This window comes from Peromyscus maniculatus, chromosome 17, assembly GCF_049852395.1.
Source record: "Peromyscus maniculatus bairdii isolate BWxNUB_F1_BW_parent chromosome 17, HU_Pman_BW_mat_3.1, whole genome shotgun sequence".
NCBI lineage: Eukaryota > Metazoa > Chordata > Mammalia > Rodentia > Cricetidae > Peromyscus > Peromyscus maniculatus.
The window spans coordinates 16708555-16779430 of record NC_134868.1 but is presented as its reverse complement, the minus strand read 5'-3'; the positions used below and the strand labels follow the sequence as shown (position 1 = coordinate 16779430).

The window sequence follows — 70876 nt, the reverse complement described above, 5'->3', positions numbered from 1 at the left end:
GATAATGGACTAAACCTCTGAACTGTTAGCCAGCCCCAATTAAATGCTTTCCTTTATAAGTTTTATGGTCATGGTATCTCTTTATAGCAATAAAAACTCTGACTAAAGCTGGGTGGTGGTGGTGCATGCCTTTAATCCCAGCACTTGGGAGGCAAGGCAGAGGCAGGCAGATCTCAGTGAGTTTGAAGCCAGCCTGGTCTACAAACCGAGTTCCAGGACAGCCAGGAATGCTACATAGAGAAACCCTGTCTTGAAAAAAGAGAGAGAAAGAGAGAGAGAACCTAAGACACATGTATATTCTAAAAACATTCATTTACAAATATTCCTTCATCTTAAAAAAATATAATAGGTAGTATGATTACAGAACCAAGCTGGTCCATCAGTAAGGGGATTAATAAGTAAACTGTGGTTGTATCACTCAAAGGAATGCTATGTAAATATTTTAAAAGATAAGTGCACTTTCTATACATTCCAAAGTAATCAATTATATCCCAGAGAAATTAATTTTTTCTATACTAGAAAATACACAAAGATTAATCATTAGGGAAACAAATTGTAGTCCATAAACTCAGTAGAAGAGTATACAACTATAAAAATAAAGCCACTCTGCTCATATGAAAGATTTCTTAGTTATATAGTTAAGTAGAAAAATCAAACTTAAAAACAATGCAAACAGTGTTTGTCTTCTATTAGAAGAGGAGAGAGTTTAGGATATTTGGGGGAAAATAAATTCTGGAATTAAATACAAGGAATTAATGTAAATGGCTGGACAGGAAGGTAGATAAAGTTGGATGTTGCAGGGGCAGGAGAAAAGGCAAAATTTTTTTACAATGTGCCATTTTGTATTCTTATTTTTAACCCATATGAATAGATTGCCCACACAAGGAATTTTAAGATACATATCGCCACTCATGTGACTAGGATACTTAATAAGTAAATTTTGCTAAATTTCCTTCTTCTCTCTGCCCTCCCTTCTTCCACATCAAATTACTTGTTCAGTTCTCATAAAGACCCAGCTTCAGGAAACAGCTGAGGCGGTAGAGTTTAGAACGAAGTTGCTTTTGATCCAATTTGAAATCTAAAAAACCTAATGCTACCTAATAGAGTTGATAAGGGAACATGTTTTCCTAAAAGTAAAAGCTGGAATCTGTTGTCTGAGTAATAACCAAAAATTTAGGAGAGTATAATTAATTATATCTGTTTTGCTAGTGTGTAATGATCTGAAAGTTCAATTAAAATTTTTCATTTGGGGGTTGGGCAATGCAGCTCATGATAGACTACTTGCCCTCAGCACTACAACAAAAAGAAATGCTTTCATTCATAAACAAAATCAGTGGTTATCAACCACCACCTGAAGAAGTAATTTTTTTTTAAATTTCATTGGCCTATACATATTTAAAGAAAGAAGGAAAGTCATTGTGTGGTCATACTGAACTATCTTTTTATTACATTAGTCCAACATTTTAAATATTTAAGTCATTAACCTATATTTAGGAACCTATATTCATTTCAGGTCTTATACAGCTTTTCATTTATTAGAAATGAATTCACACACACAAACACACACACACACACACACACACACACACACATGCACAAACACATTTAACTTTGGCATTCAAAAGACCTTCTCAGCAAGAGGTAATAAAATGTCAACTTCATTTAAATGAAACATTATTGACCCCCATTAGTAGGACATGTGCTCAGCTTGGCTTTCCCTAATGCTGGCAATGGATTTGGTCTTGTCCATCCACACACTCTTTCCCTGTCCTCTTATGACCTGGGGCAGACATATGCCAGACAGCTGGCTGGACCAAGTCTGTGGCCACTGAACAAAGCAAGCCTTGCTGGCCCACACAAAGATTGAACCTGTGACCTTGCTCTCATTAGCTTGTGCCCTAACCACCTGAGCTGAACAGCCACCAAAAAAGAATAAATTGAGCTCTGTGTAGATCAATGTCTGTGTGCGGGCATCAAAGTCAGGTATAAAATCATATATAACAACAGTCATAAAGCTGGTACTTAGGAGGGTGTTACATCTTCCTCTTATGTTATATGTCTTGAGCCCTAAGCCCCAGTGACACTTTCTAAGCTGATAACCAAAATATGACCACCTTAAGAGCAATTTGAGTTCAATTCTGACATACAATTGTGTATGGTGCTCACTCTGAAACAAAGAGGTTAGCCATTGAAATTAACCAGTTTGTGCCAGATCGCTGTGTGATCTGGGTTCTACTGAGATAATGGGGAAAGAAAAGGGAATAATAGTTAGACCTAGAAGCGAGGACAAGATGCAAAACCTGCGTGAGAAGAAACTGTCCAAGTAGAGCGTCATCAAAAAAAAAAAAATGCCCATGTTCAGTCATCCATCTAGAACTTCTGGCATGTTTCCAGTGTTTTATGTGTTTTGGGACTTGTGGTTGAAGAATTCTACCAACAAGGTAGGAATCTCAATTTACAGTTCATAATCAGAATATCTCTGGTATACAGCCATCTAGATTTCTATGTGTCTCCTGAGGTTGGAATGGACAGTTATTCTGATTCCAATTCCTAATGATCACCAAGCTGACCCCAGTGCAGTAGTGTGTGTAGAAAATTCCAAACTAATTGAGAGCATTAACCACAAGTGTAATAGTGGTTTCAAAGCCAGGGCTTTGTTTCAAGGGGTGAAGTCCTACATACAGCCTCCCTCCTTGTACATCTGAATGGATTGTCTCACATACAAATGCACTGAAGGTCTGACCACACACAGCGTACCATACATACCTAGCCTCTAGGAGACACAAACTGTTTTTATATCTTACATCATGAGAACATATTCCATGCTAACCACCAAAAACTACTACTTGCAAGCTCCTATCTTCTTGTCCTGAGTATAAAGCCCTGGTTCCTCGACACCTGACAGAATTTCAAGGCAACATTTTCCTTATATGTTCATCTCTATGCCTAGCAGGAGTCTTTTGACATAAATATACTCAGTAAATCATTGGTGAGGGAAAAAAAATGAATGATTTTATCCAGTACTATTTTATCTTTCTATATTATTCAACTTTGCTTCTCTGTTTCATCCCTTTCCTCCATTCATAATCTTCTCATTACCCTGTAAATACAGCTGACTCCCTCTTTCTTCTGTTGATTCAACATGTTCTCTCAACTGGAAAAGGCTATCATTTATTGAGCAACTACAATGTACCATCTTATATGTGTTACATCATTTAATATTGAAAGGGTGGTTTTCACTATTGTATGCATTCATAGAAGGTACTTACAGAATCTGAGTAGCATCCCCAGATTACAGGGCTGAGAACAATGAAAATAAAATTTAAACCCAAATCTATTGGAATCAAGATGTGTTCTCAGAATTCCTCTCTTGTGTGTCTCCAAATTCTATTTTTCCAGAATTGGTTTGGCACACGCTTCAACAAAACTCATTCAGCCCATTCTATGACATAGTGGGCTCTTAATTTTGCTCATTTAAAGTGCTTAATGACTCAGAGTGCTTAATGATTACCTATATGCTCTATCTATCATCTCTTTCCTTGTAACTTCATTAATCCAATCCTTCTTGGCCTCAGCCAAGTATAGGGACAATAAGAGGAGACTCTGCAGGTTGAAAATGGAATAAGAGACTTCTGTGTTCGACAGTATCAACAAAATACACATTGACTGCTTCATAACTGCATTCAGACCTTTTACTGTCAATCTCTAGAGTTATAAAAACACACTAATTGTGTTTATCACCTATTGTTTGTGGGGGTAATGGGGAGAAACTGGAAAGCTTTGAAAATTTGCATATTTTTTAAATATTTTAAAGTGTTGGGTTCTGGTTGTATAAATCAGTAGCAAAGCACTTGTCTGGAATGAGATCCTGCATTTGATCCCAAATTACATGTAATTTTCAATTTCAAAGCCTTTAATTTTTAAACTTCTAGAGCATCTCTGCTTCAGAGAGGTCCACCACACTAGTGTCAGTGAAATCACCCTGAGTTTCTCCTTGTTTCTTCAAATACCCTCATTTTCAAAGGTTAAATACATGGTTGTAAAAGTGCACTCCAGAATGAAATTTAACCTGAGCTCTCCACTCTTGAGGTGACCATTCTTGGCATTTTTTTCACAAGTAGAAAGCCATCTGTTTAACCAATTTAAATACATACTTACAGGAGAATGAAAAATAGGAATACAAAAGTTCGTGGATTTTAAGCTCTTCTGAGTTATGTGTAAAACACATGAAGACTTTGATGCTTGGGAAAAAATATGAAGTGATGCTTTCTGCTATAAATCAACACTAGTAACTAAAACTAGGCTAGAGTGGGGATATCTTTAGAACGAAATTGTTTTGATCATCTAAAATGTTGATCATTTGTGTGCCATAGAGAAAAGGATTTATTATTTTTAAATGGTTCAACTTCTTAGAAAGATAAAGAGCATATAATCTGAGAAAACATCAAACAATACAATTCTTATTAATGCTGTATATCCTTCCCTGAAAAACTTCACCAGGGTAACTCCCATTAGAACCAAATTGAACATGTTGACAGGTACATCGCACTAGGGAGGTGTTAGGCCAATGGTCTCTCCCTTTGAAAAGCTAGAACATTAATTCAATGTCACTTGACTAGTTTTCTTCACGAACCTAAGAGTTGGAGGCAGACTCTGTTCTTCAAGCTTTAATCACACAGAAGTCCCAATAACCGAACAGCACAACCCCTAACCAGTCAGGCCCTCAGCCATGGACTGACTATAGGCATATCATTCACATTTTCATTATAAAAATAAAAATTTATAGCCAGACAACCAGAAAAGGCTAGATTCCAATGTTCATGGTTTGATATGCTATCACATAAATCAAACTGTGCTCATGTAATATCTCATATGCTTAGAATTGGATATTCTCTGGATCCAAATGCATAATAAATTAGAGGGGTTTTCCCTAAGCAATATTTGAATTGTTTTTTGTCCTTATCCTAAAAATTAACAAGACTCTAACATTAGCATTTACTTTGTAGAATTTTTGAGAAATTCAAGAAGGGTTTATGTGACTTGGTGACAGAATACTTGGTTATCTAGCACTCACGTGACCCTGAATTCAAAATCCAATGAGAAGGTGGGACCCACGGGTTGAAAGAGAGAAGGAAGGGTGATATAAAGGAAGAAAGAAATGAAAAGAGAGACTCAATATACTCCAGCACCTCGTTTACTTTATTATAGATCTCCATAAGTATTTACAGATATTTACAAATATCAACTTTCTAAACTTGGGGCCCAACACATACTTATAAACATGTTAGAGGAAATCAGATAAAAGTCCTTTTTGGGGGGAGAGGGGTTGAGACAGGGTCTCTCTGCATAGTCCTGGCACTCACTGTGTACACTAGGCCATCCTCAAACTCACAGAGATCCACCTGCCTCTGCTTTCCAAGTGCTAGAGTTAAAGGTGTATGCCACCAAGCCCAGCTCAAGATACAAGTCTTAAAACCTAAGCTCATATCAACTGCATGTAGTTGATTCCACTCAGTTCTAAGCTTGATCTAGTGAAGAAATTGTCTTTAAGTTTTTAAGAGCTCTGGGCAGAATAAGTTAAGAAGTGATCTGAGATAATATGTACGACTCAGTCTTAGAAAAAGTAGCTTGGACCTCCTTTTGTATAAAAGAAAGCTGTTGGGGCCATGCACTGAATCCCTTCCTGAGGCCATGCATCAATTAGAGAATCCAGAGTCATATTCTAGAGTTGTATAGCTACACATTACCAACAGAGCCCTCTAGGTGATATCACCATCCCCGAACTCCCTCACCGACTGCCATTACAACTACCACTATGTAGTGATACATATTACTGACACAATTGCATCCATGTAAGAGACACCCAGCAAACAAAAGAATCCTGACCTTGAGAATTTATGTGGACTAAGTCAGACTTCCTACCCTCTCATACTAGAGCGTAAACAAAAGGACCAAAAAGGCTATATAAGGGGGCTGCAGAGATGGATCAGCAGTTAAGGGCACTGACTGCTCTTCCAGAGGTCCTGAGTTCAGTTCCTAGCAACCACATGGTGGCTCACAACCATCTGTAATAGGATCTGATACGCTCTTCTGGCATACAGGTATACACTCAGAGCACTCATACATAAAAAGTAAAATTTTAAATAAAAAGTTATTTAAAAAAAATAAAGCCATGCAAGATCCAGCTCTGGACTGCCCTAGGCTCTGAGGAAGAAGCATGTTCTTGCCTAGCACTGTGACTGACTGAGCAGGGCAAAGACACCCACATGCAGGCCTGCCCAGTGCGAAGCAGATGGGGTACTTTTATGGTGAGCAAATGTATGGTTTGTTATGAGAGATACAGAGACAGAGAAACAGAATAGTTCATTTCCTGTGGACAGAAATGTGTCTGAAGAAGGGGAAGCAGCGAGGAGCGGACTGAGGCGGATGGCTTGATTGCCACTCAGTGACACGGTGATGTCTGGGCCTGGGCTGCTGCCGGGGTTCATGTCTAGGTTCATGGCGCTGAGGCAGCCACGTCAGTGTTGATGTTCGATGTCTTAATACCACTGATGGCTAAGAGGATAGGGCTGTACAGAGTTGTCCCCGCCCCTTATTGGCTGCGACACTAGGGAGAACTGGTCCTGTTCCTCACCACCTGAAGCACTCAGGAAAAAGGGCCCTACACTTCATATGGGCAGCACCGTAGAGCTGACCCTGCTCGAAAGGGCATAGGCAAGCTGGCCCTGAGGGTGTGAGAATGGAAGAAGAAGTTGTGCCCCTCTCATCTGCCATGTGGTAGCATGGGTGAGGAAAAGATGCCCTCCTCCCCTCGCCCCTCGATACCTGCAGCAGGTGGGGAACCTGACCCAACCCTTCACCAGCTGCAGCGCTTGGGAGAATGGGCCCCGCGCCTCGCCTGGGCAGCACAGTAGAGCTGACCCTGTAGACAGGGATGCGAGTGAGACAGCCCTGAGGGCGTGAGAGGGGCATACCTGGTACTGCCTCCCTCGTCTGCAGGGTGGTGGGAGGGAGGGTGAGGGAAAGACGCTCTCTTCCCTTCTCCTGCCACCTCCAGCTGTCGAGGGAGCCGACCCCTTTGCCAGCTGCAACACTCAGGAAAGCAGGCCCTGCATCTTGTCCCGGCAGCACAGCAGAGCTGACCCTGTGGACAAGGGCACAGGTGAGCCAGCCCGAGAACGTGAGAGTGCGAGACCTGGCCCCATCCCTCATCGGCCATGTGGTGGCATGGGTAGAGGGGAGGTGCCCTTTCCCCCCATCAATGCTGGAGGCAGGTGGGAGAACTGTCCCTGAGGTCATAGGAGTGGAAGAGCTGGCCCCTGCCTCCCCACCCCCACCCCCACCCCCGCCAGCTGCAACCCTCGGGAGACCCGGCCCTGCACATCGCCTGGGCAGCCCAACAGAGCCAACCCTGTTGGCAGAGTTGTGGGTGAGCCAGCCCCGAAGTTGCGAGTGGGGGAGAGCTATCCCCACTACTCATCTCTCACGAAGTGGTATGGATGAAGGACGGATGCCCCCTCACCACCTTCGACGTAGGAGGGAGCTGACCCTCCCCCCTTACCAGCTGCAGCAATCAAGAAAGCAGGTCCTGTTCCTCACCTGGACAGCACAGTAGAGTTGACCCTGATACAGAGGCGCGAGTGAAATAGCCCTGGGGGCGTGAATGTGGGATGGCGGGCCACATCCCCCTCCTCCTTGGCCGTGATGTGGTGGTAAGAGCAAGGTACCGCTGCCACCTGTGGAGGGCGAGGAAGCTGACCCTTCCCCTCCCTAGATGCAGCACACTTGGGAAAGTGGACCCTGCTCCTCCCCGGGGGGCAGCATGGTAGAGCTGGCCCTGTTGGCGGGAGGTGTGGGTGAGCCAGCCCCAAGGTTGTGAGCAAGGGAGAGCAGTCTCCATCTTTCATCTATCTGTCATGCGGCAGCACAGGTGGGGGAGAGATCCCCTCCCCCCGCCCCACTCAGGTGGGAGAGCTGGCCCTGAGTTCCTAAGAGCAGGAGAGCTGTCCCTGCCCCTCACTGGCTGCAGCACTCAGGAGAGTGGCCCCTGTATCTCACCCGGGCAACACAGTAGAGCTGGCGCTGAAGGTGTGGGTGTGGGAGAACTGCCCCTGAGGATGTGAAAAGGAGAGAACTGACCCCACCCCTTGCTCATCACTGCAAGGAATGAACTAGCCGGGGCAATGCTGGAGAGCTCAGCCTGGTGGTAAAGACCGGAGAGCTGGCAGACTGACTAGCCCTGCAGCTACACAGGCCCAGAAGCAGGGTTACGAGTTGGCCCGCCCCAACATCCACCCCATCTGCGATCTGCTGGAGCACAGGTTGGGCACGGGGGAATGGTCCTGCGGACCCAGAGCTCCAGGCGCTCCATGACACAGGGCACCAACAGCAGATGTCCAGGAAGGGTCCCAGTGAGTGCCCAGCGTTGATAGTGTAGCGGGGAGCCGGGACCTCAAACCAAACCAGTGATTCTTTGTGATGAATGCCTGCATGTAAAGATGTATAGATAAAGGAGTTTTCTGTGTGACTCACTGTGACACACTGCAGATTTCATGACAAGGTTTTCCCTTTCTTCCTTTTTTTTTCTTTTTTTCCTTTTTATCTTTAACTTTGTTTTGTTTTATTTGGGGGGTTTGCAGAGGCAGAGGGTGGATTCAAGAGGAGGAGAGATGGGTGGGATCCAGATGCATGATATGAAAGATACAAAGACTAAATCTAAAAAAAAAAATAAAATAAAATAAATAAATCCAGCTCTGTAGTTTCATTAAGGAGCTGACTTAGTTATGGTTTTGTTATAATGAAACACCACTACCAAAAAGCTAGTAAGGAAGAAAAGGTTTATTCAGCTTACATTTCCATATCACTGATCATGATCAAAGATAGTCTGGACAGGAACTCAAGTAGAATGGGAACTTGGAGACAGGAGCTGATGCAGAGGCCATGGAGGAGTGCTGCTTACTGGCTTGCTCCCGCTAGCTTGCTCAGTCTGCTTTCTTATACTATATAGGACCACCAGCCCAGGGAAGGCACCACCCACAGTGCTCTGGGCTCTCCCCCATCAATCACTAATTAAGAAAATGTCCCACAGCTGGATCTTATGGAGGCATCTTCTCAACCGAGGCTCTCTCCTCTACTTTGTGTCAAGTTGGCATAAGGCTAGCCAGCACAGGAGCTTATATCAGTACTAACTTACATATTATCATTGATTCATTGACAGTATCTTCTCACCAGATCAACTTGTTACTGAAAGAGTCACTAGCGTTTATGTCCAACAAGCTATGAGTTCGAAGAAAGTACAGATGTCCACCTAGATTCACTGATACTTCACCTGAAATGCCTTTCATGCACTAAATGCTTGTCTTAATTGGGGTTTCTAGTCCTGTGATGAAACACCATGACCAAAGCAACTTGGGAAGGAAAGGTTTTGTTTGCCTTATGCTCCCACATCACTGCTCATCACTAAAGGAAGTCAGCTCATCACTGAAGGAAGTCAGGACAGGAACTCAAACATGGCAGGAACCTGGAGGCAGGAGTTGATGCAGAGGCCATGGAAGGCGCTTACTGGCCTGTAGCTTGCTCAGCCTGCTTTCTTATAGAATCCAGGTTGATCAGACCAAGGATGGCACCACCCACAATGGGCTGGGCCCTCCTACATAAATTACTAATAACCTTGTGGGGGCATTTTCTCCATCATGGCTCTCTCCTTTCAGTCAACTCTAGCTGTGTCAACTTGACATATAACCAGCCAGGACAACTGACCCCTTGTCAGCTTGACACACAAACACATCACTGTGAAGCCACAACCCTTAATTTCTTGTTCTTCACCAAGATCACACATTAATATCAACATTACCACATAAACCTTCCAAATTTTAAAAATCCCACAGTCTTTAAAAATTCAGCCTCTTTAAAATACCCAGTCCCTTTTAAAATTCAAAGTTTTTTAAAATTCAGAGTCTCTCAACTGCGGGCTCCTATAAAATCAACAATAAACTAAATACTTTCTTATTTCAAGAGGGAAGAACCAGGGCACAGTCACAATCTGAACCAAGCAAAAGCAAGCTCCGAAAGTGTAAATAAATCCAATAAATAGTATCCAGTTATCTGGGATTCACTCATGATCCTCTGGGCTCCTCCAAGTGGGTTGGATAACTTCTTGGGCTCTGCCCTCTAAAACACATACAACTTGTCCTCTAGGCTCCAGCTGGTTCCCCTTGGTGGCTCCTCCTATTCTTGATGGCCATCCTCTGGTACTGGCATCTTAAAAACTGTTGGGGTCCCTTGCTACAACTAGACTTTCACTTCACCAATAGCCTCTGCTAGGCTTGCTTCAGGGACTCCAGCCCTGCCACACGGTGCCAAGCCTCAGCTGCTCTCCATGACACCTTTTCATGTCTTCAAAGCCAATAACACCTGAGTAACTTACACTACCAAGTTCAGTTGCCAACAGGTGGTACAACCTTGGCCATGTCTGGAACACAGATTCTGTGTGCTGATTCTGGGGAGGGGGGCGGGACACTTTCCAAAAGACTTCACCTCAATGATGCTGGCCTCTTCTTAATTACAGCTGATTGTTCAGTTCCAGCTAGCCAACATCCATTGTCCCAGCAAAGCAAAGGTTTTACTTTAGTAGTTCTGGTATCTTGTTAATCACAGCCAATTTTTCAACTCTAACTGACCAGACACCACAGATTCTTCACACAGAAGTCCTGGTACAGTCTTTGCTTCCCTCTGAAACTTCACAAACCAGCCCTCCACCATCTGCACGACCCTCAACAATCTTATCTTCCAAGTTCCTCCAGAAGAACTCACTGAGCTCTCAAGACTCAATAGCCCAAAGTTCCAAAGTCCTTCCAAAAACAATGTAACATGGTCAGGTCTACCACAACTCTACCCCACTATCCTGGTAACAACTTGTCTTTTAATTAGGATTTCTATTGCTGTGATGATACACCATGGCCAAAACAACTCAGAGAGGAAAGGGTATATTTGGTTTATACTTCCATATCACTATTCATCATCAAAGGAAGTCAGGACAGGAACTCAAACAGGGCAGGAGCATGGAGGCCATGGAAGAGTGCTGCTTATTGGCTTGCTCCTCGTGGCTTACTCAGCCTGCTTTCTTATAAAACCCAGGACCACCAGCCCAGGGATGGCACCACCCACAATGGGCTGGGGCCCCCTACATCAATCATTAATTAAGAAAATGCCCTACAGCCAGATACTATGGAGGCATTTTCTCAAATGAGGCTCCCTTCTTTCAGATGACGCTAGCTTGTGTCGAGTTGACATAAAGCTACCCAGCACAGTGCTCAGTGGGTTATGGGTTGAGTGAAGGCAGATCAAACACTATCAAGTCAGGCTGTGGCTTCCATTTCTAAGCTGCTGTTTGATCCTGGTGACGCTCTTGTGCCTTGAGTATTCTTTAAAACAGGTGTAGTAGCAGCAGCTTTTATGAGGGATTGTGAAAAATAAGAACCCATATGAGCCTGGCATATAGTAAACATCAGTGTTGTTGTTGTTGTTATCTCTCATTTCTGGTGTGGGGTAGATCAGGGTTCAGTGAACTTCCAGAACTTCATGTAAAATTACAGGTGTTTATGGTCAATAATCATTTTTTTCTTTCTTTTTTTTTTTGTTTGTTTTGTTTTGTATTGTTTTCAAGACGGGGTTTCTCTGTGAATTCCTGGCTACCCTGGAACTCCCTCTGTAGACCAGGCTGGCCTCTGCTTCCCAAATGCTTGGATTAAAGGGATGCACTACCACTTTCCAGCTCCAATAAATCATTCTTTTGTGGATGAAAACATAAAACTCACCAAACAATAAAATGAGTTCCCCCAAAGACTTAATGTTTCACAATATTCTAAAGACCCTCCAAAGGCCTGATGTGGTGACTCATACTTATTCATATTTATTCCCAGCACTCAGAAGACTGAGGCAAGAGGATTCCCAATTTCAGTGAGTTCCAAGTCAGCCTGAGCTATAAAGCAAAGCTTATTCTTTTTCATTATGATTAACATAATTTTTGTATTGATTCTTGGGGAATTTCACATCATGCACCCTAATCCCACTCATTTCCCAGTCCTTCCATATCTGCCCTCCACCATTGTAGCTTCCCCCACAAGAAAATAAATAAACAATTTTTTTTAAAAAAAAAAATTCTCTCCTCCTTCATCTTTCCCACCTCTTTATCACATATTCATTTGTTGTAGTGGCCTTGGGAGCTGTGCTGTGGCACACAGTATGTACCCTGTTGCCCAAACAGCCTTACTTGCAAATGTTCATTGCAGTGAATTATTGGTCTGGTTCAAAACCTCTGGCTTCTGGTACACCTTCAATACTGGACCTTTACTGAGACTCCTCTCTCGGATATCCTATTTTGCCCTGAGTCGTGGGGATCTTGCAGCTACGGTACTGCAGGACCAGTCCCTTCACAAGCTCTAGCAGATGGGGAAGATGTTGGGGTGGGCCAACTCCTTTAAAGCCTTGGATATGGGCCTGGGTGGTAGCTGAGTTGGTCAGTCTGAATGTCCACCAGGACTACCCTACTCAGGAGAGGGTCAGCACCAGCTCTCAGGGGCCTTCAGGGCCAGCTCTTCCAAGTGCATGATAAGTAGTGGGGCCAACCCTCCCATTGTAGTGGGGGCGGGCAATTCTCCCAGGGCCATTGAGGGTTGGGACCAGCTATCCAGTGCCCAGGCCACTGGGGTTAGCTCTCCCACGGCCTCTGGTGGTAACATTGGCCATAGACATCAACACAGACCCTCGCTGCAGTAAGGCCATGAACCCAGACATGGCTCTGGGCCTCAGTTCAGCCCAGACAGTACCATAGCTCTGAGTAGCAGCATAGGCCATCCAGATTGGTATGGCTTTGGTGGCAGCAGGGCCCTTGGACATCAACATGGCCTCAGGTGGTGGCCCAGATCATGGGCATCTCTGTATGGCCCTCAGTGGTAATGGGCCATGAACATCAACATAGACCCCAGCTAGGGTAGGGCTGTGGACTCAGACATGGCCCTTGTTGGATATCACACCACCCCAGGTGGCAACATAGGCCACTTACAGTGGCCTGTTTTTCACCACCATCACATCCATCTCAGTTCTGCTTCTCTCCACAGGGCACGAACTTCTCTCCCATTTCTCCACCACATACCTGTTCATCATACTGGTGCCCGCTCACCCAGGCCACGGGGCCTGAAACCTATTCTTGTTTTTAAGCATTTTTTAAAAATAAATGGGCAGCTGGGCGGTGGTGGTGCACACCTTTTTAATCCCAGCACTGGGGAGGCAGAGGCAGGTGGATCTCTGAGAGTTCAAGGCCAGCCTGGGCTACAGGAGTTCCAGGACAGCCAAGGCTCTTACACAAAGAAACCCTGTCTTGAAAAAGCAAAAATATAAATAAATAAATAATAGATAGATAGATAGATAGATAGATAGACAGACAGACAGACAGACAGGCAGACAGATGGGCTAGGGAAGTGGGGGGACAAATATGATCAAAATATATTGTATGAAATTTTCAAAGAATAAATAAAAAAAATTTTAAAAATTAAAATGTTACATCCAAGCTACTACTCAGAGTTCATTACTAATAAACATAAAAGCCAGCTTCCTTACATGTACAATTCGTACAAAATGCTGTTAGTGTGATTTCAGTAGATACAAGAAGACTTCTAATATTGCTAATTTTTCACTGCTATTCCACTCAGATACATTATATTGAATCTCAGCATTTCCAGATGCCTGGTCTTCCGTCCCTCCCTAAGGGGTCTAGATTATCTAGCAGTGTCCAGATGCCTGGACACGTGCACTGGGGTCACCATCGACGGCCGACTGGACCAGGAGCAGGAGCATCTTAAAACAGAACAGCTGCATCCCAAGTGCTTAAGACTCAGGTGCAATATGATAGCGGCTATTAAACTCCTTTGAGCTTGTCCTGACTTTGATGATTTCCCTCTTCCTCTTCTTTGCCTAACTCCAACTTGATCTCGTAAAATCGCTCCAATGTTTGTTTGGTTTCTGTGCTAATGTTTTAGTTGTATTATTCATTTCAGCATTGTGGATGGATTCAGTCTTTTCAGGACCTTCTCTCCCCACCCCCCACCACCCCCCACCCCGCCCCTTTGTCTTTTTTTTTTTTTTTTTTGGTCTGGAGAAACTGCAAAGCGAGGTAAAAGCCATGCTAAATTCTCCTCAATGGACATGGAAGTAGCAATGTTTTGTCCCTAGCACTGACCTAATTCAAAGGCCCTGCGCTCCAAAGCACTTCTTGGTAAGTACCTGCAGTGGCCTTCACATGCTGGAATGGTTTCTACACACTCCGTATTACCAACCTCCTTTCCCAACACCTCTCACTCCACTGCCCATTATTTGGGTGAAAATGCTTCATTTCTATATTCACAAATGCATCACTGGATAAAATCTGTTGGTCACTATTTGGGGAGAATAAGAGCTTGAATGCACTGTCAAAATAATTTTTTTTTTCATTTGAAAAGTTTATAGACAAGGCAACTCAATAGAAAGAAGCGAGTCTCAGAAGCAGTCCTCTCTTGGAGGCCTGCTCTTTTCTGAAGAGGAAACAACTGGGGAGTGATTCTGAGGGAGAAGGGAGCTGGGGTGGGGGAGCTGGGAGGAGTGGAGGGAGGGGAAACTGTGGTTGGGATGTGTTGTATGAGAGAAGATTCTATTTTCATTTTTTTTTTAAGGGTGAAAAGAGAATTTCTCTCAAGATTAAAATAAAAGTTTACAGAGAAGCTAAGGTGTAGCTCACAGAGCACTTGCTTGAGCATGCATGAAGCCCTGGCTTCAATCAGCAATATGTAAAAGGGAACAGAGTGGCTGAAGGCTGTGATTCCAGCACTCAGCAAGTAGAGGAAGGAGGATCAGGAACTCCAAGTCATTCTTAGCCACCTAGTGAGTTCAAGGCCAGCTAAAGGAATGTAGCTCAGTGGAGGGGCATTGCCTAGAACACACATAGGCCTAGATTTGATCCCCAGAACGAAAAAAGAAACAAAGAGACAGAACAAAGAGAAAATAAAATAGGACATAGTATACATTAAGCTAACTGAAGCAGTTCTAAAACCTTCTAAACCTCCTCTTAAGGAAATTATTCAAATAAAATACTCTCTAAATTGTCCTGGCATGATGGTGGTGGCACATGCCTTTAATCCCAGCACTCAGGAGGCAGTGGCAGGCAGATCTCTGTGAGTTCAAGGCCAGCCTAGATTACATGGTAAGTTTCAGGACAAGCAAGGCTCTGTACAGAGATCCTGTCTCAAAAACAAAAAACAAAAAAAAAGAAAGGAAGGAAGGAAGGAAGAAAAGAAAAATAAAAGAAAGACCCTCTAAATCAATATATCCTTATTCTACCATTGTGTTGAATATAGTCTTTTCTAATAAACTGTCACTTAAAGACTATTCCCAGTGCTAAAAGGAAGCTTAACAGTCACCCAAGTCGTCAGGACTTTTTCCAGCTCCCAATGGCCACCTGGGATTCATCTCAGTTCTCTGATTCTGTTTCAAATCAGCTGCTCAAAGATACTATTGCTGTCAGCAGGCCCTCTGATTTATTTAACCCTTCCCCAAAGTAGGTCCCGAAATTCTCACACTTTAACCCCTACTTGTTAAGGCAGCAGCTCCCCTGCGGGGACTGACTCTCCCCTGCACTGGTAGGTGTCTGCAGAGGGCTCCAGGGCACCGCAGTAGCCTGGGAGAGGAGCCCACCCTTTGGTCCTACTGTTGGGCTTTATCCCCTCCACACACCATCTACGAAGTCTTCAACGGAGCCTCCCACTCCTCCTTCCAGAAAATCAGAACACGCGAATTCGTCAGAACTCAGCATATGCTTCTGTTTCACATTTGAGCAGTGCTATCATTTTGCTAATTTAATCAGCAGCAAGAAACACTGGTTCTAGCTCACCCTGGCCCACTTCTGTAACACCAACATCAGGAAGCTGAGGCAGGAGGCTGGCAAGTTCCCGGCCAGCCTGAGATACAGAGTGAGTGGGTGAGACACTGTTTCAAAAACAAAAAAAAAAGAAAAAACACTTACAGGATCTTTTTTTTTTTTTTTTAGTAGTTTTAATACATTGTGTGCAGGACTGGATAGGTGCCTGCAACACATACCACAGTGATATGTGAAGATCTGAGGGCAACTTTCTGTCGTCAGCTCTCTTTGTATCATGCAGGTTCCGGCGTCATCAGACTTGGCAACAAGGACTCTCTCCCACTGAATCAGTACAACATGGAAATACAGATTCAAAATAGAATAAAAGAAGGAAATTTAATAAGTCAGAAAGAGATGAGACTAACCAAAAAAAACTTTAGAAATAGATTATGGCAGTAGGGTCTAACGCAATCTCTCTCATTTCGTCTTCTAACGTATAGTTCAATCTGCTGTTCGATCTTAAAGTTCTATGCAAAGCAGAAGACCTGTGATGAGAGGTTAACATCTTGTCTTTCCCTGAGTAGCACGACAACCCATAGTAAAAATCAGAGATAAATAAAATCAGCTGAGTTTGAGAAATGATATAAGGCTCTTTAAGATTTATTCACAATCCCATCTTTCCCCTAGTCTGAGTTCAGTCCTAGAAAACATGGAATTGACCTCTTAGAATATCTCGACATTTTATTAGGCTTTTTGTGGTAATTTTAAATTCTTGTGCAGTGGCAAAAAAATAATAGAGATCCTCTTCTCCCTTATTCAGTTTCTCCAGTGCTGACTCAGGATCGCACCGCTAGGGTCCTGGCACTTACACAGTTAAGTACAAGCTGTTTTCTTTGTGACGAGGATCCTTCTGCTGTTCTTTTACGACCACACCCACTTCCCTTTCACCTCCTGTTCTTGGACTCTTGGTGGCCGCTAATCTTTCACTCATTTCTCAGATTTTGTTATTGCAATATTATTACATAATGTATGTGCAGGGAGATGGCACAGTGGTTAGAGCATGAGGACTGGAGTCAGGTCCCCAGACCCTCCCTAAATGAGCCCTACACCAAACTGGCTAGCAAGACTAGTCACCTCCAAGAGCTCTGAGTTTGACTGAGAGACCCTGACACCAAGAATACAGTAGAAGAACAACCAAGGATGATTCCAGGCATCAACCGTGGACCTCCCCATGTAACTGCACAACAATATACTTGCAAAACGTACATTATTAACTTCCACATTCACACCACACTCAGATGGAAATGGAGAAAAAAGCAAGAACCTTAAGTGGAACCTTTAGGGGTTGACATTTTTTTTTCCCCACCCAGTCTAGTTCTCTAAAGATTCCTTCAGGTTTTGCACATATCAATGATTTTGTAGCTCTAATTGTCAAGTAGTATTGGTATGGCTCCATCATGGCTGATAGTGGTTACTTAAATGTTAGTAGACTGGCTGATAGTTTATTTACCCAGTGAAGGACATCTGGGTTGTTTCCAGTTGTTGGCTATTGCGAATAAAGCTGTTATAAACATTCTGTGTGAACTTGAAGTACTTATTTATCTGGGACAAATGCTCAGAAGCACAATGTGAATTCTATGGTAGTCTATGGTTAGTTTAAAAAAAAAAAAAACCAAACTAAACTATCTTCCAGAGGATATCATAGCTTTATATCCCCACTTGCATTTTATAAGCAATCTACATTTTCATATTTGCTAGTATTCTAGTTTGTTGTGGTTAATTTTCAGCCAAATCCAGAGATCAAATTTGAGGCAAAAACTGGCAAGAGGAGTTTAATATTCAATTTTTGGTGTTATGTTAACAGTACTTAGACATTTTTTGTTTGTTTGTTTTCGAGACTGGGTTTCTCTGTGTAGCTTTGTGCCTTTCCTGGAACTCACTTGGTAGTCCAGACTGGCCTAGAACTCACAGAGATCCGCCTGTCTCTGCCTCCAGGGTGCTGGGATTAAAGGCATGTGCCACCACCGCCCGGCTAGACTTTCATTTTTAATGTTAGCTCCCTTTATTTTAAACTCCACAATGTATTTGGGCAAGTTACTTAACTCTGAAGCTCAGTTTCCTTAGATGTGAAATCTACTCCTCCATATCAAGAACTGTATTAAAAGGATAATGTGTAGGATATGATGTATGCTCAGTAAGTATGAATTCCCTCCCTTCACAGTTTGATTGTGTGTTGTTTTGGCTTTGTTCTGGGGATTGAACCCAGAGCCTCAGGCATGCTTGGCAAGGAGCACACCATTGACCTCACACTCTTATATAGTTGAACATACGTGTTTTCTTTTCATTCACTCCTCGCGTCTCTGGGAATCACCACTTCTTTACAGTTTTATTGCTATTTCTTCCTTCAGTTCAGCTGTTATTATTAAAAATGATTAACAAAACAGCATGAAATTATTTTCAAAAATTTTAACTCAGATTTTCTACTTACCGACTGTATGGACTCGGTCAACACCAATGACAGCTCATCTCCAACTTGGTCTTTAGAATAGAATCAGACAGACCTGCCTTTGAGATCAAAAGATGAAGAGTTCAAGTGAGAAATTATGTGAATAATTTGTCAATGGTGAATAATGATAGCACCATGTAAAAACAGAAAATGACAAGATACAGAAATCATATCCAACATAACTAAAGGTCTTGTTCACTTTGCCAGAGAACTTCAAGTTAGAGAAATGGCAGGAAGCAGAATGACCTCTGAGTCCATCATAATGGTGCCCAAAGCATGAAATATCAGAAATTCCCTCTTGCATTTGTTTTACTATCAAAAAATCAGAAATTGGACACTGATATCAAATATAACCATTGGCACTAACAGACTCAGGTAGTCCGTCCTATGTCAGCAGATGCTCTGGGCACATAAGGTCTCATCTGAAAAGAGATGACCACAAAATGGGTTTCCAGTGGCTTCTCTTTTTCTTTCTTCCTTTCTTCCTTCCTTCCTTTCTTATTTTTGGGAAAGAGAAAGGGTTAATATGGCTCAAAGTCCCAGGTTACAGCCCATCACTCCAGAGCAGTCAAGGAAGAACCTCAAAGAGTCACACATCACATCCAGCCAAGAGCCAAGAGAATAAATGCATCCTTTCTTGCCTGTTTCTTCTCAGTTTTCTCTATTTTCACACAGGGCCCCTGCCTAGGGAATGGTGTCACCCTCCATGGTTTGAGTCAATTAACAACCAGCAGCCCCCTACAGATATGGCCATGATTTAATCTCATGTAGGTAATCCCTCCATGGAGGAAAGACTACCTTCTCAGGTGATTTTTAGGTAGTTGTGTCAGGTTGACAGTTAAAACTAAGGCAGACACGTGGCAAGTACTTTACAGACGAATCCATCTCCCCAGTCCATCATCCTGCCTTATAATTACTACAGTACTACCATAAATTTTCATATCAGGGAGTATTGATCTTTCTTTCTCTCTCTTTTTTTTTTAATTTGGCCTTCCAAATGTTGAGATTACAGGTATGTCTTTTTTATTGTTATTTCAAAAAAAAATTTGCAGTGGCTTCTTAAGTGCAGAGAGTGTAGTGTGCTACGGTCATCTGCCTCAATTATGTAGAAGTAGATTATATAACCCAAACCTTCATCATGAATAAAGGTCTTAAAGGGATTCCTTCAAAGATCCTCCCAGGTAATACCATGCAAAGAATGTGGGCAGAAACTATCTACAAAGGACAGCAGAAGGGACTGTGTCCCCTCCTAGTTAAGAGCTTGAGCCAGCCATAAAACAAGGCAGGAACTCACCATGTCAGTCTAACCATGCAGTTTTCAACAGACAAGACCAAAATTTTCCCTAAAATACTTAAGTCTACCACCTGAGTCTTCTTTATCTTAGTCCCTGTTTATTTTTGCATGGGCTTATTATGTATATTATGTATCAGTAAAAGTGCTTAAAAATGATTTTTCTTTCAAATAAAATTTATTATTGAGGAGGCTTGATAAAAGCAAATAAAGAAAACCATTCCCACCAGGCAGTGGTGGTACATGGCTTTAATCCCAGTGCTCCGGAGGCAGAGCCAGGCGGATCTCTGTGAGTTCGAGGCCAGCCTGGTCTACTGAGCAAGTTCCAGGACAGCTAAGGCTACACTGAGAAACTCTGTCTCAAAAACCAAAAAAAAGAAAAGGATGGAAGGAAGGAAGGAAGGAAGGAGGGAGGGAGGGAGGGAGGGAGGGAGGGAGGGAGGGAGGGAGGAAGGGAGGAAAGAAAGAAAGAAAGAAAGAAAGAAAGAAAGAAAGAAAGAAGGAAGGAAGGAAGGAAGGAAGGAAGGAAGGAAGGAAGGAAAGAAGGAAAGAAGGAAAGAAGGAAAGAAGGAAAGAAGGAAAGAAAGAAGGAAAAGAAAAGAAAAAAGGAAACCATTCTTTCCTGGGGTATTTTATTTATTTCCCCCAGCAAACCTTTGTGTCAGGCCACAGTAGAGCATAGTCACACTCTTGAAGACAACACAGGGATGAATGTCACAGGGCGGTTGCCCCTCAGCGTCTCTCTTTACCCCTTGTTGGTTTGAGGCCGGGTCATACAGCCATAGGCTGGCCTTGAACTCACACTGGCCCTCTTGCCTCAGCTTTGTGAGTTGCTGGGATTCTGAGCATGCTCCACTACAGTCAGTTCCCATATCATTCTTGCACCTCTGAAGACACCAGAAACTTCCTTTCACCCTTCCTGCTTGGGGGCTGGAAACCAACGCAGGCCCCTCGCAGAGAGCTTGTGAGGCGTGTGAACTGTCAACGTCCTCGTGTTCTGTGGCCCATCAGGGAAGCCGCCGTGGCCTGCCACTCACTGTAGAGCCACTCGGAAGGAAATGGCTGGTGTGTCTTAAGTACTTAGTGTGCACCAGACGCTCCAAGATCCCCGGGTAAATATTCTCACTAATGCTCCTGACATAATGACTGCAATTCTTATCCATCTTTTACAGATGTAATCACTGAGGCAGAGAATGGCTACCTGATTTTTCCAAGATCATACGGTTAATAGCTGTTATCGGGATTCAAATTATTGACGCTAACCTATTCCCTGAGACCTGTTCTTCATCACAGTGCTCTCCTGCTTGACAAGCATAGCAGTAGCCTCGCCAGGTATCGCTGAGACTTGCCTTTTAACAACAAAATGAATTTTTGTAAGACAGGTTGCAGCCCAATTGTGACTTTTGTTTCAAAATAATTGTCAGAATACATCCCTGACCTTGACCTAAATATCAAAAATAAATTGGAATCATATTTTCAGGAATTTTGTTCTCACAAACAGATTTTGAAAAAAAAAGTGTCTTATCAATTCTTTAAGTCCCTTCTAACACTAAGTGGAGCCAAGATGTATGTACACACGAACGTACATACAGCTTCTTACTTCTCCCACAATTTAAATGGCTACCATTCTAACATAATGAGAAAGAGACAGTATGTGACCCAGTTATTTCCAAGTATCAGAGTTATTGATGAGAAAAAAAAAGACAGGAGAGCTGAGAGCTGAGAAAACTTGTCAATCACTAATCGTTAATGAAGCTAAATTAGTGCCATGTGATATTAAGATGTTTAAGCTGAGAAAAGCCCAGTGAATTACAGCACCCATCCCCTCCTCATTCTGGAACTTTCTAATAAAATACAAGTAGAACTGTGGGGGCAGGGAGAGAAATGAAAATGTCTGTAGAAAAGCACTTCTGGGGGCAGGCTCCCTAACATGATTATATGTTCTTAGCTGTGCAAATTAAGGACTCAAATTTCTCTCCTTAGATGCCCCCATCATGAATACCAAAGTCATGATTTTAAATGCAGTATAATTTACAAAGCGCAATCAACACCAGACAGAGTTAAATGTTACTTTGTTACTGTGACTATTTTTAGCTTTGATAACCCCTCATGTTTATCTCTGCAAGGAGCAAGTGGCTTTAGGGGTGATGTTAAATATCGCTTTATCCAAAAAGAGAAAAAATTCAACAGTGAAACATCTAAGCAGCGCAATAGCCCAAGATGATGCGTACATTTTGTAATAAAGCAAAAATACCTCCTTGATTAGATTCTGTAATTTCATGAGTGACATCATCTTTACTTGAATAACACAAGATGCATAGAACCTAACAATGTTCGGGAAAGTAGAAAGAATTACCAGGAATGTAAGAAGACAGCTTCCTCATTTATTTGTCCCGGATTAATAACAATTAAACGGCCTGATTTCTCCCAGATAAAGCTTTGTCACATTTTGCTCAGCAATTCGGAGTTTATAGAAATCTTCTCCCAGATACGGTTTTTTTTTAATCAGTACTTTATAACACCTAACATACCGTGCACTGGGCTAGAAAGAATGGTGGTAACATCTTTTGATGTTCTTATATTTCATCATCATGTTTAAAATCACAGTAACAGCATTTGCATATATACAAGAGTGTGCATACATTTCCTTGATTGGGTTTCTTCACCCACTGGGGGTGGAGAAACAATTTTAAAAATCACTGCATTGAGGAAAACAGCCATCTTGGCTGGGGCTTCTCAGCTGCCTGTTTAGGGGCAAAGACAGAGCTCATCCAAGCAAACTTTCTTTTTCATGTCTCACTCTTCTGTATCCTTCCTGTCTCCTTTATTATGCACCTCACCAAGCCTTCGAAACTGTAGCTGGGAAGGCACTTGCTCATTTTTTTTTTTTCTGACTTCACATTTAACAGAATTTTTGTTTTTAGCTGCATCACAAGCAATCTCTTTCAGGGGTTGTGGTGGGGTGGGACGTGCAGAGACGTGTTCTGTGAGCTTCTGTAAAGGGTGAGCAGTCTGTCCAGTGTACCTTCTGTTTGTCACTCAGTAGGAATAAAGAATCCTGTTACCTACAAAAGTATTAGGAAAGTGCTCCCAGCTGAAAGCATTTACCCAATTCCAATTGTTCGAAAGTCTAAAATGCTAAGGAAGATACTCTTCCAGGAGCTACTGTTTAAAACAGTGCAATCCCTGTTCAGAGTGAAATCTTGGTATTTAGAAATCTGAGTTAGTTTTTAAAATAATAACTGTGTATCCAAAAAGGCATTCCAAAGAAGCATTCTTATGCCAAGCATATGTTTTTAATTTTAATAGCATTGGCTTACCTAAGTAAATATGTAGACCCTAATAATTGTGCCTTACATGTTGATAGTTTTGAATATTATTTTTGTTTTAGCTTGCAAAAAGATTGCTGAATAATAATGTAGAAAATGCAGTATCTGTCAGTATCAAATTGCTGTGGTTTATTGGAATTGCAAAATACTGTAGTTAAAAAAAAGTTGTGTTGAAAACTAATAATTGAAAACTGCCCTGATTTTAAAAGAAATGAATATAGCCATATCCTTATAGGATAATGTCAAATAGAAAGAAATCATGTTCCCATACAATTGTGTTTGTTGGCATTTATGTGAGAATAATAATGCCTTACGGTTATTTTCATAGTTGTTCACTTAACGTGGGATTAACTTCAACATCTTCATAATTATCTGAGATCACCCAATTGAAAGTGGTATGGTAAAAACATGTTAATGGTTACGACACCCTCGCCATCTTAATACCAAACAGATTAACACACATGAAAGTAATAGTATAATTTGGACGTGGAATAATATGCCAGACCAATTCTTATGAAATGGTACCCTTTCTAACTACTGCTTCCTATTCCTTGGGATATTAATGCGATCCGTTGCCTGGACAATGATATAGGAAACATGCCTGGGTACATGTGACTCTGTAGACTTCAGATATGGTTCTTCCACTTTGTCACTGCAGAATTTATGAAGCCAACAGTCCTGAGATTTGCCTTAGTTAAGACTCATAGCATACTACATTGAAGGTATAATCTAGCTGGGATCATAAACTGAAAAGGAAAAAAATGTTTTTAATTGTGGGGAAAAAAAGATTGCTTATTGGCCATAGTGGCTGTGAGTTTAGTTTATGATCAACCAACAAAAAGAGACTGCACCTTACACATTCTTAAATAATATGGTTCATGTCAGTATAGAAGCCAGAGTCACATACAAATCTTCTCTTCCTCAACTTCCCCTACTGCAAAAACCGCATGAAAGGAAAACAGCCGTCTGTTTGCAAAGTGATATGAAGTCATAACTACTCAAGTCACACCCGTCTTTCTTGAAGCCATATAACGAGTGGACCTTGCATCCAAGACCTCACTATTTAATAATCCTTGTTACACGTGATAAACATCAGAATGGCGCGTGAAATCTCGAAATGCAGGTGTCTCCCCGGCAGGGATGGAAGTTGACAGTGCCTTCCAGTTCCAGCCGTGCTGGAAAAGGGGGAGTGGAGGGATTTAAATCATGTTGTTTCCACTTATGCAGGGAGAATCCATAAAAAGAGATTTATTATTGTATTTTCTGTTTGAAATGTAATATTTGGTATTTTTCTACTCCAAAAGTGCTCCTCGGTATAGAGCAGAGTAAATATTACAATTGCGCCTCACCAGCAGCCAAGATTTAATTGTCTGTGAAATATAGGGCTTAGTGACTGACTTAACTACCGTTCTGCGGACACAAACGAGGCTCCCAGCACCGGCGGGAAAGCACTCGGAGGCTACCCCAGAAAGAAAGAAAAGCGAGCTAGAGGCCCCCAGCCACATGTGTGGAAAAGCCTCTCCTAGGACCATGGGGCTTGGTTCTTACAGCAGATTTAAAGTAACTATGTACAAAAAAAAAAAAAAAAATCAAACAAGAACAGCTAGGGCAAATACTACCCGCCACGCTAGCGAGCAGTTTAACAGCGAGGAAGCAGAGGAAAATCCAGAACCGCTAACCCTGTCCTGTGCTTTAGAAAACGTTAGGAGGAGAGGAGAGAGGGGAAGAGCAGCTGGGGACCGAAAGGGAGCTGAAGACACAACGCTGGCTTCCATGTGTGGATTCTACGTTATATTATTGTTGCATACACTTCGGTTGCCCAGCCAGGAACCTAGAAAGCCGGTGTTTACCCCCACCCTGCGCGCCCTTTGCACAGGGGTCTAGGCTAGGGCTCCACCAAGCCCTAGCAACCGACCGGGCCACCCCTGTCCGCGCCACCCCACCCCCACCCCCCGCCTCTCCCAGCACTGGCTCCAGGGTCGCTTCCTCCAGCGGGCTCTCGGGGTGCAGAGGAATCAGCGGACCGCAGCAAATTTGCCCCGGTGGCACCAGAGGCACAAGCCAAGCCCCGTAATTGCAAAGCAAACAAGGCTGAAACGGTGGATTCGCCTCCATCGTGACAAGATCTACGCTTTTGCCGCCAATTTGTTTGTGCAGCTCTATTTCAGGGCACTTGATTGAGGAAATGTTGAAAATAGCGGTGAGGGTTTCCCTAATGAGACCGGGGGTGGGGGGGGGGCGGGGGGGGGGGGAGAGCGGTGGCCTTCCCTCAGCACCAGGGGCTCGGAGGTGAGCAAGAGAGGCAGCCGGGTTAACCCCTTCCTGCCCGCATCAGGCGAAAAGTTCTCGGAGACACCTAGGGGGAAGGTGCGGGTCCACGGTTCCCAGCAGCCTTCTTTCCCGGCCTGAATGTGGTGAACTCGCCTCCTGCTGCGGGTCCCACAGAGGGGCATGGGGATCGAATGAGAATGTGGCCAGAATAGAAGGGAAGAGACCCAGCACTGGTCGCAGGGCCTGGACCACAGGAGATCTATCTGTAAGCCCCTAACAGCTTCTGCTGCTCCCGCTGCCCCGGCGCTGCCGGGGAGCATTGAGCATTGAGGATGCAGCGACCTCCCCCAGACCACGACTTTTGCTGCTCAAGGCCAACGAAGCAGGATAAAGCGGGTCGGAGAGACCAGACGCCCAAAGTTAGGCCGCACCGGAAAGGCGCACTTGGCCCGCCGACGCCCAAGGCTGTCGGGCTGGATCTTTCTTTGGGCAGCTAGATCCAGAGGGGAATTTAAAATAAAACTAAACAATTAAATAAAAATTAGCAAATAAAATAAAATAAACGAAGATGCAGGGGGAAATACGTGAATAATTAATTGAGCTCAGCCTGGTATCAGACAACTCTCTTGAGGGTGCCTTGGTCTGTTTAACCCAGCTCTCAGCCTCCAGTTCTGTTTCCTTTCCACCATTCTTTCAACGGAGAGAGAAACTAACTAAGGTACCAAACACTGACCACCGCGATGAAGAGTTGAGGCGGCCTTGGCTACCTCTGACTCTTGAGTTTGGGGTACTTGGAATGGGTACCAGAGAAGCCAAGCCAGGATGGTCCTGCAGCCTCCAAGCCAGATTGATCTGGAAGACACTTTCCCCAGTGCCCGCAAAGGCTTGAGGGTGAAGGTGTCTGCTCCTTCATAAATGACTTCCAAGTCGCATCCCAGCTCTAATGGCCTTCAAAATAGAATAAAAACCTGATTGCAATTAGAATGTCCAGGTTTCTCTAAATCGCCTTCCCACCAGCTGGTTGGGGGCATCTTTTTGTGTGAAGCATTCGTTGTGTTTTTAGAGGACGCGAGAAGAGAAGGCTGTGTCATGTGAGAACTGCGTGTATGCATGCACGACCCCACCAGAAATTAGTTAAGGGAATGGGAGGCTTGGTGTGGGTACAGAAGGAAAACCTATCATCGGAAGTCCTCCTGTGAAGTGGGAGCACCCAGGAAGGCCTGAGAGACAGCAATGGAGTGTGGATTCTTCGCCAGCTTGGGAAGGTGGGCCATATTTGTCAAAGTGGTTGGCAAGTTAAGGGGTGCCAGACCCACATTTGGCGACAATGTGAGGGTCTGTCTACCGCCAGCATCCATCTCACGCTCCCCTTGTAACTTGGAGAATGGCGGGTTGATCCAGTGCAGAGCCAAAATTCCAACCCGGCTTAACACTGAAAGCCCCAGTTTTGGAAGTTGGTTGGCTTTGACCAGCTCGGTAAGCTCTATCCAAGAGAACTGTCGAGGGCAGAGACAGTAACACGACACTAGGGGCGCTCTCACCAGAGAGCCTGACTGCTCCAGCCCTTCAGTCCCGGCTCTTTTCCCTGGGGTCTAATCTGAGATGTACCTTGGCCAATCTGAAGTTTCTGTCTGAAGTCACACTCTGCTGTAGAGGGCAAAAGAAAATCCCCCAGGAGGTGAAGAAGGCTGGTTTCGTTGTTCTTGCTGAAGAATCGGCTATGCCTTCTGTCAGGGGAGAAAAAAAAAAAAAAAAAAAAAAGCACCAGTCACACGGATTTAGTGAAGTATCCAAACAGCATTCTAAATGGAATTCTGTTTTCCTGTATGCAAATAATTGCTTCGTTTGAAGTTGGATGCTTTGCAAGAAAAATGCAGTTCCACTTTTTAATTCCTCGAGTTTGGGGCCTGTGTTGACTTAAATGAGCACTCACACAAGTATTAAAAAGAAAACCATTCTCTTTTGGAAAATGGAACAAAGTAGTGCTTCTCCAATCAGAGTGCAGATACATAATCTGTAACAACAAATTTGCCTCCTGGTGCTGCGTATTTCCAGCAAGCATCCTGACTTCTCTGTTTATATTATAACTTTGCTGCCTGCAATTATTTTTATTTTAATTTTCTGTCACTTTAACAGAAACCAGATCCTTTCCTTTTAATGTTTTGTACACAACATGTTCATTTTGATAAGATGTTCTTTCCTATCCTCTTTTAGCTTGCCTTCCCTTGTTTAGAGTTCTGTATCAGAAGTTTCTAATATTTCTCCCTCTTCTTTTTTAAGAATTTGTCCCTGTCTTGCTTTATTTGTTTGTGTGAAATTTAGTTTGAAAGGAGATCAGAGAGAGCAGGAGGGGTTTGTAATAAGAGAATGACCGAATGACCCAAAGGCTGATTATCTATCATTAACTGGAGACTCGGTGTACCCAAATTACCAGGAAGACCTCAGTCTGCCGGATCCTTACCCAGCCAGAAAGGCAACCGTGGAATGCACACACTAAAAAAGACTTGAGACATTGCAAGTGAGGACGTTGCTTAAACATATTTTCTTAAAGGAATTCTCCTTCAAAACTCAGCTTCAGTTGAAGGAATAAATCACTACATTGTAACATGTTTTGTACAGGTAAAAACCGGTACTCGGAGACTAACTTTAAAATTTTTTGCAAGTAACTCTCTTGTATTGTTTCATTAGAACCAAAATTGCAGGTAATTGTCTAAGCGCCAGAGAATATTGAGAAATCAAGACAGGCTGCTTTTGATCTGCTCAACCGAAGGCTTGTAAAAATCGAAGTTTGCCATTAATATTGACAATAAAAGTGTTTCTTTTTGTTAACCTGAAACCTAACCATCCTGGCTCAAGTCCCTTGTCTATAAGCAAAGACTGTAGAAGAATGCAGAAAAGGCTTGGAAGGAACTGTCAGAGTTAAAGAAATCCATCTATGTGGTTCTGCAAATGAAGCCACATTGTGGAGACTTCCCAGAAATGCCCCCAACATGGCAGTTAGAACTGGAAAGGAGCAGGACTCAAGTCACAAGAAAATTCTTCAGTCCCACAAATGAAGCCCCACATGTTAAGCAGCCATTTCATTTCTATTTTATTCTGAACCCCAGACTGTATTGCATGTCAGCTATCCATTGCTGGCTAGTTCCAAGGGGTGTGAACGTAAAATCACACTTACATTCTCATCTGAATTCTGAATGGTTTCTTTACAGCTTGGAAGAAAAGAATTCTCTTTATCGTTCATTTTTATTTTATTATTGTGTTGTTTTGTGGGTTTTTGTTGTTGTTAAGTGCTGGGAGTGAAAGCCAGGGTGGGTCTACCCCTCAAGTATATGTCCAGCTCTAAAATATTTCTATGGGTATGCAGTTCTTTGAGTGTGTTGTATAAATCCTAAGGGACAGATTGTCTTGTAACACTTTTATTCTAAACCCAGTATTTTACTACAAAGTAGCAAAGATCAGATTTATCATACTTCTTGAGACTACTATAATAACAACTCAAATGTTATATATAATGTTATTATATATAATGCTATCTTTTTGCAATGCCTGTTCACAGCACATTTTATGTTGCCTTTAGTCTAAATGAGTATTTTTAATTTACAGATACCTATCAAAGTGCCAAATCCTTCTTCATCAATGAGAACTCTCCACAGCAGCAACCTATCTTCCCGTTAACACAAGAATGTAGTCATGGGTTATTGGAGAAAATAGAAGATCTACTGCTGAGGTTTTTCATACAGAACTTAAGGATGAATTAGTGCCTCATTCTTCCACAAGTCTCTGGTTCAATGACAGGGACACATAATGTATAAACCCCCAACACTTCTGGAGAGTAAGTTATGGGGGAAGAAAGAAGGGAAGGGGGAAGAGGAAGGACCAGAGAAAATAAGGGGAGAAATGTCCAGGCACTTAGCAAGTCCTGGCTCTCCGGTCTGCTAGACACAACTGAACTGAAGAGTTCATTTTTTAAACTCATCCTCACCATAGTCACCCCTGCCTTTGAACCAGCCCCTCCCTCCTCCATCTGCAAAGATCTGTTTTGAATGGAGAACAGGGAGGGAAGGGGGTCTACTCTCCAAATGCCCCACCCTCCCCCAAAATCCAAGAAGAAATTGTTCAGAAGAAAATAAAACCACATGAGAGTCAAGGGCACCTTTTTCTGTCCTTTTTTTTTTTTTTAAACAGACATAAAAGTTCAATCGTCTGGATTCCCTACTTTGTGGATTTCTACTTTGAAACATTGTTGCCATGCCTGTAGACGACTACCACAAAAGGAAAAGACCAAAGCCCTATCAGAGGGAGACCTTTGCTGCCACTCACCCCGTAGGCCTTGTTCTGGATGTCCTAAAACATGGTGGGACTAAGTGGCTAACAAGTAATATGACACAGTGCCCCCCACTAGAGAAAGGCCTGCCGGGCAACCAGAGTGTGGCCGAAACTTGTCTTTGGAGCAGGTGAGGCAGAGGTTACATCTTCCATAACAGGTTCATTTTCCCCATCGCTTTCTGGGTTTGCTATCTCTTTTGGATTCTTAGCACATTTCTGGAGTTCACCTTGTTACAGATATTTAAAGGAATGTGCACAGTCAATGCTCTGCTACTTCAGTTAGAAAAGGAAGGCTAAGAAGGGGCTTGAAAGATGATGAAAGGAATTGAGCCATAATTCCTGTAAATATAAAATGTGTGTTTATGGCCTTCTGGCCTGCTTCTTTTCAGGTCCAGTTTATTTTGAGCACTCGTGAGCAAAGCACAAGATACAAAATTGCCCTTGCCTTTGAAATAATAAATACCCTGAAAAGATCTGTATTTCCCCTAAAAAGAGACTGGAGTTTAAAAAAATATTTAGTTTAAACAGAGCTTAAAAGTAGTATCTCACAGGGGCAAAATGTTTGCAAGGAGGTCCCCAGTCTTTTTTTCCCCTTCCTCTTCTCTCTCTCTTTGATTTCTTTTCCAGAGAAAGAAAGTTGGTAGTAAAAGAAAAGAGACAAGTGACATGGACACAAAATAAATGTTTAAAACCAGCCTTGTTTGTTTGGATGAAAGAAGATGTAACGTGTAACACTGCAGATACACTGTGAGCATCAGAGAAGGCTATGGACGCAGAATCTCCAACACTACCATGAATCTGGGCTGCCTTCCTCTGACGGTGTGCAGACCCAGGACCACTCAGCCCTCAGCCTCCCAGGAGAGAGATGACCCTCTGTGGGGTTCCCCACACACACCTCCTGGCACCCAGATTGGCCCACAACCAGCATCATCACAGTACCTTCGTCTTTGGGGATTCTAAATGTGTACCCTAAGGGAGCCATTCACCAGAGGCCTTACTAGTACAGCCCAAGAGTAAGGGAGCAAGCAGACATCTAAGCTGGAAACTATGCACCTGCCTTCTCCTATCTTCTCCCTGACCACCAGTGCCAACTCTCCCCCCCCACCCCCGCCGCCCCATCACATCCATCTCAGGACCACCCCTGCCTGGGGACAGGCCATATAAAATAGGGACAAATTTAAAATAGCATCTTAGCTTGGTAGTTTTGCAAAGCAGCAAGCTAACCCAGCATTCCAAGATTCCTGGAAGTAAAATGTGTCAAAAAAGACACTAAAAAGAAAAAGGTGAGCAAACCAATTAAGGACACAGCTCAGTTAGTTAGAGCCAGCCAGCTACCACTAAAACTTGCCCATTTGTCCTCTCTCTGGCTACCTCCAGACTGCCATTCTAAGGGTCCAGTCTCTGGGTTTGGGTTTCTGAGATACATGAAGCTTCAGACCTCTGGATTGTACTTCTTAACCGATAATGGTGCTGTCAGTAAGGAAAGATGGTCAGATTAGCGTCTTTTAAGGACCCCTTTCTGCCCCATGTTGTCCGTTTCTTTTATCACTTGTGACGAAGCTATCTGAAGCCATGCATCCGTACCCCTACTTTTTGATGTTGTTATTGGTTTCAATTTAAAAAGCATAAAAAGGGACTAAAAGTAGCAAGTTCTGGTCCCTAGCTTCTGGGACTACTGGGGAACAGATAGCTTATCCATCCCTAGCCCTATATTTCTCTGGATTCTTCTTCTATCTTCCAGCCCCCTAAAAGTCTACGTCCTAAGGCAGCCAAGAATTTCCCTTCCCTCATTGTTTTTTATCTGTTGCCGGCCACAGTGCAATCATCTAACTTAGTCTACCTGTTCCCAAGGCCTACATGTTTGTATAAACAGACTTTTTTTTTAATGTATCAAATGTCAGAGGATTGAACTACCAGTATTTACTGGTTCAGGATACCCTTCTGGTGAAAATGTAAACAGAATCCTCCACCACACTACCCCTATTCTTTCGGTGAAGAAGTGGTTCTTTAGAAAACTCTCTCTGTACCCCAAACTACAGACCACAGACCCACCCAAGCTGGGAAGCAGAGCTGTGTGTAGGTCATTATTTGTTCTGCTACCAAAAGCAAGCCTCTGGGCTACCCAGCAAGACTGGCTCCAGCTTTTTCCCATTCAGGATTTGTTCTCTGTCTTAAGACCGTCTACTGGGGGCTGTCGAGGGAAACTGACCCCTTATGGACAGAAGATAGGCCACAGTCTTTGAGTTTTCCCTTTCTCCGCCACCTAGCTCCATACGTCTACATTTTAAAGACTATCACTCTGCAGTAGCCAGCAAGGTCTCAGCCAGGAGACCATGGGAGCAACCAGTTGGGAGACCTCCAACTCCTGTCGATCTGGCCTTCCAGACAGAACAACAGTCAGCCAGACTCGGGGGTCAAGGAAAGGGCTGTCCACGAGGAGTCCTTAGGCTGGGGTTCTCTTTGATGTCTGGAACCAGTCTGCCCCTGCTTCCAAAGAGCGATGCCCCAGGTGGAGTCACTGGTGTGCCCTCTGCTTGCCTAGTGAGGTCCAAGGCCAGCCCTCGACTTGATCAAATCTACAGCCTACAGGCTCTCTGTTACACACGCTGTTGCACACCGACCTCCATCATGCAGGTAAGCAGAGGGAATCTTCACACACGCTCGGCCTCTCCCAGAGTCTGCGGCCAAGGCCGCACGCAGGGTGATTTTGGCTTCTTCCACTGACCGCCTCCACCCGCGCTGCTAGGGGTCTGCCTGGGTGCCCCGCGGCCAGCTCACTTACAAGTAGAGATCCATTTTCCGTTCTAATGCGTTCAAGATCGCCAAGGCAAGCAGTCTAAACATCCACGAGCCGTCCTCCTCGCCTGCCTCTTAAACAGCCGTTTAATGGCTCCCCTCCGATAACTAAACCTGCTTTCCACAGATGCCCGCTTTTATGGGGGAGGCAGGAATGCAGAGATATATTTATATGTTTGTTCATAAAAACTAGAAAATAAGCTCCGAACACGCTGTAAAAACTATTCAGTTACTTACCAAACAGGCTAGTTAAACCAGCGGAACACGGGTACTCGCCACACCACAGATTCGAGAAATCGAGGTGCCCCACTTTGAAAACCTCCAAAGTCTGTGTTTGGGGTAGCTGCACCAGAAGAATATGCAAATGAATGCCTTTACAGACTGAAGTCCCCAGCCACCGTCGCTGCAAGTTCTCACTAGAACCCGAGTCATCCAATTCAGTTCCTAAGCAAAAAGGCCACTGAAATTTTTCCAACGTGTGCCGGGTCCAAGAAACGCTGAGTACCAGCCTGGTCAGAGAGACTCGGCTGCTCCCAACCGCACCTTAATGGGGATCCGTACCGCCGCCTCCAGACTCTTGTCGCCACCACACCGCCCCCCCCCCCGCGCCCCCATCCTTCCCCGGTCCAGCACAAGACCACTATGAGAGGCTGCCTGCTCAGTTTTGTGCCTCAGTTACCTACAAAAAAACACTTAGAAAGAGCATTATCCGCGTTCCTTCTCTTCACCCCACCCTTGTAACCAGAAAAGAAAGTGAAATAATACTGTACCTGGTTTGAGATTCTTCAATATTGGGGGGGGGGGGGGGTGTTTTAATAGTGAAGCATCTGTTAAACACTTGCCTTAACCTATGGCTGATAAAAAGTTTTTTTTAACCCTGCCCCCCCCCGTTTTAATTATCTTATGGTTATGAGTGGACAACCAATCCTAGAAGAGGACCTCGGCAATTAGCAACGTGAACATCAAAAAGTTTTATTGCGGAGAGCGCGAGGCGCCGCCCCCGCCGCCCCGGGATTGGCGTGAGGAGCCTCTGACGACATATATTAACCCGAGCGGCCCTAAAGATGTAGCTGTACATGGAGATCTTGCTGGGAAAATCGGCTTGCTCCCCTCACCGCGTCCAGCCCAGGAGAACCGCCGCCACCACTACCCGGGAGCTCCCACGGCCACTGTGCACACCCCTCCGAGAGCCCAGTCGCCGCTTCCCAGCACCGAGGCGCCTTCAGGGGCCCCAGATTCTTGTCGCGAGAGGAGAGGATCTTAAGAAAATGGATGCGCTGAGACCTCTCTGCAAAGCCTCCAAGAGAGCCTGAGAGGAGCGAGGACCGACACGTTACTCGCAGCTTTAAAAACAAATCACACTCAAGGACCACAACAACAACCAAAAAAAAAAAAAAAATTGTATTAAAACAATAAGCGCCCAAGAACCCAGATCGGGCTGGTGGGGGAGGGGAAGGGGCAGGAAGGGGAGGGTCGCACCGAGGTAGCTCCACGCTGAGCAGCGACCCCGCCGCCTCCCGGCATCGCCGGGCCGGCTCTTCCAGCCCCGGCTCGGACTCGCCCGGGATTCCAGGTCAGCTTCGGAGGAGTCAGGAGTCGGGGTGCCCCGGCATCTGCGGGACAGCCTCGCCGGAGCCAGCCGGCACTTTTGCATGAGCACCGGAGCGCTCTGCCCAGACGCTGCAGCCGGGAAAGCGGGAGCCGGCGCGCGGGCTGTAGAGCCGGGCAGGCAGCGGCGGCGCCGGCGCCGGCGGCGGCGGGCAGGGGCGCACCGTGCCGGGACCAGCTCGCCGCGCCCCATGGGGAGCCGGCGGCCGCGGCGCAGCTGAGGCGGGCCCGGTGGGCCAGGCGCGGGCCCCGGGCTGCAGCGGCCCCCTGTGCGGCTGCCGGGCGGGCCCGGGAGCCCGGGGGTTGGGGGGTGGGGGGTGGGGGAGGCCGGCGATCGTCGAGGCCGCCGGGGCCCGGGCGGAGGGCGCGGCGGGGCTGCGCGCACGCTGGGGCGCGTGGAGGGCCACGGAAGGCGAGATGAGTCTGGTGGGGGGCTTCCCCCACCACCCCGTGGTGCACCATGAGGGCTACCCGTTCGCCGCCGCCGCCGCCGCCGCTGCCGCCGCCGCCGCCAGCCGCTGCAGCCACGAGGAGAACCCCTACTTCCACGGCTGGCTCATTGGCCACCCGGAGATGTCGCCCCCCGACTACAGCATGGCCCTGTCCTACAGCCCTGAGTATGCCAGCGGCGCCGCCGGCCTGGACCACTCCCATTATGGGGGAGTGCCGCCCGGTGCGGGGCCTCCGGGCCTGGGGGGGCCGCGCCCGGTGAAGCGCCGGGGTACCGCCAACCGCAAGGAGCGGCGCAGGACTCAGAGCATCAACAGCGCCTTCGCCGAGCTGCGGGAGTGCATCCCCAACGTGCCCGCCGACACCAAACTCTCCAAAATCAAGACACTGCGCCTGGCCACCAGCTACATCGCCTACCTCATGGATCTGCTGGCCAAGGACGACCAGAACGGCGAGGCGGAGGCCTTCAAGGCGGAGATCAAGAAGACCGACGTGAAGGAGGAGAAGAGGAAGAAAGAGCTGGTCAGTCCTGGGGGGACGGAGGGTGGTGAGGGGCTCGGGCTCCCCGGGACCGCTGATCAGGTCTTCCCAGTAGAGTCGAGAAACTGCCTACGGGCGTTCTTTGGCTGCGTAGTGCGCGCCGAAGTTGTTTTCAGCAGGTTGTAGAAGGGATGGTTTCCTGCAAAAGCCAGGAAGAGCGGGGAGGATGTCAGCGGCGGGAGGAGAGGGGTTTAGACGTCTGCTTGGCGCTTCTGGTCCTCCCCTGAGGTTCCCTGCCCCTCTAGCCCGTTAGGACCGGCCTCCGAAACTCTAGGACCTGACCCACGTCCCAGTCTCACTGGCCGGGTCCCCCTCATTCTGTACCCATTAGAGCTATCTTTTGGCTTCCAATCCAACCTTTCTTTTAAATATTTCTATAGTAAGTTGTCAGTGGCCTCGGAGTTCCAATTATCTCACTATTGATCACATGCCCCACTCCAAAACCGAGGCTGCCTCCGGCTCCAACACTAAGAAAGTGTTTTGCTTGTTCATGCTGCTAAGGCATGGGAGAGGTAACGGTAAACATTCAGTACACTGAACGTAAAAATACAACTTTAGTTTCTCTCTGGGTGCAAAGTTAAAGCGTAATTTCTCAAGTGCCATAGCTCAAGTGTCACGAGCATTTCTAATTTTATTTGGATGAGCTTGTGCATTTTAAGTGCTTTTTTTAAAAAAAAAAAAAAAAAAAAAAAGCAGGCACTGTGGTCATTACTATTAACTCTAACACGAAGTTATGGCCCAGATATTTAAAGTGTTCTCAGGTTCTTTTACCAACTGCCTGGAAAGTGGTGGTGTTCGGGGGTGCGTCTATGGTCAGTCAGGAAGAACCTGGGAAACAATTCCATTTGTGGAGATTTTTCTCCTTTGTGGCTTGCAGCCCTCTCTGATTGCTGCGTAATGGAATGGCCTTCCGAATAACCAAAGCTTTCAAGGGCCTTGGAGAAAAACTGCAGAGCTGAGGGCACAGGACCAGGACCGCCGCTGGCTGGCGGGAGAGGCAGGCCCAGGCCAGAACAGGAGGGCCTCTGGACGTGGGATCGCTATGGAAAACGCAAGGCAGATTTAGCACCGGCCTCTGCCTCCCCTCCTACAATAGCAGTGAAAGGGGGAAAAAGACCCGGGGCTTCCCTGTAAACGACTAGAAATGCGGGCCGTGGTTTATAAACTTGCTGACTGCGTCCTTGATCATTGCGAAGGGAGGCCTCGGAGGTTGCTAAAACACTGGAAACCTTGCCTAACTTCTGCAGGGGGCCGGTACCCGAGGCCCCCCTTTTCTAAGCGGTCCCTCTGGTGCTCAGGCTGCGTCCTCTGGCGAGCGAAGGGCTAAGGGTGCCAGGACCAGGACCATCCTCTCTGAACTTCTCTTTCCATTTCTCCCCGCCCTCCCCTCTGTTTAGAACGAAATCTTGAAAAGCACAGTAAGCAGCAACGACAAGAAAACTAAAGGCCGGACAGGCTGGCCGCAGCACGTCTGGGCCCTAGAACTCAAGCAGTGAAGAAGAGGAGGGGAAGAAGGAGGAGAGCTTGGGAGCCCCGGGCCAAGGCGCCAGATGCAGACCCAGGACTCTCTGAAAGCCCTCGGGCTCCGTACTGAGGACTTCTTGCAGTTGGATCATCCGGTTTATTTATGTGCAATTTCCTTCCCCCTCTTTCTGCCCCCCCCCACCCACCCTTGAGGCATCCGCTCCCCACCTCCCTCTCCAAAAAAAAAAAAGTGGATATTTGAAGAAAAGCATTCCATATTTTAATATGAAGAGGACACTCCCGTGTGGTAAGGGACCCCTGTCCTTCTCTGTGTGTGAATGTTCCCTCTCGGCTGTGTAGACACCAGCCTTATCCCCTCCCCCACTTGCCCAGCCCCTTCCAGATAAAGAAGTGGACACTAGTGCGTATGTGAAGTGTGTATCTTTACTACTCGGCCTTTGGATATAAATATTCCTGGGGATTATAAAGTTTTATTTCAAAGCAGAGAACAGGGCCGCTAACATTTCTGTTGGGGTCAGTTATCGAGTGCTGTCTTTTCAAGTGTTGTTGTTGTTCCCTATTCGAAGACGTTTCCACCACCACCACCGGCTACTTGTTTTGTGCGCTTCTGTCCTCTAAAACTAAGTGGAATTTAATTAATATTGAAGGTGTAAGCGTTGTGAGTATTCAATAAACCACTGTGTGTTTTTTTTTACAAAAAAAAAAAACCCTAATCTTTATATGGGTGATACCTCAAAAAGAATTTTGAAAACAAAGCTGTTATACTTGTTTTCATAATATTTAAAATATTCAGAAGTAAACTAAATTATCGTAATTGCCTCCCACTTTATTTGAAAGAAGTCAGTGGTTCTAATCAATCAGTATGATTTGAGGCTCCCTATGTGAAGGGGCAGTTATTAAAGTGAAGTGTCCTGGTGAAAATCCTGACCAAAGGCCTGGGCTTCTATCCAGTGCCGTCTCTCTTCTTCTTCCCGAAGCTCCCAGGAGACCTTTGAGCGGTCTTGAGGAGTGTGTCTGGTTGGGAGAAGGGCCTGTGCTTGGTGCCGAGGGTGGAAGGTGCCCTTGTTTTATAGGTATCAATCGGAAGCCCTGTGCCTGGTGCTTCGTTTTGTGTTTGGGGAGCGTGTTTTTTGTCTGTGGAGGAGGTGTGAGGAGTATCCCAGGCCTTATTACAGGCACAGGAAATAGTCTGGGGCGTTTAGTTCAAAATATGGGGCTTTCATCCAAGATTTTTTTTTTTTTAAGGGAGAGAGAAAAAAAAAGGAGGAGGGGGTTTTGCTTGCTCTTCCAGATCGGAAGATTCTCATCTGCGTGGTGGCGGTGGGGGGAGGGGAGTCTTTTGAAAAAGAAGTCTATGATTAGGTAACAAGGAATTTTACGTCAAGTAAGAAATCGCGAACAAGACCACAGATTTAAAAGGGGGGTGAGAGGTTGGGTTAGATTTACAAGGAGCTACAAGGGAACTCAATATTAACTGCTCCGTGTCTGAAGTCTTCTTCGATGCTGAAGCGAGAGCAAGTGGCGACCTCCCCCTTGGCTGAACAACCGCCCGGGAACTTCACCCTGTCCCGGGCTTTGCGGCGCCCCGAAGTCCTGTACCGCAGAAGAAAAATCCCTGCGGCCTGCTTTTCCCGAGGGCTCGGCTAGATAGAGCTTCACCCTTAGCTCTAGAAATCAAAGACCCTGAGGTGCTATTAAGGGGTCTTGGGGGTGGAGAGCTGGGGAGGCGGGGAAGGACTTGGGGAGGAAGGGAAATGAATAGTATTATTTTTTTTTTCTTTAAAGCGGTTTGTTTCATGCAACTCCGTGTGTATAAATCTGGTGTCGGAGAGCCTTGCCAACCGGTTTCCTCCGCCTTTAGGCATCCCTGCGGTGATGTTCACACCTTGCCTGCCTGGGGGCCCAGATCCTCCTCGGAGCGTTCACACGGCTCACTCTTAGCTCCTCTGACCCGGGGTGGTCTGCAGTTAGCTTGACCAGACCTTCGTGGGTGAGGGGGGGCGGGGGCGGGTGTGAGTGGCGTCTCGGACTTCTGCGGGTGGCTGACGAGGCGAGGGCGAGGGGTTAGAACAACTAGGCCAAAGCGATCTGAACTTTCTCCCCTTAGGTCAGCCGGCGCTGGGCCGACCTGTTGGGCCAGGGGCTGTGTTTACAGACACTTGCCTTTGTTTATAAGGGGTGGGGGGTAGCCCAGGTTTTCTGCGGCTCTCTGGATCCCTGTCTGCTCGGACCAGGCGGCGGGCTCTCTCTGCTTTTGCCTGCAGAGAGGCCTAGGACATCTTTCATTTTTAGCAGCTCAGAAGGGAGAGGCCGGGTTCTAGAGGCAGAAGAAAGGAATCTCAGAGTGGCCAGTACAGGGACTGGCGGTGATTTAAAGACATTCGTTATCTTCTCCAGGAGCATGTCCCTGGGCCTGCTCGGGTCTTCTCCAGGAGCATGTCCCTGGGCCTTTAATGTGCCTCTGGTTTACTCACCTTTTCTGTTTTATTAAACGCCAGCACCGGGGAACCGGAAGACCCCAGTGCGTTGTCCCTGTGCGGCTGTTTTTGCTAATCCTCATGTTTTTAGTTGGCCACTCTAGGCATCCACCCCCTTCGGCTATCCAAGGCCACTGAGCTGCAGGGCCTTCTCTCCCTCCAGCCTGCCAGTACTCGGCCCTGACACGGAATCCACTCTACCACCGTAACCTGCCAGGAAACCCCAACTGGCTAGAAATCCCGCTGCCTTAATATGTCAGCCAGTAGAAAGCCCTGGATGCTCCAAGACCTCAGTCGAACAATCCCCCTAACTAGTCACAGTCCTGAACAAGATGGACACTTCAACCTTATAGATTATCCTTTACCTCACTCTCAAATCTCAACTGTCCCGGCATCCTCAGCCACCCAATAACCCTGCTTCGCCTTGTCAAACTCCGACGAACCGGAGCGGGGGATGTCTGCTGTGTCTTCCGAGCTTTTTCTCGGGCTACACAACTTTTTTCCTGGTTTTTCTCCTTGGTTTAAAGGCGGTAGAGGGGAAGGACTCTAAGCTCCTGCTTGTGGGACTGGCTAAAAGGCCTCTGTTTTAATTGCTCCGATAATGTGTTTGCTGCTATTTTGTTAAGAGCAATCACTCCTGCAGAGAATTCACAAGCGTTCTAGACAGGCCGGAGCCGACAAAAAATGTAGGATTTGACGTTAAAAGCTAAATGGGGAAGCTGGGGCGCAGAAGGTAAATTGATGGTCGAGCTGGCTGTCAGGGCTCGACCCCGGACCTCCGCGCAGGACGAAAGCCTGATAACCCCAGAGCAGGCGAGGGCCAACTCTCTCTCTCTCTCTCTCTCTCTCTCTCTCTCTCTCTCTCTCACACACACACACACACACACACACACACACACACACACACACACACCAGCTCAGGAATAAATCTGGGAATCTCAGAGTGGACCTCAGCATCCTCCTCGGCTCAATTTTCCAGGACTTTCGATGGAAGAGAGGGACCCTGACTGGCAGCTTCCAGACAGCTTGTCCGAAATGACAGCTAGATCCCTGGGGGGGGGGGGGGGGGAACCTTCGTTTGCCTCCTATGCCCTAGAGCCACACTGAGGAGGTAGGGAGTCAGCGAACTCAGGATGGTTCCACCCATTGGTTCCAGCATTTTCCACTGTGTGCCTCGGGTCTTAGGCCGCCTTTCTGGGCTGTTGATTTCACCGACGGCAAATGGATGTAGCAGTGTCGGGACCGAATCCACTCTTGGGAGACCTTTGGACAATGTGTCTGCCCGACTTCCAAATGGAGTGATGGTCCAATCCCCGCCCCCACACCTGTGGCTCTGTTGGCTGCTGCCCCAGAGAAGCTACTGAGAATCTCAGAACTAGCCTCTTGCTGTGTCAAAGTAGCAGGAGAGAGGCAGGGGGCACTTAAGGATTTCGGATTTCGCAGGAAGAGAGGGGTGTGGGAATTGAGAGCGATTTCAAACGCAAAACTACGGGGGCAGGGGAGCGCTTTGGGGCTACTCCTGAGACTTTGAGGAGAGAACCAGGGCCAGGTGCAAGGATGGGCCTGGAGTACGTTTGCAAAGACCGCAAAGAAAGCCTGAACTTGCATTGGAGTAGAGGGTCTACGAACAGCAGGAATCCGCTCCATTATTCCTGGATCGCTAAACGTGTGCCCTTTCTAAAGTCGTCTGCGCGGGTGGTGGGTTTCTCTTCCACCGCCACCTCACATTTCCCTTGCTTCTCCCCGTGCGTGAGCCTCGTCTGTGCCATCGGGGTTGGAAGAAGGGTTGGCTGGCGGGTGCAAAACAGAGTTGGTTCTAAAAGGAAGTTTGTGGCGGCCTAAACCCCCATAGTCTGCTGAATCTGGGCCCTGGCCGCTGCCCATCTAGTCATGCTGTCTTAACTTGGGAGGACGTGCCTCTGAAAGTCAAATCCTCGGGGCGCAGATCACCGCGCTAGGAGAGGGCGCTAACGAGTCTTCGGACGCGGGGGATTCTTCTCCTGTGCCAGTCCTTGGATCTCTCGGACAGGAAGAAAAAAATCCAAAGAACCGCCCTCAGACTGGGGGTTCAGAAATCGGCCGGAGGTCCCAACAGACTAAAAAGGTTCAACGCTGCAATGAATCGATGTTGTGGAGATTATCGGGGTGGTGGTTGTGTTTTGGGGAATGGGGGTGGCATTACGTATTTTTAACTGTTTAAAAGAGGAAAGAGGGGGGCTGCTCCAAAAGAGGAAACCAATCCCACGTTTCCGGGGGCCGGACAGTTCCAAGAGCGCCGCCCCACCACCCAGCCGGTGTGCTACAACGCACAGCAACTGTCTGCCCCCGTTCTAATTAGCCTATGACCGCGGAGCCGCTGCGGCCGGCCGGCCTCCTGCAAGTCAACGCAATGGAGTCTCGGACTCCAGCGCCCAGTTCTCAGTCTCTCCCCGGGTTCTCCCCGTTCCACCCTGCCCCAAGCCGGTTCTCACATCCAGGAGCGCGAGCAACCAACCCCATTCCCTCCCAAAATTCTCCCGGCATTTGGGCCGCTTTGATGATCAGATGGGTAGAGCCCTGATTACAAATTTATTCCCGGCCTCTCTGTCCGTCTTTATCTCCGCTATTAGGGACATCTGGGAGTGATTAGTGCCGCGCCTGCGCCGGGCCGCGCTCTCCTATCTCGCCGCAGCGGGGCCCAGAGCCTCGCTGACGTCAGGGCAGACGGCACGGAGCCATCCCAACAGAGCTGGGTGTAATCCGCTGCTGCGCGGCCAAGTCCTCCTGGGGCCAGGCAGGCAGCTGGAAAGCTCCATCTGCCTGCGCGAGGAGACCTTCTAAATATATATATTTTTAGCCCAGAACACTTTTTTGTTTTCCTTGTTTGGGGTGAGAAGGGGCCAGTTGGCGAGGCTTACTTGATATCTTCCAACCCTCTCGGTCGGTCTTGTGCATGCATTCCTCTTAGAAAAGCCTCCGGTGATTGGTCCCTAAGGATTCGGAGACCCTTTCCTACCCCTGAGCCTAGCGCTGCTTCCCTTCACCAACAGAGGCAGCCTGGGAGGTAATGCCAGGGCAAAACGGGGACTCACCTGGCTGCCAGTGGCCCTCATGTAGCCAGGGGACTCTCAAGAAACTTCTTAGAGGTAGCTAGGGCCCCGCTCACAGCACCCGCCTGGGCCACAGTTCTCAGGACCAGAAATGGTGGAAATGTCAGCCTAAGGAAAGGGACGACCTGGCAGCAACCTGGTTGGTTGCTGAGCATGACTTCTCTGGAGGCTGCCACCTCTGCACCTGCTGTCATCCAGTGATCTAGGAGTGAGCTGCCCAGCTGGCGTCTCTTGAGCAAGACACGCGGCGGCGGCTAGCGCGACAGCTTGGTCTTGTGTTACTTTGCAGTGTCCAAGGCAGGGGAGTGAGGTCTGTGTGTGAATCCTAGAAGCTCAAGACCTCTGACCACGCCGACCTGCTGGCTGACAGACAGGTGCAGTGGGGAACCCAGTATCTGAACTCCTCAGGATGGAGCTGCCCATTCTCCAGAGAACTGACAAAATTACACATCCACCCCCTATTTCATCCAGACTTCCAAAAAAATTCTGATTGGGCAGGCAGGCTGTGGACTTCATTTCAGAGCTTTTAGAACTCCCGCAGAGAATTCTAGACCGGCGGCCTGGGGCCACACCAACCACCGTAATTAATCCAGAGTGTTAGGAACGTTTTCCTGGACCCTCAGAAATAGTGCCTGGTGTGGGTAAAGATAACATTATCACATTTGAGAAAAGAGGAGGCCAAGACCTCCATTACTGAAGTCTACACCCAGCAAGAGAGACTTAGCCATGGTGTGTATCATCCTACAGCTCTGTTTAACTTAATCAGTAATAGATGCTTTGCTAGAGCAGGATTTACTTCCTCATACACTAAACAGGGCAACCTTCATGCTCAGTCAGAGGCTTACAGTTTAGAGAGAAGGAAGGCAGCCTTGGTTTGAGTGAAGTGATAAAATGACAAAATCCACTTAAGGTGGAACCAAGAATACAAAAACTAATTGGGGAATCCAGAATGCCCCCAAAATTCTTCACAATCAGTTGAAGCTGCTCTGTAGAATAAACCCCACGACTTCACATAATCTAGAATGGGAAGAAGAAAGCTGGTCTCAAAACATGGCAATCCTCCTGCCTCTGCCTTCCAAGCACTGGGATTACAGGTATATGCCTAGAGGAGGCCAGGAAAGATAGCATTCTAAACTAAGATGGCAGGAAATCCCTCCTTTGTGGAAAGATGGGAGCCAATGGACCACTGATGTCTGTGCCTTCTCTTTAAGATGGGTTGTTATTGTTGCTTGGAGGGCGGGGTGTGGGTGTGTGTGTCTGTGTGTGTGTGGGGGGGTTGCTTGTGGCTTTTGTTTTAAAGGAACAAAACAAACATCTAGATGGGGAGAATTTCCTCCCATCAGAGAAATGTTTTGCCATTCTTACCCTCCACACAGTGGGGAACCTAAGTGTGTGGTTTGAAGAATTGATCCCTGCTGAGTTCAGGACTCTGGCCTGGCTGAGAAGAAAGGGCAATGACTATGCAAAGCATAGTTTTTACGTTGTTGTCTTGGGGGGGGGGCCTCTGCCTAATGTTGGAATCTGTTTTGTTTTGGTTTTGGTTGTTTATTTATTTATTTATTTATTTATTTATTTATTTATTTATTTATTTATTTGGTTGGCTGATTGGTTGGTTTGGTTTTTTGAGACAAGAGTTTCACTGTGTGTAGCTCTGGCTGTCCTAGAACTCGCTCTGTAGACCAGGATGGCCTCTAATTCACAGAGATCTGCCTGCCTCTGCTGTGAGTGCTGGGATCAAAGACGTGCCCCACCACCTCTGGGCCAGATTTCTGAATCAGGTCACTCAAAACCACAAAGATCCACATTGTTCTTACCTACAGTATTTTCTTGCTCCAGGTACAAATTACATGAGGGTGGGATAAAACTAGGTGAATCACTGGCCAGAGGTTCTCAGTTTATGTCCCCAAACAGAGAATCTAGATTCATAGGAAACTGAGCCTTTCAGGTAGCAATCAGGGGTATTTGACAATATCTGGCCTCCAACCAATATCTCAGCTGCTTTCACAAGTAGTTTTTGTTTTTCAGGGTGTGTTTGTGTCTGACAAGATCTTGCCAAGATAGCCCAAAAGAACCCAGATCTCTCTATGTGGACTATGCCGGTCTCAAAGCATGGCAATCCTCCTGCCTCTGCCTTCCAAGCACTGGGATTACAGGTATATGCCAGTATGCTCAACTTCAAATAGTGTCTTTAATGCACAACCCATCAGAATTAACCAGACCCAACTAACCTAATGCTTCTCTATAACTGAATGCAGTGCTTCAAAATAGAATTCCGTGTTGTAACACCAAAGCCATCTTCCAACCATTGGTGACCAAGAACTGAAGAGTCAGGGAGACCCGCAGAAACACATCGCTCTCCTGATGTTTGCTGCTGGACAAGCTAAAAATCGCTTAGAGCAAACAGTACACGTAATCAAGGGCAGAGAGTTTTCAACCTTCTTTAAACATACTGCCTAGAGGAGGCCAGGAAAGATAGCATTCTAAACTAAGATGGCAGGAAATCCCTCCTTTGTGGAAAGATGGGAGCCAATGGACCACTGATGCCTGTGCCTCCTCCTCTTTAAGATGGGTTGTTATTGTTGCTTGGAGCACGCTGTGTGTGTGTGTGTGTGTGTGTGTGTGTGTGTGTGTGTGTGTGTGTGTGTGTGTGTTGCTTGTGGCTTTTGTTTTAAAGAAACAAAACAAACCAAAATCTAAGTTTGTAGCTAGTAGTTGGGGAAGAAGAAAAGCTGATGCGGTTTCAATGGGGGGAAAGTGGCGGTCAGAGCGCCTGACCATCAACTTCCCTTGCAAATCTGGTTTTCATATTCCCCCGCTCAGTAATCACCCAAGGCTATAACTGTCTCTGAAATTATTCATTAAAGTCATTTTCAGGGATTCTCACAGGATGACTCTTACGTTTATGATCTGAGAGCAATGACATCAGCCTCTGTCTTTTTTTTTTCCGCTTTTAATTAATGCTCTGGAAAGATGGGGTTGGGGGGAGGAGGCTGTGAGCGTGGGGAGGGGGCGCGGGCAGGGTGGAACTCACAGGCCTCTCGGCTTCAGCGGTCAGCTGAGCGCCGGCGCGCAGACATCCTTTGATTAAGGAGGGTATTTCGGGGAGTGCTGGCTGTGCGGAAGATCACGGCTGTGCCCTGTGGTGCTGTCAGCAGTGACAGATCCCAGATGGGCCCCGCTACTGTGTGACAGATTGAGTTTCTCAACAGAAAACTCACCCTTCCTCCTAAACGTCTTCAAAAACCTTCTCCGGATACTCCATCCATCCAGGTCGCGCCGTTTGAAATAGAAACAGTCCACCCCCAAAGTTGGTTTTGAGTGCGTGCGTGTATGCTTGGGTTTCCCCCCCTCCCTTCCTCTTTTCTCTATACTTCCTCTTCTTTGTACATCTTCGACTCGCGAAGGCCACTCGTAGCACAGATGAGGTGGGTCTGGGGGTTCCAGTTCGCCCGGCTCAGGGTGACTAGTGGTCAAATCGTGGACACTGAGGGGCCTCCAAAGGCAATCCGGTGGGTAGAGGCTTGGCATCCGCGCGATTCCGGGTGAGGCTGTGGCACCCTAGGGGAAATCAGGGTGGACCCAGTAAGTCACACACTCTGGATTAGAGACGCTGGGGGCGGGGAACGGGGGAGATAAAGGAGAAAACTGAAGGTACCATGTCCTTGCTCCAGCCGGCCTGTCTCTTTGGGGAGGCAGTGCAGAGTCCAGGAAAAGGTAGACTGGGTCTTCTTACCGTTGTGGCCTGAGTCTGCTGAGGATGGGTGCGAGTCTGCAGGAGCCAAGTACCCTCTGGAAGAGTGAGAGCGTGTGCTGCGGGGATCCCAGCTGCGGTCTGAGCGGTTGAGACTGGACTCCGGCTTTCTCAAGGTGAGAGGGGTACGCGCGCGCGCGGAAGCCCAGGTCTCCACACAATACTCCCCTAGCATTCCCGGACGCTCTTGGGGTTGGAAATTGCGTTGCAGAAATATGGATTTCTTATAAAATTCTGTTCTTTAAAAGTGACTTCAGACATGTCTTGAACCTTTGCTCTCTGGAAGCAGCAGAGATTCCTCCCTTATCCCCACCCCCACCCTCACCCCCACCCCGGTCCTTCTCAGAAAGAGCTGGTCTGGCCAGCTCTGGGCTAGGGGCAGTGGCCGAAAAGAGAGGGAAGAAAGGTTGAGAGATCCAGGATTCCAAGTCCAGCAGAGAGCCGCTTCTAGGCCCCACCCATCCCTCCCCCCAAGGTTTTCTTACTAGTGAATCTTGGCGCGTTTTTCAGATGAAACATCTTGAAACTGAGACGAATCTAGAGAGCACATTTTGTTCTGTTTTGCTTTAATAGTAAGTAGTGTGCCACAACCTCTCTGGATAAGACAGTCGGAGCATCCCAGAAACTAAAAATACCGGAGATGCCACGCTCAACGTCCAAGAAACCACCCGCCGCCGCCTCTGCGGGGCGGGGACCCTGTCGCTCACCTGGACAACCTGACAGCAAAGGTCTTTCCTTCTTTTAAGCCCAGGACCCAAGTCCGAACTAGGTGGGGAGGCCCCACCCTACAAGCCACGGGGAGAACGCACCTCCTCGTGACCCCTGTGGCCGGCCACTGTGTCTACTCTTTCGAGTTGACTTTTTGGTCAAATCTAGATGCCACGTTTTTAATGCCTTCCAATCTGCCCCTTCTGAAGTCTAATTTTTGGAGAGAAAAGAGGTGAGCTACTAGACCTTGCTTATGCCACTGTCGTGTGGTAGGCAAGCGTTGGTCTCCAGCTTGTGTTGAAAAGCATGGATGTGCATAGTCAGGGGGAGCCTATGAACCCAACCCCACCCACCTCCACCGATGTGATATTCCACCCCCCACTCCCCTCCCCACAGGATTCCAGTGGGTAAAACCGAAAAACTCTTCATCTAAAAACAAAACACGCCACATTTCAAAACTCCCGCTCACCTCCTCTGGAAGGCAGTTTTTATTTTCAGAGCTCATGACGGATGAAAGCAGTTTATTTTGATTTTGTTTTCTTGTACCCACATGTCTTGTAAAAGGTTCCTGTGCACGGGCCTGCTGCCCCCCCCTCCCGCCCTCCGCTACACCCCCCCCCCGATGACCGCGGCGGGGGGGGGGGCTTGCTTCCAGACTGCAGTCCGCCACCACTTGGTTTTAAGTCCTCGCCTGGAGCCGAGGTGTAATTGGGACCCTCCCTAACTCCGATTCTCCCGGGGGTAAGGTTGGCCTGGCCAGACTGAGGCCGGGACCTCCCAAGTGGCGGCCCAAGCCTCGAGGTCCGCGCCTCCCATCTTCCTCCCCCTTTTCTCCCTCTGTCGACTTTGCTGGCCTTTTCTCTTAGTTCTGTACTTTGCCCATGCCCCAGCTCGGAGAAGGTAAATCTTTTCTCCATTTGGGTTTGCTTTATTTGTGTATCTTTTACCTGCCTAGCATCTTATTAGGACTCTCTGGGTCGCCTTCCCACCGAAATCCGAGGTCCAGAAAAGTAACGGTCTTGATGGAAATCTGGGGCAAAGAACTGCGAGCCTTTAGCCCCCTCCGCTCCGCAGCGGAGTCGGAACCCAGAGCGCTTCTGCGTAACGTCAGCGCGCCCGGGTAATTTACCTTTCCTGCGCGTCTGTCAATATGACTAATTTCCACCCGGGTCAAAAAGCCTTTCTCCGGCAGTCCATCTTGGAGCGCTCTCTTAACGCGGTAGACGGGGGTGGTTGTTTTGTTTCCACCCTAGAAATAAATACTCTTGGGGCGTCCCTGCCAGGGCAGCCCTGAGATGAACAAGGGAATATACACCGTGTCAATTAAAGGCAGTTTGCCTTGAACTACGAACTGTGACTGGGCCTCAACGACAGCGACCTGCTTGCCTTTTAATACACATTACCTAACTCGTCCTTGATTCCAATGCTTTCTTTAGAAACAGATTTTTTTTTCCCCCAAGAAGGAAGTAATTATTGCTCCAATTCTCCATTGGGTGCAGTTCCCTAATGAAACAGGGCCACAATTCAGGGTATGTTTTAAACATAGGATATGATAGCTAATCTGGCCTCGACAATATATCATCCAGGCGATGTTTTACAGTAACTTTTAAACTGCTACCGACCTCTAAGTGCGAATCGTGCTGTGGAGTCAACCGCTCTCACAGCAGCAGCCAACGGATGCTGGTAGTAGCAAAGCCCTGCCTGACTCTGAGAAATGTGCTTGAAGAAGTTAGCTTGGCTAGGGAGACTGGAAGAGTCTCCGGTGGTAGATTCAGGGCTAACACAAAGGAGCAGGGAAGACAACGCACCCAGCTCTGAGGTCACCCAGCTCTGAGGGCATCTAGTTAGGTCCCTTAGACTTTGGAGTATTTTACTTCCCTTATCCAAGGTACAGCGGGAACTGAAAAATCCTCAACAGCATATTTCCTTTCCACCCAAGCTCAGGCAGTGAGAACACAACTAATAAAATTAAAATGTTAACAAACTTGACAAGAGAGAGAGAGAGAGAGAGAGAGAGAGAGAGAGAGAGAGAGAGAGAGAGAGAGACTACTGCAGTCAAACCCCGGGGGGGGGGGGGGGGGAAACCACTTGGGGAGGTGGGTGGCCCACCCTGCACCAGGATGCCACCTATAGCTCAACCCACATATATGCTTAAGCTATCACACCTGTCTCTGGTGAACACACACACACACACACACACACACACACACCTCCCTCTCTCATCTGCTGGTGCATTTATGGCCTAATGAAAGTATATCCTTTAGGGAAAAGACTGTCTATAAAACGTGAAATATGGAGAACCCCTTTGGATAGTCCCAACCCGGGGCCTGGCCTGGTCTTGAATTTTTTTTTTTTTTTTAAGCACAAACACCTTGATTCCTTCTGTTGTTTCCATAATCGCCCTGTTGCTTTTACTAAACTATGATTTTTTTTTTTCTTACTGACCTCTGTTTATTCCCCATGGGAGAGGAGATGATTTCAGCCTGAAGACTTATCTTCATTTGCAGGGAACGCATTCTTTAGGGGGAAAAGGAATTTTACTGTCTATTCTCTGTCATCTTGGAGAAACCCTGGCACCATATGTTCCAGCAGCTGGGAAAGCCAAGGGCTCTTTCAACTCCTTTTCATTCCCTTCCTACCTCAACTGTTTCCCTCAACGGCTGCCTTTGGGGGGTCTCAGGCCCATCCTTTCTCTTGGCCACTACAGGAACCCCCTCCCAGCATACTATGGGACTCACATCAACACCTGCTTTGTGGGAAACTATAACCTAATTTTGTGTCTGGGACAGAATCTGTTGATGAACATAAATGGGCACAGCAGAGATCATTCCCGGTTTGCTTCCCTATATACTGTACATTTAAGTAAGACAGCTTCTTTCTAAGTCCCTTTCATTTTGCAGCCCCGACCTTTGACACCGGAGCAGTTTAGCTTGTTTACTAGTCTGGACGATACAACATGAAAAACTTCTAGAGACATAAACATCAGAGTGAGTTGCAGAGCAGCGTCCTTGGACGGGGTGGATTTGTTTATTTGCACATTCTTGAAGACCACAGCGGTTCTAAATTAAAATATTTGGGCATGTGAGAGCTCTTTAATTACCTGGAGGTAATGAAAGTGAACGATTATCCAACCCCAAACATACACAGTTCCTTTGATTTCGGAGTTCACCCTGGGTTTTGATGCTTCCATTCTTTTTTAAAATGTAGGTTTGAGTCAGGCATGGTGTCCAGCCTAAAATCTGAGCACGTGGACCCTGGGTACAAGAGGATCACCACAAGTTGCAAGTCGGGTTGCTCTTCACAGCAGGTTCCAGACCAGCCAGGGGTATATAGCAAGACTCTCTTCCCCAAAACGAAACACACACACACACACACACACACACACACACACACACACACACACACAGTTTAAGGCATTGTTTTCCTTCCTGAGTAGCAGATGCCTAACTCTTACCTTTCTAGAGTTCTGGCAAAGGAGCAAAGCGTATGGCCCACCCTAAGAGGTATAACTGGCTGTGTGTGTGGAAGGAATGGTCTCTGAGAGGACGCCATTTCTAGACAAGGATCTTCTCCCTGAAAAAAAAAAAAAAAAAAAAAAAAAAAAAAAAAAAAAAAAAAAGTTCACTTCAAAACATCTGCTAGAAACTGTCTTTTCAGTTATATTCTAGCATAGTCTTTCCCCGTGAGACTAAAGCCTCTCACTCTTTCAAATCTACCTTCCCAGTGACTTAGCTGGAGCTGTAAATGACTTTAAACTGGCTGGTCCCCCCTTTTGGGGAGGATGAAAGGAGAGACTCACCTAAAATGTCTTTCTTCTCATAAAAATAGCATTTCCTGGTCAGATTTCCAATGAAGGACCCATTAAACAAAACAGAAAGCAAACTAGATGTTTTTAAATCCTAGATTCTCAGCAGACAGCAACTGACACTTCCTTTCAATATGGGACAGATGCTAACTATGCTACATTTAGCATCTATCTGTTTTGTGCATCCTGGTGAGGTTTCTTACTTAGTTTTGTTTGTAAAGATAGGACCCACCTGTAATCTAAGTGTTCCTCCTCTTATGTCCATCTCCCAGGTGCTGGGATTACAAGTCTGCACCATCTCCCCATCATGAGATGTATTCCTAATGAAAAGGCATGACGTTCTTGTGAGTCAAGAAGATCTACAAAACAGACAGGCAACCAAGTTTTTCCAGCTATCCCACACACACATACTGTTATTCACTGCTTGTTCATCTTCTCTGAGCTTCCTAACACATAGCAAAGTCCAAAGGACTATCATTCTTACGGTTCTAGCATTGCAAGTCACTCCATTATGTCTGTGCAGTTGATGGAAACGAAGGGGGGAGGTGGGGAACCCTTGGAGGCTTTGAAGACGACACAAAATACAGTGTCGTCTGTCTCTCGGTAGAAGATATATCCTGATTGTAATCTAAATTTTACAACCCAGGGGATACTCAGAACAAATGATCACCAAGGCTCCACCTTTGACTGTCTTTACTCAGTGAAGGCAAGCAGAGAAGAGAAGCAACTAAAAAGGCAGAAATTATAAAATTCTGTCTAGAGTTGTGGAAGTGGCTTTTCACGTTTTGGTGTGGCCCTCCTTCCAACTCAAATTGATTTGTGTGTGTGTGTGTGTGTGTGTGTGTGTGTGTGTGTGTGTGTGTGTGTTGTTTTGGGTGCTTTGGATTGAGTCTTAGGCCCTGCACAAGCTAAGAATTCCCCTTTCCATCTATCTATCCCTTCATCCCACCAAATTGAAAACAGCTAAACGGTTATGCATCAAGTAAGTCATGAATAAATTTTCTCTTATTATACGAGAGTTTTTACAATGTTCTCAAGTGCAATTCATTTGTGCAGGTTCTAAAGAGATAAGGATTGGTTGATACATGTTAGCTGTAAAATAATTGAGATAAATTCTGAAATGTAATAACCATGCAGACTTAGATCTCAGGCATTTTGTTATTTGCAATTCAACAAATGATGAAAAGTTAGGAATGCTCTCTTGCCAGTGTGTCTGAGACCCTGGGCTTGAACAAATAACACTTTCATCTACATCTTTGTGGTCTTGGGAAAAGTTTAAGGGTCTTACTACTGAGTCTAACATAGACAGTGGTTTATCCTTATTGCTGTCTATCTGGAAGATATAGACACATTTTTTTTAAGAGAAAAAAAAATGTCACGTGTAGGAAACAAGAGATGAAGTAGTTCTGTTTTCTGGGTTTTCTTTGACTTCCAGTACTTGACCGGAATTGTAGTTAAGTCGACTCAAGCCTATGCTCTTCCTCATCACACCATTCTTTACCCATCTCTGTAAAGATGTTGGAAGCAGTTTCAGTTCCTGACAAGACTATAGCCATTGGGGGTGGGGGGCTGCTAAGTGTCTACACATTTATTAATAACAAAAAATGTGTCTGTTTTCACTTTGGATTCTCTCCCAACCCCTAGGTTACAATACTACTAGGATTAGTAATAACAACAAAGGTTTTTGTTTCCTTCTATGAGTAGGTTTTTGCCCATTTCTCTTAGGGACCCAGTGACAGAGTTTGCCTGAAATGCTTAAAAGCTGCCCCATGAAGTGGACTAGTTTTCAGATCCTGTGTTGTGTTCCACTGGTGCCTTGGTGGGACCAAAGGGCATTTGGTGGTGAAAGGGACCCAAAACCTCTGCCCCCTGCAGCCCTGATGCTGTTCATCAGACCAGAAGCCAAAGGACCACGTCACTCTAATTTAGCATGTGCATATGTTGGCCAGCATCTTGGCCAGTTTTATGAGGTTTCGCTGGCAGGGTCAGAGGGTCTGATGCTAGTGTTCTCATGAGGATTAAGGATTCTAATGAATCATGTGACTTTGAATAGACCTGGATGATGGCCGCTTTTAGGAGACCCATTTGCCCACCCGCCACCCTCAGGCTTTCCACCCTGGAGGTCTCTTTCCATTCCCAGAAGGGGAGACTGGTCTTTAAGGACCAACCAAGGAGGAGGGGCTCAGAATTTTAAAATGTCCTCCTCTTCTGTCTCTTGGCACAGACTATTATAAATGTTAGATGTACACATGGGTAGGTACATGTGTATGTTTCTGAAAATGCGCACTTGCGTGCAGATATAATATGAATACAGAAGTAAATAATGCAATTCGCCAGCAGATGTGCACCTGCGGAGTTCATCTGGCCTAGCCACTTCCATGCATATGATATGTTTGAAGATACTTGGGGTACCAGGCCAGCAAGTCTCACCAATTAATAAAAACGAAGAGTGGTGGGTTTTTCTTCCTTCTGTGTGTAGCTATTTCCAGGGACTTCTTGTTCATTAAAGATAAATAAGAGAAAGCCTCAGCAGGAAATGTTTTAAAGGGGAGGCATCCTAGAGAGCTAGGTGGGAAGAAAGGAATTCTCATCTGGGGGTCGGAAGGTTAAACAGACCTATCTCCACCATTTCCCGAATGCCTTTATTCTGTTCCAAGACAGTTTGTTGGAGGCTGTTGTTTTCACACGTATCACAGATACCTCGTGTTGCTTAATAGTTTCCCAAGCCAGTCAGGAGAATGGGTTGGTCTCTCCTGGGGAAAGAGAATAGCGGTCCTAAAAAGAAAGCAGTTCTAATTCAAAGGTGGTGGCTCTCAACCCAAGTCTGAGCTTCCTTTCAAGCCATGGGGTCTCTGAGGTGGGGTTGGGACAGTGGGTCCAGAAGACTACCAGGCTAAGCCAGCGAGGTCCTGATGTGTTGGCCCTGCCGCTAGGCTGGAGAGAAGCTGTAGGGCCTGCTAAGAGGACTGTGATGGATTAACAAGAAGCCTCCGAAGAGAGGTAAAAAGACCCTGCATAGGCATAGAGGAGAGCACCCGTGATTGCTTAGGTCTGAACTGAGGCTTCTGAATTGCTAGGGCACTCCTGGGGATGCCTCCCTATGCCTGCCTGTGCATCTGTATTATAAGGAGGAACCAGTTGCTCTGGTTTTGCACAAATATTTTCCCCCATGGGTAGGGTTGGAAACTGTAGGAGGTGTTCTGGCTTTGGAGGGGAGGGGCGCTCAGAATCAACAAGACAGGGCAAAAAAAAAATATTAAAAATTAAAATCAGCCGAGGAAATCAAACAGCCTGCATGCACCAGCCTTCCATTATTGGAAAGTCGTGTTCTGACCTCAGTGCTCAGTTTTGAAATACGAATAAATGGAATCAGATCCCATACTACACTCCGGGGACAGAGTTTTAATGTAAACGTAAAATATGCTTGTAATAATCACTTGTGGGCCCTGAAGCGCCACTAGAATCTCTGTTTAATTATAGGGCATGAGAGGAGTATTACCAGCTAATTAAACCCCATCCTATTTGTAATTCCCCTTCTGCGGCTGCCGACTTTTAAAGGCGAGATTGCTCTTTTTAATATGAATTTTAAAAACACTAAAGTGAGAAACAGGGTGAAAGGGGGCGGGGCAGGAAGGAAGGAAAAAAGAAAGAAAGAAAAAGAAAAGAGCCTCAGGCCCTGGTCCAGAGTCAAATGGGCATCTAGAAGAACCTAGGCCTGGCCTGCAGCGGCTGCTGCTGCTGCTGCTGCTGTGAGAAGCCGCTTCCTCTGAGTTCTGAGGTTTCTACTTCCGCTTTTTTCCGAGAGGAATTCCACCCGGCTCCAGGGCGGGGGGTCCAACAAGCCCCTGGGGCGGGAAAGGAAGGAAGGGGAAAGGCTGGACTGAGAGTCAGTGCCTGCCGCCGGGCAGCCGCGGGAAGCCGGAGCGGGTACCAGCCTGGAGAGGGGGATGGAGCGGCGCCGGAGGAAGTGAGCTCACCCGGGAAGGAAGGCAAGCAAGGAGGCCGGGCTGCGCGCCTTCCGTGCCCCACGCACGGAGTGGGGAGGCCAAGAAGCTGCAAGCTCCCGACCCGCGGCCTCGGCCCTCCAAGGAGGCCCGTTTGCCCAGGGCCGCAGATGTAGCCGACTCTCTGGGACTGGCACGGTTGGTCCTTGGTGCTCCCTGGGAGCAGGAGCGCCAGGTGTGGCTTTGGAGCTTCGGGCCTGGGGATGGAGGTTGGAGGTCAGCACATCGCGGGCCCGTTTTCTGACCTCCTCGGCCTGGGCGTCTAAGCTTTGTCTCTCATTCTCCTTGCGCATCCCTCGCATCCCTCGGCGCCCTTCCCGCTGCGGGTCCTAGAGCCTCGGTTTGCTGTTAGAACGCCCAGTTGTTTGCCAGAGAGAGCCAATTGACTAGTGCGCGTCTCAATAGTGGGCTAAGTACTTGTAAGACAGAGTACTATGCTATGGGGGTCTGTTTTCAAACCAGGTATACCATCTGTAAGCATCTGTATTCTGGTCTGGCTGCTGCGATGCAGTCTGATGAAATCCTGTGCTGTGAAAGCGCTGGACAAACTCTTCAAACTGGTCGAGGACCAGAGTGCTGCTGGGCTGGTGCCTATCTCTCAGGGAGGAATTCACTGCCTCGCTTCCTCAACTGAAGGTGGAGTAGTCGCCTCCAGGTCCTTGAGCGCATTTGTGTCTGGAAAGAGGCACAGGTTATCCAGGGATGCGGAGGTTGAGGTTAATTCCACTCTGCACCAGGGAATCCAGCCTGGAGCTTATTTCTGTGCTCTTCCATGCGTGGGTAGGGAGGGAAAGTGGTGTGACTTTACCCTCCCCCGCCCCAGACTCACAGAAAAAGTCGCACCTCTCAAGGATTGTTGAGAATGTAAAAGGTCTGGCTCCCTCTATTGCCTGAGACAGGGTTTACCGAGGCCTGGGTAAACCCGGGGAAAGTCAGAAGCCCCTCTCTGTATATTGGAGGAAGAGGTATTTATTGTCAGAACGTAAGCGAGCCTTTGTCTACAGGGCACAGCATGGGCAGCCAGGTTTGGGTACTCTCTAGATCTGGGGTTGATGTGAGATATTTCCATCAGTCCAGGGTCTTGGCATTCAGCTCTCACCCCCACCTCTCGGGGAAGCCCCCACATACTTTCTGGCCCTTGCTGGTTTGACAGGTTGTAACTTAATAAAATGGGTAAAATATTGTTTTTTATTTTTTATACACTCATAGCCTCAGACGGAATGGAGGAGCAGAGGAAGCAGGGCTTTACCCCCCCACCCCCAGCTGTCAGCTGGGTCCCCATCTGCCACTAGAGTACCCTAAGCATGCACCTTTCCTTTCCTCTCCTTTCTTTTCACACCCCCCCCCCCAATTGCCTTCCTTTTCACAACTCCTGGAGCTCCACAAAGGGGCTTAGGGATTCTGGGTCTTCCAGGCCAGCCAGAGGGGCCCTTGCTGCCTGCTTGGAAACTCTCCATTTTCCCACAGTATTTCACATTCATATTACTTTTCACACCCTGTTAGGCGGTAATGGCACTCAACCTGCTAAATACTTCCATGCACCAAGGCAGGCCTCCCACAGCACTCCAGACATGAGGGTTGTTCCTTCAGCCTTGGAGACTGTTGCCTTCCTCTCTCCTCTTCAGCTTGACCACCCTACCCCAGCTTGGTAACTCGACTTGGTGCTGGCCACACCAGTCTAGTGAGAGTCTTTTCTAGGGGGTTGGTAGGGTCAGACATAGGAAGACACAGCTTGTGGACAGGTGTGGCTTCTTGTAAGAGCTGATGTTAGATTGGTGATTAAAAAAAATAATAACAGCACTTAATTGGCATGTGCAAAATCCTGGATTCTCCCCCCCCCCAACCCCCAGGCAACAAACAAACAAACAAAAAACCAGGGCCATGCTCCAGGCCTTGCTCAGAGAATGGAACTAACAGTTTGTGGCCATCCTTTCCCTTCATGGGCACCAGATCCAGTGAGTAACCTTTGGGCACTAAGAGTGCAGAATGCAATGATCCCAGCCCCTTATTCAGGTCTCCCTCAGCTATAGCCATGAGGGCTGCCCTGCAAATTCAGGGGAGTGAGGAAGAGGGGTGATTAGATCCTCTATGGCAGTGGCATTCTGAGAGCCCACCTGAGGTGGACTGGGTCCAGAACGGAGCATTGCACATCTCTGTACCAGCTCTCACCTATTCAGGGCTGAGTCTGCTTCTTGATAAGCCTGGTGGCCACTGGGCTTCAGTGCAAGGAGCTCAGGGAAGTTAATGATCCTCCTTCATAGCCCCTCCACAACCCCACCTCAGTTCTTCCATCTGGAGGAGCAATAAAATGTGCCCACCCCCTACCTCCAGGACATAGAGGAAAGGAAGTAACTTTTAATGAGTGCCTATTAAGCGCCAAACATTTTACAGGGTCACGTTGTTCTATCTTCACAAGCTTCAAGGAGGACATTTCCAAATCTGTTATGCCTGAAAGGAGACTGCGGTATAAAAGGACAGCCCTAGCTAGAGGCTGTGCCTTCCAGTGAACTCCCAGCTTCCTAGGACAGGGTGGCTTTGAGAGCCCTGTAGGCTGGGCTGCCTCTCCTGAGCCCATGCAGAGGGACCTGAAATGACTTCCATGAGTCTTCTGCACACTCCTAGAGTGTGGCTCAAGTGCTGGGAAATGCTCTCCTAAGCACTTGAAGATCTGTGAAGCAGTTTCAACTCTGCTCCCGACACATGCTCTGAAACACTCGTGGCAGAGTCCTTTCCTCATCGCTCTCACCAACCAAAGGAACGCCGCCGAGCACAATGGCTCACTAACGGGAGACTTTTTTTTCCTCTCTCCACTTCGTCAGGGTTTGAGAAGGTATAAACTCAAATTCATTGGACTTGAGTTTCTGCTCCTGGCATTTAAACTGAGCCCAAAGCTCCCTCTTCAGCCTGGAGCAGAAACGTCTCAAAAACTGGGGAGGCTGCCTACTCATTTCTTCACTTCTCGGGGCCAGGAGTTTGCTCAGTGAGCAGAAGGGATTGCCTCCCTCTAAACTGGGAGAGGGCAGAGTGCTCAATGTGGGCTTCTGGAAGCCAAGCCCTGGGAGCTACACTTCCCATATGTAGTGATCTGCATGTTTACCTGCCAGCTTCCATCCAGTAGTAGCTTCGAGGTGTTGCAGACATCTTTCTTATCTGAAGTGGGTATCTCTGGAGATAATGCCTTAGGTTCTGGGTTTGAGGAGAAGGGTGATAGAAGATGAAAAACTAGGAAGCAAAGCAAGTCTATAGGCCTTCAGACAGAGGTGATATAACATGGGAATTTCTTTATATTATATTTTCTCTATTCTTCTCTCATACAATGCATCCTGAATATAGTTCCCCCCCCTCTACCCCTTCCAGCCCCCCCATCTCCCCTCTCCTCCAGATCCAGTCCTCCTCCATTTCTTTTTAGTAAAGAACAGGCCTCCCAGGGATATCAATGAACACAGCATAACAAGATACAATAAGACTAGGCCCAAACTCTCACATCAAGGCTGGGTGAGGCAACCCAGTATGAAGAAAAGGGTCCCAAGAGCAGGCAAAAGAGTCAGAGACACCCCTACTCCCACTGTTAGGAGCCCCACAGAAACACCAAGCCAACAACCATAACACCTTTGCAGAGGACCTAGTGCAGATCCTTGCAGGCTCAGTGACCACTGTTTCAGCCTCTGTGAGCCCTCATGAGGCCTGCTTAGTTGATTCTGTGGGCCGTGTTCTCCTGGCGGGTAACAGGAATTTGTCGAAGGAAATTATTCCCTCTTATTTTCGTTCCTACAAAGATACAGTCCCCGCACAGATCTTCTCCATTCTGTAGCCATCTGCAGCCACTTTTTGGCTTTGTGAGACAAGGTCTCATGTAGATCAAGTTGGTTATATGGTCAAGATGACTAGTGAATCTCCTGCTTCCACAGCCCATGTTGGGAGGGGTGGTTTATATCACTCCCGTTCTTCACTTTCCTGGTGCTAATGTTGAGGAAGATGCCCAGAAATAAGGAGAAGGCAGAGAAGGAGAAGAAATACAACAACTGGGGGACTGGAGGATTGGAGGGAGGACCCTTACTCCACAATCTTCTCTTTAGGCTGGACATGCACAGTCCAAGAAGCCATACCCATCCAGGATGAGCCACTACTTTCCCTTTGTGTAAAAAAGGGGTGTGTGTGTGTGTGTGTGTGTGTGTGTGTGTATGTGTGTGTGCGCAAGGGATGCATTTCTTGCATTCGTGACTAATTTAAAGATTCTGGGCCCTAATTATTACCACAGCACTAAGCAAAACCTGGAGGAGGCTGAATCAGCGATCATTTAATGGGACTTTTTAATCACACAAGGCTATAGTAATTCCTTTTATAGTTGCCATGGTGAGAAGACAGAATATGGTGATTTATTGTCCTCAATTCACAGACATTGCTGCTCTGACTTGGCGGCGACAGTAAAGGCTAGCTGGCAGGCAGGTGGGGATGTAGTTCCGGACGCCCCTCTTTACAGTCTGCTGTGGAGGGTTCTCCTGCTACCAGCGGTAGTGACCGCCCAGGCGGAAGACCCAAGGCCTTGAGATCGGAATTTGTTGCTAATTTAAATTAAACTCCGTCTTCCCTCCTCTCAGATTGGCTTCCCACGGAGACTCCCACTGTCTGGAACCCAAAACCCAAGACCACCAAGAGGGAAATGCAAAGGAGAGCAAGAAACTGTGGAGAGTTGGACAGACAGCAACGGGAAAGAAGAATTGCCCACCACTTTTGAAGGGCATGCGGAATTTTGCCCCGGAGTTCCCACAACGCATTCTGACTTTCCTCCTCGATGTGCTTCCTAGAACCCATTTTCCTTCTTCTTACCCTGAAGGTTTTTTGTTTGTTTGTTTGTTTGTTTGTTTTGTTTGCCTGGGAACCGCACGCTTGCATACTCCTGCAAGCCTTACCCTTTGGCAGTGGAAGGGGAAATCAGCAGCCGGCAGGAGACTTGGGTGGGGAAAGAATGTCCTGGCGGCGCCGGGGGTCCAGTCTAAGGCACTCCCATCGCGGCTACCGCAGGAGCAGGCTTGAGCCGCCGCCCGCCCGAGGCTGAGCCCCTGGGCTGCTGGCCACGGGGTTGATCTGGGCCAGAGAGATCACACTGCATTTATTAACGACCAGAGAGATTTCTTAAGCCAAATCCCCAAAGAGAGGGATCCAAATGAGTAAAACAGTTGCAGCTCCGGCTCCGGCCAAAGTTGCGAGTTGGAGAATCCCGCCCAGCGTCGCTGCTTCTCGGGCGTCCCCCCGGTTGTAGGACCAGGTGATGCCAGTTTAGGTGGGCTCCTCCGCGCTCTGGGGCTTGCGGTCGTGCGCCGCTGGATGGTAATTATTGGAACTATTAGACCATGCTACAACCGGCTGTGGAAATTGGAAGACACTTCTGGTGTACTTCAGAAAACATTACTGCACTCTTTTCTCCCGCAGCAGATTTAGTCTAAGTCTCTCCTGTCCTGATAATGACACTGCCTTAAAAGCCGTCAGCTGGGTGGACAGATTGGCCATTCCTGTAGAACTGGAAACCTCTGTAAGAGTCGCTCGCCCATCCGGCTGGGTGGCAATCGGTGGATGTGATCAGGGGTTGCACACTTTGGTTTCTGGACTGACTTGTGCCCTCCTCGTCTTTGCAGTTACAAAACCGGAGTATTAAAGTGCCGCCTGTGGACCGCGGGCTATCCTCACCGATGAGTGGTTTCTTCAAGTTTTCAGCGCCCCCCCCCCCCCCCCCGCCGCCTCTCCAGTGAGGCTGTGGCCTGCCCGACCTTCCCCAGTTCCCCTTGCCTTCCCCGCCCCTGCGACCCTTGACTAGGAATTGTAGTCCTTTCCCTGGGATCTCACTAGCGTGTTCTCAAACATGCCTCCAAATACATTTCCCCAACCTTGTTGGGCAAGGTTTTCATCTTCGAAGAAGTCCACGTTCTGCTTCCCCAACCCCAGGCTGGTCCCTGGAAGTTAGGCGCACAGATTTCTCTTCCCTGCGGGTCTTCCAGGTCTGTCGCAAATGCATGACTAGGGAATCTGAGATGGAGAGAGATCTGGAGTTGAGTTGAGATCAGGAAGCAAGTGGTGGAGAGCCCTCGGGAGCCCAGGGCTGCACCCAGAAACGCAGGCCAGGTATCAACACTTAGATCAGAGTCCAGCCTCCCCTCCCCCAGCCCTCGCTGGTGGGGAAGAGTTCAAAGTCACAGGTATTGCTCCCTTTTGATGCTTCATAAGGAGTTCTTCTTTGAACCCCAGGCCTCCTTTTTATTTATTTATTTTCTCTTGGTAAGGAAAGTAAGAATCTTGTTTATATTTCCATAGTGGTCAGGCCCTAATTACGCATGATTCCAGCGACGTGAGTGCTGCAGCCGGAAGGCGCCGGCCTCAGAAGACGCCTGGAACTTCACATAGACTTTTTTTTTTTTTCTTTTTTAAAGTGTAGACCATTTGCGGAGGGTCAAGAACTGACAGGCTGATGGTTGGAAAGACGACAGCCAGGATTCCCCATTTTGAAAAAACAAAACAAAACAAACAAACAAAAAACCACCTTGGTGATACCTGCAGTGGAAGAAGCCCTAGAAGGCAGTCCATCCCTGAGCTCGCCCCTGCCTCTGCGATGGTCTTGGCCTCAAGGACAGCTCCCTAGGTCCACATCTGGTCAGTACCACCATTCAACCAGAGCCCAGTAAAATCTCCTGAACATGTAAGACGCGAAGAGAGTGAAGGAGGGAACCAGGCAACGGAACATCGAAAACATCTTTCTGGTCACGTGAACTTTACTGCAGATCTGGAAGTTAATCTAAAGGCTGCCAAAAAAAAACCCTTCTGACTCTGCTGCTTCAAATGCTGACTGTTTCTCACACCTCACCACCCGCTATGGAGTCTGCTGACTTGGGGATATTCAGATTTCCTATTCTCTTTCCAGCTTCTACCCCCACCTGGCTGGTTGCATTTGGAGATGATTTTCCTTTCTTCAGCTCACCAGACCATGTGGCTCCCATGCTTACCTGGGCTGGTGGTTTCCCCATCCGCTCTCCATGAGGGAGGAATTCCAAATCTCCTCCTGCAAAGGGAAAGCCAGGTTGAGGAAAGGTCAAAAAAAGGGAGCCAAGCCGGAGGTCCAGGCATACAGTATTGTATTCTCTGTGTGCCTTTGATTTATTCCAGAAAAAAGTATCAGAAAAAAAAAAAAAAAAAAGCATTTGAATGGGTGCCCTCCCGCCCGCCCTTCCATAACTAATTCCCAGGCCTGAACCAGGCTCATACACTGGGAAACCTGACCTTGCTTCCCTATAAGGCCTGACCAAGATCTGAGTACATGGTAGGCTACCACAGTGATCCTGGTTGACAAATTGAAGTTCCGAGGAGAAGGAACAATTATTGTTATTATGGAGGGAAGAGAAGCTAACGTTCACGAGTGCCCATCAATTTTTGTGCAGTTCATTTCATGGTCGCGGAAGAGAATGAAATTATCTCAGGAGGACCCTCTCCCACCTTCCACCTGATGCCTCCCCATACAGCTGAATAACCAGTTCCTCTTGAGTAATCCACACCTAGGTATGGAGGGACCCACTCTGGCTGACTGGTTTAACTGACAGGACATTTCTGTGACCCATGTGCGCATTTCCTGACTCCCTAGAGGTCAGAGTGAGCAGGGCCCGTGGATCCCGGTCCAAGCATCATCCAATCGTCTAGGAATGGGGCTTCTCTGGAGGCCTGTGTAGAGAAAGATCATCCATCTTGGACCCAGTGATTTTACTCTGTGTAAAGACAGTCCAAGAAATGCCCCAGCGAGGAAGCGAGCAGCTACAGGAAGGCTGGTGGAATGTCCTGGCTGTGCACCTCGGGGGCAGGATATGTCCAAGAGCATAAAATGCTTGAGCGATGGAGGAGCTTCTTCAGGATTAAAGGATGTTCTGGTGTCGCCCACCGGGACAGTATTGTGCCACCATGGTTACCAAGCCCTTGAGAGCGAAGTCCTTCACTATGTGCCATACTCCAACCACAACTCTGAGGCTACGCAGGGTGGTGCACACAGCCCGGAAGTGCTTGCTGAGACCCGGAAGCACTTGGAGCTGGCTGCCCTCCTTCCTAGGAGACCTGGGCTATCTGGATGTGTACAGCCGTGTTTGTGATCCCCTGCAGCTCCTGCCCACCCACTCCTGGAATCTACACTGGCTGATCGAGGGAAGGGAAATGGCAACCACACGTGGGAGTTAGTCTTTGGTTTTAGTTAAGCTGCCGTTCTGCCCTGCAGTGGGATAGAACGATGCCATTGGAAAGAAGAATTTATAATAGGAGCCCGATGACTGAAAAACTCACCATACGTTATAGAGTAGATGTACTAGAGATCTTCGGGTGGGATTCAAAATTCCACACATAATAAAACGTCCCCTATACTCCCGCCCTCTGTGTCCCTCTCTGCGGGAAGCCCCCAGGGATCCCAATGGGCTTGAGACTTGGGCGTGCAGAAGCTGGGGTGCATCCCACAGCTCGCCGCCGCCAAGGAGCCGGGCTCGCAGGGTGACTGGCGGGCCTTGTGACCTGCCGCCGTGCCTGCCGTTGTGAGAAAAATGTTTCAGATCCAACCTGGGCTGCTTTCCGTAGCACAGGAAACATCTGGGAAGTTTTCTCCGGGCGTTTGGGAAAGTACTTACTTCCGAACTTGGCTCTAAGGTGTTCTAGGACCCAGACAAACCCGGGTCTGAAGGCAGGGGTCGGCAGCGCTGCAAGCTGCCTGGGTGCAAACTGGGGGGGCTACCTGGTGGCAGGCACTTGGGTGAAGGACGAATTAAACACTTAGTCCCGCGTCTGCGCCTTCTGGCCTCATTGTTTTAACGTCTGTACTACTTAGCCACAGTTTGAGAAAGAATAATGCTTTTACATTCACAAAAACTTCAAAGACCTGGGCTTGCTCAATATGGAGCGCACATGGTCGTCTCCGAAGGCCTTGTCTGCCAAAACATGTTTCTCAGTATTTTTCTCTTTTCTTTCGATCTCCCACCCCCCACTTTTTTTTTCCTCCCCAGATGGGAGGGAACTGCGGGCTCAGGTTACCTAGGGCGTTTTGCCTTTACAGAAGGCAGTTAGGGCTGTGCTAATGCAGTTCGGGAACAAATCTCAACTAGGAAGGGACTTCGAGGATGGGCCTGCCCTCAGCACAAGGTGGAGAGGTTGGAACTTGATCAAGACCCAGAAGGGACTGGGGCAGAGTAGGAGCATTATCAGATTTATAGATGCTACAACGGGGTGCCCTTTTCCCAAAGATGCACGTTTCCTTGTTGGCAACCGCTGTCTAAACTAAGGTCAAGATATTCTGGCTATGTCTCTCTACCACAGCACATGGCTCTCAATGTAGAAAGTCTTTCCTATTTGTCAAATGAATATTGAAGTAAGCAAATGAAGGCAACAATCTGTCGATCCATTTTTTTTTTAAAATTTTTGTCTAAGCAATATCCGTTCAAAGCCTCTTTTTACTACTATTATCCGGACAACTATCCCAATTTTCTTCATTCCTTCCTTTCTTTTTAAACTCTCCAGCAGAGAGAAGCAGATAGCTGGCTAACAGGTTCAGGTAAATTGCTTCAGGAAGTGAGTCAAGGAAAAATCCCAGAACAGCAAGCTTCAATAAACTGATCTACTTCAACTTTTGACTTGTCTTGCAGAAGCTGAGACCCAAGAAGGCAGTTATTTGCCGAGGGCACAAAGCTAGGATGGAGCTGGAAACTCCTCCTTCCCAGGCTGACTGCGTGCCTCACCATCCCACAGCAGCCTGGTGGGAGACCTCAGAGAGCGTCCTCTCCTTTAGCCCCTTCCATTAAATGAACTCCTTTCAGCACCTCTGAAAAATGATCTCAGGATATTATCCTTCAGCGAATTTACATGCAGAGTTAGTATTAAAGGCAGGGGTGAGTTCTTAGGACTCCCATTTAAAAGAAGATTCAGGCTGTCGCCAGAACATGCAGCTTTTTCTAACACAATATTGATGGGGGGGGGGGAAGGAAGCACAGCACACATGGAGCTGATTAACCGTGAATCTTATCAAATCTTCCAGCTCTCTAGTGGCATATAAGATATACACAGGGCCAGCGGGCGAATTATCCTGCCAGTAGTTAGAAAACCTCTGCTTTAGACCTGGATTTTTCATTGACCTACCTGCTATATTCCATGGCCAGCCACTTCCTTCAGGTTCCTGTTTCTCTAGATATATGTATGCATGTATTATATACACATATAAAATATATACACATTTACATATAAATATTAATTTTTAGTCTAGGTGAGCTCTTTGGCCCATAAGCCTGAATTCTCTTCTCATTTTCTCTGGTATTCTATCTGTTTATCAGCACTTCATAAACCGTATAGTTATGCCTGATGGAATCTAGAGCTTACTCTTACGTGAAGAAGCAAGAACGTGAAACCTGGGAGGAGGTTAGAGGAGCTTCAGCCCCTTCATCCTGCAGATAAGAAATGGGGCCCAAAGAGGCGTCCTCGGGTCACCCAGCTGGAAAGCTCAGGTCGGCTTCCTACAGTCACATTCTTTCCAGAAATTTATGACAGAGATGGGGCCTCCTGGTCTCTGCAGTAGGCTTTATGTCAGCACAGGTCACATCTTTGGCTACCTCCACCTGCCACTCCAATGATCTGCAGGCCTTACATGGCTTTCTAGTTCAGGTTGTAAATAATAGGGACAGAGTGTAATGGTTTTTGATTCAGAAGCATGAACTCAAAACAGAGCTCAATGATAGTACCAGTACCTTTGCTTAGAATACGTTTCTTTTCTTTTCTCTTTGTGTGTGTGTGTGTGTGTGTGTGTGTGTGTGTGTGTGTGTGTGTGTGTGTATGTTTAGTTTTGAGATAGTGAGTGTCTCACTGTATAGACCAGGCTGGCCTGGAACTTACAGACACCCACCTCCCTCTGCCCCCTGAGCACTGGGATTTAAATGTGTGTGCCACCATGTCCAACTAGAATAGTATTTCTTCAAATGCCCCAACTCTGCTGTATAAAACCATTCAAGACCTTAGAACTCAGTTATGGGTTCTCTAGCAAGAAGTACAGCAGCAAATCTTTTCTTTATTTATTTAAAGACTGAAGTCCAAGGCAAGAAAGATGAATATCTCTAGTCAAACCAGATGAACGAAGGAAATTAAGGAAAGCAACATTCACAATAGTATTCGATTGGCTTTTCTCAAAACACAACAGACACCCAAATTACAGCATGGGGGCACAGGGAGGAGCTAACAAGGGTGATTCTCCACAAGGATAAGGTCATAAAGATAAGGTTGCTTGCACTGGGGGAATACCTTCTCCTGTGAGAGCATGGCTGAGGGAACTGTCTTCCCACTCCCTCTTTTCTACCCACCCTGCCCTGGTTGACCTTGACTAAGCAGGATTGATGCCGATTGGCTGAAATCCAAACTATTTCAGAGGATCTGTTGGGCTGTGTAGAGGACGAGCTAGCTACTCTGCTCTGAAGTTGACGCAGATAACTTGGAGGCTGGAGGGACCCCAAGCAGGACCAGGTTTTAGAGAACCTCTTCATCAGAGACCATAAATGGGATAAGAAAGAATGAGTTGTCCAGCCCCAACAGCCATTGCCAGATGTTGTCCCCATAGTGACAGATGTTAAAAGTCCAGCTACCATGAGGGCAGACTGGCTGCTTACACTGGCCATAGAAGTGGTGAATGGATGTGGGCAAAACCCAGGATCTGTCACTCAGCTTTGCTTGAGTTTTTTTTTTTTTTTTTTTTTTTTTGCTCTGTATTCATCTTGCCTTCCGTACCTCCCTCCTTCATCAGGCTTTTCCTATTGCAAGATTCAGACTGCCTTTTCTCGAAATCCCACACTAAGCCTTGGGGGGGGAGGTAATGTCATTTCTCAAGCAGAGTTGCTTGAGAGTAGTAGAATGTATCTTTTCTCTTTGTTCCCACCATGGTTTAGTGCCAGATGCAGAATAGGTGTTCATCACATGCTTGCTGAATATGATGATGCTCAGAGTTCAAATAAATAGCTTTAGTTCTGTTACATATCATCAGCATTGGAGGGAAATGGTTTCTCTGAGCTCTGGATGGGGACTGACAACAGCTCCTAACATTGGGAAGAGTGAGTGAAAACTGAATGCAGTAGTCTTTGTTAACTGATGGCTGCAGTTATGACATTATGATGACTGCAGACCCATATTTCCCATGTGTACACACATCATCATATAGTGTACACATGTCATTTACATCTATGTGTGTATTTGTGCATGGTACAATGGAATGAAAAAAAAAAAACTTCCAACAATTTTCTCTGAACTCCACCATTTAAAAAGCAGGCTAAAAAGAATCCATAATAATTACTTTCCCTGCCTTTTCTCAGGGGTAAGGGTTGACCCCAGGGCCCAAGGCATTCAAGGCAAGCACTTTACCAACTGAGCTTTATATAATAATTACTTTTTGATATTTATTCAACATCATAGATAAAGCAGTCTCTATCATCATTAACCATCATTCTGTGGAACCATTACATCCATTGCTCAAGGACAAACTGCTTATTTATAAGGCACTGGATGGCTAATAAAGATCACTTGCCATTTCTCTTCGACTTATTAAACCTCCCTGCTATAATTAGTAGAAGGGGAGGGATCTAGCTTTTCATTTAACTTCCTCATTAGTCTCTTGGAACAATCAGGGAAGTCATTATTTCCATAATGTTCGTGAATTAACAAGGCGCGGGGTTGGAGCCAGGGTCAGGGAGAGCGGGAGTTCCTTTAGCCTAATTCCTTTCCTCAGAGTAGAAAGTCGCGTGGGGAAATCATAACCCTGGGATGCCCTTTCTCCTATCTCCCTTTGGTTCCGCAGAATGGTGTAGTCCATACCTGTTAATGGTGCTTTATTTATAATTCTCTAAGTAACACAATTACTTCTCCTTTTCGGACCTGCCTGGAAAACGGGATCATTCAGCCATCAGTGGGGGGGTGGGGGGCGTGGATCTCAAGCAGGGTGACTGCCTCTTGGCACAGATTGCTGGCTTGCGGACCGGCTGCCCAGTGGCTTTGCGAGGGGACGGGGGTGGGGGAGCTCCTTAACTGCTCCTTCATCAGACTGCTGGTACTGATACTGGTACTGGGAAGGAGGGCGCAGGCCCTCTTCCACCTCCTTTACCTCCCGCCGCCTCGTGTTCTTCTTTAAAAAGCCAGATGGCGCCAACTCTCAAGTCGTTGGAGAGCGCCGGGCTCCAGGGCTGGCTCAGAGAGAGCGAGGGGGCGGGTGGACCCTCGTGTCTGGGGCCGGAGCTTTCTCTCCGCCTCTGCAGACACCGGTTTGCTTTTCTCTTTTTTCTTCTTCCACACCCCTCGCAAGATGCCGACAAGCCCAAAGGAGAGCGGAGTGTCCTGTGTGCCACATGGAGCTCGGGGGAAAGGAAATGATTAAAGCCGTGAGGTTTCCTGGCTCTTCGTGGTGTTTACGGTGGGTTTTGATTTGGGAAGAGAGCGAGGAGAGGTTAGAGCCGGTTCCCATCTGCCCGGGTCCTGAGCCTGTCTGGGTTGCAGATGACACGGGGGCGGGTGGGCACTCGCGTTCGCTCGGTGTGTACATTCCGAGTGGGTGCAGGAGCGTGTCTCCGAGTGTCTCGTGTGGTGGCCGACGTGGCAATGCACGCATGTTTATAAAGAAGAAATCTTCCAGCTTCAAGAGGAGGGGTTTCGGGTTCTTGACATCTGAGGGACTGCATCTTTCTAAAGTGCCCGCGTTTTTTGTTTTTGTGGGTTTTTTTTTAAACGCTGTTTAAAACACTTCTGTAATGTTTCCAGTCTTCGTGTATTGTATATTAGGATAGGGGAGAAATCCCATCCTTAAACACTTACATTGATTAATTTGATTTAAATCAAATTCCATTGGATGAAAATGCTTGTTGAAATTTGGAAAATAATTACTAATGTTGTCATGACATTTGGCCATTTCGGCTATAGACAATCATCATCAAGTCTGAAGTTAAGATAAATTCAATAAAAGTAATTTTCAAATGCATTGGAATGTTGTGGGAATAGAGTTGGCATATGGTCTGTAGCAATCTTAGGATTTTAATTCAAATGACAGAAAAACATACCCTAACACATAAAGCACTCAGCAACATTAGCAAGGACATGTGTTGTTGATTTAAAAAAAAAATAATAATAATGCTAGTCGTATGTTTATTGCAATGTGCCCTTTGGAGCAGTGTCTCTCTCTCTCTCTCTCTCTCTCTCTCTCTCTCTCTCTCTCTCTCTCTCTCTCTCTCTCTCAGTGGGTTTCAAACCACAGGTTGTCGACTATTAGTTCATCTTGAAGTCAATGCTGTGAGCAGAAGTAGCTGGAGTCAGAGTTTTGAAAAAGGTCCTAGTATCTCAACAGTTCTGGGTGATAGTGACACCCCAGAAGGCTCAGTGTCTGGTGCAGGGGTGAGAAACGCTTCCATTTCTCTTTCTACTCCTGTGCTTCCATGTTGAAGAGCAGCAGATACTATTCCCATTGCTCCAATTTCAGGACCCCAGTTAAATCACATTTACTCTTTTCTGGGAAGCTGACCTTCCAGACCTGACCTTGAGGATTCCAGCCATCCCCCTGTTCATTCCAGCCTAGATGCTGAGGTTGCCTGACTGGGCTACGAGTCAGCTTGGGTGTGGCTGGTCAACTCACCTCCTTGCTGGGCTCTCTCTTACCCTGCAAGTGTACAATACAAATGACTTTGGGTCTCTGTGCCATCTGGTAAGCCGGGGGAAAGGAGAGTTACATAGGATCCTGATCAAGAGGGACCTACCAACTCCTACCAACCCAGAGCTCTGAATTGAGGGATATGTTGACTTCCCCCTGCTACCAACCTAGAAGGCATTACTGCTCATTTTCTAGTATTCCAGAAGTGCATTTTCCCTAGTAGCATGTGCGTGTAAGCTTTAGAAGGTAACAGAATCACCTAACTAACTGGGGGCTGGTGAGTGGGCTCAGTGGGTAGACCTGAGTTCAATCACTGTGATCCACCCTGTGACAAGGTACACCCTCCCACCCCCCCCACAAACTAAACAAATGTTTCTTGTTTGTTTGTTTTTAAATGCCTGAGGCCTCCTTTCTAATTCAGTAGGTCTGAGGCAGAGCTTAAGAACCTGCATTTCTTAGAACTTCTCAAGCAATGCTAAAACTAGTCCAAGGAACAGACCTTGAGAGCCACTGTTATTTATCCTATTGAGAAAGTCTGACAGAGAAGGTTAAAAGTGTCCCTGAATCCTTCAATAGTCACCTCATGCTGAGGCTCACAGCAAGTCCTGTCCACTGGGTTTCAGTGGAGGGGAATGGGGGCTTCCAGAAGGATTTAGGTACAGTACAAATTTATCACTAATGCATCTAAAAGAACTTGCCAGAAATATGAATCTCAACATGTCATAAACTGTTCGTTTTTGTTTCATATCTAGCCTTGCATGTTTTAAAGCCTAAGGGGAGAATGAAGTCAAGATATTGAAAGGGAAGCTGAAGCAAAGGTGTTTCTACTGTTATAGAAGGTAATGTTGACCACCATACTGCAGTGGACAGCCGTTCTGTATTGAACGGGAACTGTGGACTGCGCATGGATGTCACAGACTCTCTGCCCAGACATCCCTGGCTCCTGTGGCTTCCCAGTGTTGGGCTCTGCTCTGGCTGCTGAGCCTCGGAGGCAAATGGGGTGGTTGTGAAATTGGTGCTCTTAATGAAGCGATTCTTGAACCTGAAGTGTGTGAGGAAATTACCTCAAAGTGAGAGGAGAAATTGGCCCGTTGGAAAGTTGTTGACCTTTCCAGGATGGCTTTTAAGAGAATAGATTTGTTTTATTTGACACTCTGGGAATTATTTAATAAAACGCAACAGCCTCAAAAATGATCCAGTTTGTTTCATGTTCAGCAGCCTGGACTATCTAAGCTAAGTCCCTGAAATAAGCATCATTATTGGTGAAATTTTGTTGCAAAATTGGCATGGACTATTTTGAAGTGTCAGACTTCCAGGCGCTATTTAAGAGTTGGCAAGAGTCAAGACTTTTTATTGATTTAATGACATTTTTTTTCTTATTGTCCCCATAATCACCTGCTTTATGAACTGTGGCTAGAGTTGATGTTGCAACTGGTAATTTTCTTAGAACCCAAATTCATTTATACTGTTCTGTCTTTTGATTTCCATCATTTCTTGGAATTGTTAGTGGATGGAACAAAAAGAGAATACATTATAAACAATTCAAAAAACCAAAAACAAAATTCCTTGGACCTTTTACAGATACCACACATGCAAATAACTGTGCCTCTGCATTCCAATGGCATCGAGTAGGGACTGCATTTTCCTCATTAACCTCTTTTTTATACCGAACAGTATTGTTTTTCAAGCATGTGTTTATCTAAATCCAGGTTGTCATTTTAAATGAATTCACATAGACTCAACTCAGATGAGGAGGTAGAATATCTTCTCCTTTGACCCCAACATTTGTACAGTCCTGGCTGGATTGTTCCCAAGTAAGAATGCCTACTATTTTAGGATGACATTTGGAGATTGATTGTATGGCTTGCACAACCACAACCCAAACCAACCAT

General features: G+C 46.8%; 1 protein-coding gene and 3 long non-coding RNA genes across 10 annotated transcripts; 3 read left to right on the top strand and 1 right to left on the bottom strand.

Annotated features, from left to right (window-relative positions):
• Positions 1–16057: 16057 nt before the first annotated feature.
• LOC107401557 (uncharacterized) lies at positions 16058–34186 on the bottom strand. Of its 4 annotated transcripts, none has more exons than XR_001578416.3 (5): positions 33176–34186; positions 32643–32748; positions 26892–27010; positions 18375–18451; positions 16058–16228 (listed from the first exon to the last, which is right to left on the bottom strand). It is a non-coding gene; the product is annotated as an uncharacterized LOC107401557 (long non-coding RNA). The 4 variants fall into 4 exon arrangements; XR_006064864.2 differs by lacking the exon at positions 33176–34186 and adding an exon at positions 33089–33107; XR_006064863.2 differs by lacking the exon at positions 33176–34186 and adding an exon at positions 33085–33103.
• A 147-nt stretch (positions 34187–34333) lies between these two features.
• On the top strand, positions 34334–36888 carry Hand2 (heart and neural crest derivatives expressed 2). The gene is made up of 2 exons (XM_006970927.4): positions 34334–34985; positions 36401–36888. Exons 1-2 carry the CDS (start codon positions 34431–34433, stop codon positions 36497–36499), a joined length of 654 nt encoding a protein of 217 aa, XP_006970989.1. The 5' UTR covers positions 34334–34430; the 3' UTR covers positions 36500–36888.
• A 6802-nt stretch (positions 36889–43690) lies between these two features.
• LOC143269022 (uncharacterized) lies at positions 43691–44937 on the top strand. Its single transcript, XR_013045288.1, has 2 exons — positions 43691–44207; positions 44310–44937. It is a non-coding gene; the product is annotated as an uncharacterized LOC143269022 (long non-coding RNA).
• A 107-nt stretch (positions 44938–45044) lies between these two features.
• Positions 45045–62711, top strand: LOC107401559 (uncharacterized). 4 transcript variants are annotated; one of them, XR_013045287.1, is made up of 3 exons: positions 45045–45372; positions 45726–45921; positions 58921–62711. It is a non-coding gene; the product is annotated as an uncharacterized LOC107401559 (long non-coding RNA). The 4 variants fall into 4 exon arrangements; XR_013045286.1 differs by having other exon boundaries at positions 45045–45563; XR_013045284.1 differs by having other exon boundaries at positions 45046–45479.
• The last annotated feature ends 8165 nt before the right edge of the window (positions 62712–70876 follow it).

Excerpts from the sequence above, each read along its gene's own strand:
- Hand2 (XM_006970927.4), top strand. The coding sequence starts at position 34,431 with ATGAGTCTGGTGGGGGGCTTCCCCCACCACCCCGTGGTGCACCATGAG. Across the intron at positions 34,986-36,400 it reads AGAAGAGGAAGAAAGAGCTG|AACGAAATCTTGAAAAGCAC; the intron begins GTCAGTCCTGGG and ends CCCTCTGTTTAG.